At 33.6% G+C, this 72,089-nt stretch overlaps 1 pseudogene across 1 annotated transcript; it reads left to right on the forward strand.

The window, feature by feature from the left end:
- The first annotated feature begins 16,786 nt into the window (after positions 1-16,786).
- Positions 16,787-40,065, forward strand: LOC145062148 (homogentisate phytyltransferase 1, chloroplastic-like; annotated as a pseudogene). The gene is made up of 12 exons (XR_013687443.1): positions 16,787-16,935; positions 17,217-17,476; positions 17,603-17,686; positions 17,789-17,863; positions 18,134-18,217; positions 23,890-23,982; positions 24,073-24,174; positions 36,572-36,667; positions 36,779-36,852; positions 37,061-37,156; positions 39,532-39,636; positions 39,789-40,065. The product of XR_013687443.1 is annotated as a homogentisate phytyltransferase 1, chloroplastic-like (transcript).
- The last annotated feature ends 32,024 nt before the right edge of the window (positions 40,066-72,089 follow it).

Genomic DNA, 72,089 nt, shown 5'->3' on the forward strand with positions numbered 1-72,089 from the left:
CGCCACCACCACCAACCACCACCACTCACCCATCACAATGCACCACACTCATCACTACCGACCACTACCACTCATCACCACCACATACCTCCACCACCACTTGCTACGACCGCCCCCACCCATCACCTACAAAAACCACCACCCACCACCACCATTACCACCTACCTCGACCACCCATCTCCACCTTCCCACCCACCTCAATAACCCATCACCACCGACCACCACCATCCACCACCACCTACCACCTACCACCATCACCACTTATCACCACCCACCAAAACCAGCACCCATCACCCATCACCACCGACCACCACCACCCATCACCAACACCACCCGCCTCCACCACCCATCACCCACCAAAACCAACATACACCATCACCACCCTCACCACCAACCACTACCCACCCACCCACCCACCCACCACCTATCACCTTCACCCGCCTCCACCACCTATTACCACCACTCGCTACCGCCACCTGCCACCCACTATAATCACCACCCTACATGTCACCCCCACCACCCTTCACCACCACCAGCACCTACCACCACCAAACATCACTACACAACACCACCATCCACCATCCATCACAAGCACCTGTGACTATGTATATATAATCACATGTGATTATTTGTATTTAATCGCATATGATTTATATGGACAATATTCTTTTTTGTCCATATAAATCATGTGACTAGATACATATAATCACATGCGATTAGATATATTTAATCAAATGTGATTATATATATATATATATATATATATATATATATATATATATATATGTCATTATTGCATTCTCGATTCAAGAACTACTTTTTGTCAACTTTAATCATATGTGATTAGATACGTATAATCACATGTGATTATATGTATCCAATCACATAGGATTTACATGAAGAATATTCATTTTTGATTTTTCATTTCAATAGTTTTTCTCATATATTTAATCACATGTGATTATACATATTTAAACACTTATGATTAATGTGGACATAAATTTGTTTTAATGTTCTTGATTCAATAGTTATTCACAGGTATATAATTACATGTGATTATATATATTTCATGACATCTGATTTATTGAATCAATAACGTGAAAACAAATCTTTTATACATAAATCATATGTAATTAAATACACCAGACCAACTATTGAATTAAAAACATAAAAATGAGTATTGTCCATAAAAAAAACATATGTGATTGAATACATATAATCATGTGTGACTATATGTACCTAATTACATATGATTTATGTGGACAAGATTCATTATTTCTTTCTCAATTCAATAGTTGTACTCATGTACTTAATTATATTTGATTATATGTATCAAATCACATATGATTTATATTGATAATATTCGTTTTTGCATTTTTGATTCAATATTTTTTTCTTATGTATTTAATCGTATGTGATTATATGTATTTAATCACATATGATTAATATGGAAAAGAAAAACTATTGAATCAAAAACGCGAAAATGTATCTTGGGTACAAAAATCATATGTGACTAAATGTACAAGAACAACTATTGAACGAGAATGTGAAAATGAATATTGTCCATATAAATCATATATTATTAGATACATATAATATCATGTAATTAAATACATAAGAATAACTGAATCGAGAACGCGAAAATGAATATTTTCCACATAAATCCTATGTGATTTGATACATATAATCACATATGATTATATATATATATATATATATATATATATATAATAACATATGATTATAGTTGACAAAGAACAATTATGGAATCGATAACGTGACAATAAATCTTATCCACATAAATCATATATGATTGGATACATATAAATCACACAAGATTATATGTAATTAATCAGATATGATTTATGTAGACAATATTTATTTTTTCGGTTTCGATTGAATAATTCATTTTTTGTATATAATCACATGTAATTATATGTATATAATCACATATGATTTGAGGTGGACAAGATTCATTTTTGCCTTCTTGATTCAATAGTTGTTCTCATGTATTTTATCACATGTGATTATATGTGTCCACATAACTCATACGTGATTAGATTCATATAATCACATGTAATTAGATTTATTTAATCACATATGATTAATGTGGAAAAAGAAAAAATATTGAATTGAAAACACGAAAATGAATCTTGTGTTCATAAATCATATGTGATTAGATGTAAAAGAACAACTATTTAACGATATTCTGAAAACGAATATTGTCCATATATATCATATCTGGTTAGATACATATAATATTATGTAATTAAATACACAAGAAAAAGAATTGAATCGAGAACGAAAAAATGAATATTTTCCATATAAATTCTATGTGATTAGATACATCTAATCACACGTGATTATATGTATTTAATCACATATGATATATGTGGACAATATTTATTTTGTGTTCTCGATTCAATAGTTGTTCTTGTGTATATAATCATATGTGATTATATGTATCTAATCACATATGATTTATATTGACATCATTTTTTTCCATATAAATCAGATGTGATTAGATACATATAATCACATGTAATTAGATGTATTTAATCACATATGATTAAAGTTGACAAAGAACAATGACTAAATCGAGAATGTGATAATGAATCTTATCCACAAAAATCATATGTGATTAGATACATATAATCATATGTGATTATATGTATTTAATCATATATGATTGATGTAGACAATATTTATTTTTGCAGTTTCGATAAAATAATTGGTTTTGTGTATTAAATCACATGTAATTATATTTATATATAATCACATATGATTTGAAGTGGACAAGATTTATTTTTACCTTCTCGATTCAATAGTTGTGCTCCTGTACTTAATCGCATGCGATTATACATATAATCACATGTGATAAAATACACAAGAACAACTATTGAACCGGCAAAGCGAAAATGAATTGTGTCCACATAAATCATATGTGATTAGATCCAGATAATCACATGTGATTAGATGTATTTAATCACATATGTTGACTGTGGATAAAGATTTGTTTTCGCGTTCTTGATTCAATGTTTGTTATCATGTATATAATCACATGTGGTTATATGTATCTAATAACATATGATTAGATACATAAAAATGAATCTTATCCACATAAATCAGGTGTGATTAGATACATATAATCATATGTGATTATATGTATCTAATCACATTTGATTTATGTGGACAATATTCATTTTTGTGTTCTTGATTCAATAGTTGTTCTCGTGTATTTAATCACATGTGATTGTACGTATCTAATCACATATGATTTATGTGAATAAGATTAAAATTCGCGTTCTCAATTGAAAAGTTGTTATCATGTATTTGATGTAGTTGCTATTATGTATTTAATCATATTTCCTTTTATGTATTTAATCACATACGATTAATATAGACAAAGAACAACTATTTAATCGAAAACATAAAAATGAATTTTATGCATATAAATCATAGGTGATTAGATTATATAATCACATGTGATTTAATACACGAGAACAATTAACAAATCGAGAACGCGGAAATGAATTTTGTCTGCTTATCTCACTAGAGAACAAAATACATTCTGCCTTTCTTTGTTCACTCTACCGGATTAGGGTATCTGTGGACAATAACATAAAAATAGTAATGCATACATAATATGAGAGTTAGTGTAACTCACCTCCTTGAACTTGAAAATTAGCTAGCGTGAGCTAGTTGGATCATTTCCTTTATGAGAACCTACACAACAATTATATAACATTATTTAGCTTATGATTTGTTGTATTACTCTTATAAAACTTATGTACATATTTCCTTATTTTCTCTTTGATTGTAGTGATCTGTTTGGGATATGTTTTCTTACCTTTCAACCCATTCTTAAAATTCAATAAAATAATATTGGTAAATATCTCGTTCTAACGATTTTTGGTTGATTTTTTATTAAATTTACAAGTTAGTAACTTTAAGTTGTTACTTTCTGGACAACTCAACACTCTTGGAATAAACTGTACCAATCTACTAAGAATTACATCAGTTCCTTTATATGTGGGAAACTATACATCTATATCTAACTATAGGCTTTGGAATTTTAGCATTTGAAGTTATGATGAATTTATTATGATTTTTGAAGACAATGCATGAAATCTGTGACAACATGGACCAGCCTGAGAAGATTGCCAATTTTACCCCTCAAGGATTTGGAATTTCCAAATGTGGTTCAGAGTTTGAAGAAACTAGACACACTAAGATTTCCAGAAAACTGAGTTTCATGATTTTAAGATGTTCTTATTGACCTGCACATATTTTAGAAGTTGGAGGACAGATTTGGGAAAATTGATCATAATAGCTTCTAAATCACTTTTGGTGTTCTATTAAGTAATTAATGGTTAAGCCTTAAGTTTATCGCTTTTAACATGATTTTTGGTTACTTATTAGGCTATAGAGATGTGAAATTCAATTTAAACTAAGGGCCTTAATGCTTGGCTTAATGAGGGTTCAAAGTTAATGATTTTCACATAAAATGCCACTTTCACACTTATTAGGTTCTTTCAGACAATATGAAAAACACCTGGTGTGCATGAAATCCTACAGTGACCATCAACTCATTAAATAGACTCCAACTCATCCCTTAGAGCTTACAATTTTCAATAAAAAGAATCCTATTGTACATATAATTCCTCACATAAGCAAACAAATGAACAAGAAAGTTCATAATTCATTAACAACAGGAAAACATAAGGGAATTTTTCAAGTAGAACATCTTCTATGATATGAAATCAAGTATTAGACATCGATTAGTCATTCATTATAAGCTTAATTTTATGAATTTCGTGAGAAATCGAGACAAATTATGTTGAAAAAACACATGTGTATAGACTGAAAAATTACAACCTGGAAGCTCTCATAGACCGCCTTTGTAGAGATCAACTTCACTCTCGATTGGGACTTGCGGAAAAGATAGTTAACGATGAGCTCCGTTAATGGTGATGTTGGTTCAAATTACCCAGAAAGATGTGTAGAGAGAGAAAGATATGTACAGAGAGAAACGGGAGAGAGATATGCAGAGAGAGAAATAAAAGAGAGATATTTAGAGAGAAAGAAAGATATATAGAGAGAGAAATAGGAAAGAGATACATAGAGGGAAAAAGATGAAAGAGATATGCAGAGAGAGAAAAAAGAGAGAAAATATCTATAAAAATTAAAATAAAGCTCTAATTATGTTTTAATAAAATTAAAATATTTTTTTAACATATCATTAAAATTTCAACATTTAAAAATTAGTATTCAAAATTTGTCCTCAAATGTTCTCGCAATAAGAAATGTTCTCGATTGAATATATATATATATATATATATATATATATATATATATATATATATATATATATATATATATATATATATATATATATATATATATATATATATATATAAAGGTTCAAATGAGAACCAAAAAATAATAATAACTCTAAGAACCTCTAATTTTAGCTTATAAAGGGAATTTTTGTCACAAACACATTATTTCATCTAAAATTTAAAATACCAGATCAAAACATCAGATCTGGAAAAGCTCATTCTCCCTTTCTCTCACCAAACATCACTTCCTCTCCCTCTTACCTCCGGTGACTTTCCACCACCACCTGCTACCTCTAATGCCGCCACTAACCACTGCCACCACCTACTTTCGGCGGAATAAACATCTACCACAGCAACCCAACCACTCTTATGATGTTGCTCTGGTTACATATCTCCATCTGCCTTTTTTTCTCAATCTCCTTGAAACACCACAAAAATTGTTCAGATCTGGTGCACCACCACCTCCACCTACCATTGATACGTGTCTTCAACCTCCAAAAGCTTTCGTTTTCATCATATTTGTGTTGATTCTTTATAGATCTATGATCTCTAGCTGTAGATCTATGATCTTTGACGAAATATCTCTGATTTTTGCTTACAAATCTATGATTTACACCTCCAGATCTGTTATATGTCGCCTCCTTCCCCTTTATTACTCGTTTTCATCTCTATCTCTCTTATTTTTGGTTAAAACACCACCAAATCGACATCTGATATGATGTTTTTGTCCATTTTTAGGTTAGATCTGGTGTGTGTATGGTGTTTACATTGAGTGTGTTTACAAAAGGGAGTTCTGATAAAAAGATACACACAAGGTGTTTGATGAAATGCCTCAATGAAATTTGGTAAGTTATTAAGCTGTGAATTAAGTTGTGAATGCATATTTTTGTATATTAAACTATGAAGTTTGTGTATTTAGCTGTGATATCTGTGTTTAAAATTGCGAATTAAATGCATTAAGCTGTGAATTTGTTGTTTAAACTGTAAATTAACTATATTAAGCTGTGAGTTTTGTATATTTAACTATGAATTAATTGTATTAAACTGTGAATTGATTGTATTGATTTTTTTAGTTGAAAATATGCTTTTGAATGCATATTTTTTTTGGGTATTAAACAGTGAATTTTCTGTATTTAACTATGGATTAAAAGTTTTAAGTTGATATTATGTTTTTCTACTTGCATTTGTTGTAGATCTCTATTATATTTTGGTTTTCTTTTTTTTTTTCTTTTTTTTTCTGTTAATGTGTGAATTTGATATTTTAATCTATCATTTGTCATATAATTTTGTTAATCTTAGTTTTAACTGATATTAACTTGTGAATGTATAATTTTTTTTGAATTAAACTTTAAATTTATTATACTAGTTTGTGAATTTTATATATTAAATTGTGTATTAATTGTAATAAGTATTTTAAGTTGATAATATGGATGTGAATACTACTTTTTGTGTATTAAAATGTGAATTTAGTCTACTAAGCTGTCATTTTGTGTTTTAAACTGTGAATTGATTACATTAAGCTTTGAATTTTCTTTTTAAACTACGAATTGACTGTATTAAGCTATGAATTTTCTGTTTGAACTGTAAATTGACTAGATTAAGTTGTGAATTATGTGTATGAAACTATGAAGTTACTTGTATTAAGCTATGAATTTTGTGTATATACTGTGTATTGACTATATAAAGAGTGTTAAGCTGAAAATATGGTTATGGATGCATACTTTTTGTGTATTAAACTTTGAATTTTTTGTATTAAACTATGACTTTTGTGTTTTAAACGGTGAATTAACTGCATTAAACTGTACATTTTCTTCCTAGACTATGAATTGACTATATTAAGCTGTAAATTTTGTGTATTAAATTATGAGATGATTGTATAAAGCTGTGAATGAATTGACATTAAGCTGTGATTATTTTATAATTTTTTTGTTTGCTTTTGAAATAATGTAAATTTTATTCACGACTTAATATATTAAATTCACAATTTAAAATATGAATGATTTATGTATAAATTTTTTTTTCTGAATATATTTATTTGTTGTGTTGTATAAGTATATAAGAATACATTAGTTTTAATAATAATTTTGCATTAAATTCAAAATGAGTGAAATAAATGGTTTTATTAGACTGTGAATGCAATATTTATGTTATTAATGCATGCCTTTGTTTATAGATCTAATTTAGAAGAAAATAATGGTTGCGATGCTGGTATAGGTGGTTGGTGGCAGCGTGTGGTGGTGGTAGTAGTAGGGTTTGAAATTTTGATTTCTTTAAGTTTGTAGTGAATTAGTATAAAATGGTTTGTATTACATTGTGAATTTTACGAATTAAATTACGAATGGACTATATAAACTTGTAATTTATATAAGTTTTGTGTTCAAATATGAGAGCATATAAGAATGAAAATATTATACTGCAAAAATTACAATTTTGCCCTTTTTGTATCGAAAAGAGAGAAAAAAAAAAGGATTTTCACATGTTTAACAAGAATATCATGTAAATATTTATTACCTAATGGAGTTCTTAGGTTCTTAATTTTTTATGGTTCTCATTTGAACCACTATATATATATATATATATATATATATATATATATATATATATATATATATATATATATATATCGGACTTCAAAATAAAATTTCTAAAGGGAAAATGATATATATTGAAAATAAAAGGCTATTTAAGGAAGATTTAATTGCTCTCTAGGACACAAACTTCTAGATGGTTGTGGACTGAGAACATAATTTTCAAGATTTTACTACGAACCAAAAAATAACAACACATTGTACAGTTACACTAAAATATATATATATATATATATATATATATATATATATATATATATATATATATATATATATCACAAGGACTTCAAAATAAAATTTCTAAAGTGACAATGATATAAATTGAAAATAAAAGGCTATTTATGGAAGATGTAATTGCTCTCTAGCTAGGATACAAACTTCGGGATAATGACTTGAAAAGGTAACAAACTTTCGATTTTTTTTACATTTAGTCACTAAACTTTTTTTCGTTATCTATTTGCCATTGAACTATTGAAACTGTTCACATTTTACCCTTATGACCGGTTGTTGCCGGTCATAAGGGTAAAATGTGAACAGTTTCAATAGTTTAGTGGCAAATAGATAACGAAAAAAAGTTTAGTGACTAAATATGAACAAAATCGAAAGTTCATTTCCCTCTAAAAAGTTCAATGACTAAATGTGAACGAACTTCTTCTTGTATTATGTTTTAGCAAATTATTTATTTTTGTTAAATTGTAGCAACATTTGTTGATGAAGAAATCTATGAAATAAAAAAAAACAAATCCCTGCAAATATATTTAAAAAAAAAACAAAAAACCGAAACCGAAATAAAAAACCAATGGTTTGACATTTTCCAAAATAAAAAATCAAAATTTCCAATTTGATTTTGGTTTTACAAAAAAATGAACCATTCTCACTAATGTGAATTATGATCATTTGTTTGGCATGCAAAATTTGTGCATCCCATGAATACGTAGTTACAACATCGTCTAAACTCGTAATTCGTAGTAAGGGGTTAGAGTATCATCGCATGAATACGTAGTTACAACATCGCCTGAACTCGTAATTCATCACCTTCAAGTTATGGGTCTGCTGGTGTTTCCACTAGGTTGTCTAGAATAGTCTGTGGTTGTCATCTATACTCTGGTAGATGAGTACATCGCCACATTGCCGGTTAAGGTTATGGTATCTCCTTTCATCCTACATCACCTATTCATCATCATCTATTTACCTAATTATCTTCACATTTCTATCATCATCTATCTCTCATCATTTTATTTCATCACACGCCAACTATTTCATTTACCCATGTTTCGTCCGCAACATATTTGTAGATATAAAATAAATATACCGTTTAAATCTTTTAAAATGTAACACCCAAGGTTTTGAAGGCCAAGAAAGGAAAGAAAACCTTAATGTTAAGGGGCAACTCGGCGAGTTCAAGGAGGAACTCGGCGAGTCAGAGCGGGATTCGGGTCGAGGAGTAAGTGACCGACTCGGCTAGTCGGCCAAGGTGACTCGGCGAGTCTGGTCTGTGCGTGGAAAACCCTAAATTCGGGACTTGGAGCCTATATAAACCTCTTAATCTTCTTCCTAGGGTTCCTTACCGCCTCTTTAGCCCTAGATACCAAACCCTAGCCGTCATATCCATTGATTGAGCCATTTATTGCCTTCAAGAGTGCATTAAGCTTGGAGGAAGAAGAAGAATCTTGAGAGTGCAAGAAGGGGGCTGTAGATCCGGGAGTGGGAAGACATTTCTGAGCTTTTGGAGGTATGAACTAGTTCCTGGACCCTTTTTGCACCTAGATCTATGTGTGGTTGTTGGGGCTTTTAGCCATAATGTTATTATTTTGAGTTAGAAGCCGGATCTGGAGTTGCTACTTCAGATCTAAGTGTGTTATGGACTGGTGAAGCATAAAGTATCAGCCCTTGAGTCGATTTTGAAGCCCCTTGGCCTTAAACCCTAGTTTATGGTGCATTTTGCCTAGATCTCCATCTCTACACGTAAAGTTTGCAACTTTGCATGGGGGATAGGCTTGGGAAGGGTAGATCTACAGTTTGGAGTCCATGCATGACTCGAAAGTGCTCTGCATGTATGTAGATCTGAATGGACTCGGCGAGTCCTTCGAGTGGACTCGACGAGTAGCTTGAAGATGAGGAGGAACTCGACGAGTGTGATGAACAGCTCGTCGAGTCGGATGAAGATGGGCATGAACTCGACGAGTTAGATGAACAACTCGGCGAGTTGGATGAAGATTGCCTTGTGCTCGACAAGTCTGTTCTTAGACTCGACGAGTCAGGTCGTGTAGTCCCAAACCCCTCGAGTTAAGACTCGAGTCAGCGAGTCGAGCAAGGACTCAGTGAGTTGGACAGGACAGGAATTGGGGATCAGTAGACTCGGCGAGTCAGGGGCTGACTCGGCGAGTCATGTCGCGAATGGAAGGACCCTGAGTATGTGAACTCGGCGAGTCAGTAGGAGGACTCAGCGAGTAGGGTTAACCTGGAAGGTTGACTTTGAACAGGACTTTGACTTAGACCAGAGTTGACTTGGTTGTCTGTCGGGGGTCAGTTTAACTAAGTATTGCATTGATATTGATAGCTCGAGAATCTAGTAGAGTAGGAGTTCAGTGAGTGGTCGGGCAGCAGCTAGTGGGATCATCAGCCAGTTCAGCCGGTGCAGGTGAGTTTCCCTTTGTATGAATGGGTCTACGGCCACAATGCCGGCCCATATAGTTATGAGTAGAAGACCCGGGGGTTAGCCCTAGGCACAGTATGCTAGTATGATATTCGGACGAGGTCCAATGATAGAGGGCGGGTGCCCAAGGAATGGTTTATGTGGTAGTTTATACTTGTTGTTTGTGTGATACTTGTATGTGCCTGGTAGGGAGGTGAGTGTGGGCGAGGTCCCGTATATCACCAATAGCAGAGTGTGGATGGAGTTCCACATCTCAGTAGCAGCAGATCAGGGGGGAGGCCCAAGATAGGGAAGGAGTGAGGGTGGGCTGGGCCCGTACCTCACTATCAGCAGGAGTATGGACGGGGTTCCATGACTCATCAGTAGCAGGACAAGGGCGGGGCCCAGAGATAGGTGAGGCCTTAGGACCAGATCCGTTAGTATGTGTTAGCTTATGTGATGTGATATGATATGTTTATGTGCTATTATATGTTAGTGGGCGAGGCCCTGTGACAGGCGAGGCCTAAGTGAAACAGATATGTATCCGAGCGGGGCTCGAAGCTAGGCGGGGCCTGGAGCGGCGGGGCCGTTGTAGCGGGCGAGGCCCGAGGTAGGGGCGAGGCCCAGGATAGCGGGCGTAGCCCAGTATTTGCAGTATGTGTTAGTTGCAGCTAGATAGAGGGCGTGACCCAGTATGTGCAGTGTGCAGTTATGCGCATGGTATGTGGTAGGGTGGGGAACTCACTAAGCTTCGTGCTTACGGTTTTCAGTTTTGGTTTTAGGTACTTCCGGTAGCGGATGATGGAGCTCGAGATGATCGCATGGCACACACCATAGTTTAGACAGCCTGGGAATGTTTACTCTGATAACGAATATGTATTTTGGAAACTAATACTTTGTTTATGTTTGAAAACGATGAATTTACTTAACGTAATGTTTTATTAAAAGAAATTTTTAGTCTTAAATTTTGGGACGTTACATAAAACATGTATAAAATCGTTCATCCAGCATAGACAGCAAGTATTCAAATAATATGCACACATAGCACGTAATTTATATAAAATACTTCATATCTACGTGTAAGATGAAAGTAACTATATATACCATAAAAATCCCATAAACGCTTCCTAACTTCAAACCCCAAGGTTTACTCTACTAAAGCTTCATATTCTCGACTCTCTGGACCTAGAAGGGTCCAGATTCCTAACTTCAAACCCTAAGGTTTACTCTACTAAAGCTTCATATTCTCGGCTCTCTGGACCTAGAAGGGTCCAGATCTATAACACAAACTTGCAAAAGGGGTTTAAGGCATTCAAAACCCCCAAAGATGAAGTGATTCAAGCCCTAACCCCAAAATGGAATCTACACAATAAGGAAGGAAAGGGGTTCACTTTTGTACCTCATAATGAAGGTCCTTGCTTGAATAACTCAGAACAATAACCTTCCTTGGTCCCTCTTGTTGTAACTCTTCTCCTTTCTTGCAAAATCACACCAAAAAGCTCAAGATAGCTCTTCCTCTCACTCTACACACTCAAGCTCGCTAGAGATCTCACTTATGGGAAAGGTAGTCGCAATTGAAGGCCATAAGTGCCTTTAAATATGGCTCGGGCCCAAAGATTTAGGGTTTCTGCCAATAGCGCGGACTGTCGAGTCGCCTCACCGACTTGTCGAGTCCATTCATTAATCTGAGTCATCAGTCGCGACCTTACTCAACGAGTTGAGTCGTCAACTCGTCAAGTCTCTCTTCTTAACTCAAAAGAAAATTACTTAAATTATGATACCTGGAAATTTGGATGTTACATTTTGTTTTTTTATTTCATAGATTTCTTCATCAACAAATGTTGCTATAGTTAAACAAAAATAAACAATTTGCTAAAACATAATACAATAGGAAGTTTGTTCACATTTAGCCATTGAACTTTTTAGAGGGAAACAAACTTTCGATTTTGTTCACATTTAGTCACTAAACTTTTTTTCGTTATCTATTTGCCACTAAACTATTGAAACTGTTCACATTTTACCCTTATGACCGGTAACAGCCGGTCATAAGGGTAAAATGTGAACAGTTTCAATAGTTCAATGGTAAATAGATAACGAAAAAAAGTTTAGTGACTAAATGTAAAAAAAGTCGAAAGTTCGTTACCCTTTCAAGTCATTATCCCTACAAACTTCTTGATGGCTGTCGACTGAAAACATAATTTTCAAGATTTTACTACGAACTAAAAATAAGAACACCTTTAGAGCATTGTACGGTTACACTATACTATATAATGTTATTATGACTTAAAATAGACGTCATATAGTCATTTCATTAATCTTTCATTCTAAATAATTTACCACTCAATATATTTTTTTTCAAATATAACTAACTAGTTTATAATCCGTGTGAACCACGGTTATAAAATTAATCAAATTTTTATAGTAAAAACTTAAAATTATTAATAAGTTATTTTAAATAAATTATTAATTTAAGAGATATTTTTTATTAGTTATGTGAAATTATAATCATTGATTCAAATAAATATATAAAATTAATTTTTAATATATATTAGATATTTTTTATTTGTGAATTAATGAAAACAATAATTTAAAATTTAAAATTTAAAATAAAATCACATTAATGAGGAGGTCTAATAAATTTAAAATGGAAAATTAATAGATTGACAATTGGCAACACATTAATTAAAATGTCTAATATGGTGACACGTGGCAAAAGAGCTACTCTTTTATTAGTATAGATTTACTCTTGTCTTTTTAAAATGTTTTATAAAACCTTTACATTTAATTAGTCCATTTTTAAACTGAAATAGTATTTTAATACCAACGTACAATTAGGAACATATCGTTTAACTATTTATATGCATAAATATGAAAAATTAGTATGTTATAGTTATAAAAATAAAACAAAAACATTGAAAATATTATATTATCATTATAAAATTTATATTTTACAAATGAGATGTCATTAAATATTTAATAGGAATAACTAGTTTGTAAATAAATTAAAAATATATAAAACTAAAGTATAGGAGAAATTAAAGGTGTAAAATGAAATATAATTAAAGTAGAAAGCTTATTCGTACAGGTTAGTAAAGTATATTAACCACTTAATATTGAGTGATCAAAATAAAAAAATAAAAAAGGAAAAACATATAAACTATCATATCTAGACCGGTAGGTATGGGTTGGTGTTATAGCACTAAAAAACTGTCACCTAAGGGCATCTGCAACTCACCCCAAACTCCTTTTCTTCCCCATTTCTCCCCTTATTCTTCTCCAACCCTATCCATGAGCGGATCCAATGTAGAGCCCGGGGTAGCCCGGGATACCCCTCAATTTTTTTTTCGGTAGTGTAATTCTTTTTAGCAAAATTTTGTTTTATATAGTGTATATATATGTTTCCCTTCACTTATAAACCCAAACAAACATGTGGTCTGCTGGATAAGGCGTTAGCATGTTGAAGTAGAGGTCTAAGGATCAAATATCCCTCCTTACATGTTCTTTGTTTACCTTTTATTTTTATTTTCCCAGCTATTCTATCCCACATCGCCAAACACATGTAAATTTAGCCAACTTCGTCTATTATATTAACTTGTTATCTTCATGCTTCATTTGATATCTACTTTTATTCCCACAACGATTCAAGTATCAAAAACTGTAACAGCCCGGATTCTCAGGTATTATTCATTTATTTATTTTTGATGATTTGTGAGGAGACTCGGCGAGTTGGAGCCTAGACTCGCCGAGTATGATCGCGGATTTGGACGCGGGTTCGCGCCTGGACTCGGCGAGTCCGTGCTGTTTAATGAAATCCTAATTTCTCGGGTTTGGGGCTTATTTAAAGGGCCTTATGGCCGTCATTTGTGCTCACCAGTCCCCAGAGTGAAACCCTACTGAGCTTGAGCGTTTGGAGTAAGTCAAGGAGCCATTATTGACCTTGGAGGTGTTATCTAGCGAGGGAAAGGAAGCAATAGCCAAGGGGAAACAAGAGGATCAACTTCCTGAAGATTTGAGGTCCAGAACATCACGTTTGAGGTACCATTTTCGAACCATTCTTTGTTATGTTGATGTTCATGTTGATTTAGGGCTTATTGAGCCCTTTTGTGGCTAGATCTAGTGCTTCCTTGGTCCCTTAAGCTATTTAGGTTATGGATCTAGACCCTTGGAGGTCCAGAGTGTCCCTTTGTCCAAGCTTTTTATGAATCCATGGGGGTTTTGGATTGGGGTCTTTGTGCTTGAGGTCAAAACACCATTTATGAGTCATGGGGTGTGTTATGAGCACCAAGACATGAACTTTACGTGATGAATGTGCTTGGGAGGGCCAGATCTATGAGTTGTTGGAGCGGATCTGACCTCAGAAGTGAGATTGAGTTGGTGCATGGCATGGACTCGCCGAGTCCGAAGAACAGACTTGGCGAGTAGCATGAAGTTTGTCCTTAACCACTCAGCGAGTGGTCTTGCCGAGTTAAGGGTCGACTCAGTGAGTCAGGGAGAGCTAGAGAGGGTTGACAGATAGACTGAGTCGAGCTGGAACTCGCCGAGTTGTTCTTGAGACTCGGCGAGTTGAGTCGTGGTGGCCCCACGATTCATGCCAGGTGGAACTCGTCGAGTCAGGGGAGTACTCGACGAGTCAAAAGAGAATCCTAGAGAGTTGGTGAACACGTATAGACTCGCCGAGTCGCTCTAATGCACTCGCCGAGTCCGGTCAAAGTTGACCGTTGACCAGTGTTGACTTGATGGGGGTAGTCAACCCTAGTTGAGAAAGTGTTAATTAGAGGTATATTGTGTTATAGGAGGATTATAGCTCGGAGGATCGAGCGCGAGTGACTTCCAGGATTTGCGAGTTATCGAGATATGCGAGGTGAGTCTTCTCACTATATTTTACCTTGAGTAGGTAATCAGAGTTATGTGGCAGAGTATGTGTATGTTATATGTATGTTATGTGTTATATTGCATTATGTCTATGTGATTTATGTTGTGCATGTTTATAGAGTTGGAACCGGAAGGTTCCAAGAGTTAGAACCAGTGGGTTCACAGAGCAGGGTCTAAGGACCCACAGAGTTATAGCCTCGAGTGGCTAATATGTGTTATGTGTGGTATTTTGGGGAACTCACTAAGCTTTGTGCTTACAGTGTTAGTGTTGTTTGTTTCAGGTACTAGTCATGACCATGGGAAGACGCTGGGTTGATCTGTACACACGCATGTGATTTTTATGATATGTGATCTTGGGATTTTGTATGATGTGAATTGGAGTTTTAAACTTGATGTTTTATGAAAATTAAATGAAAAATGTTTTTATATTTTGCGAAAAATTATTTTGAAATTCACGGTGTTACAAAAAGATACTTCAACTTCATGTTTATATAACATGACTTTAGGTTATCTAAGGATTCGATTAAGGTAGAAACCGAAGTACCTCGAAAAAAAATTAGGCCATCCGAAATTTTTTTGGGATACCCCTTTACTTTGAACCTGGCTCTGCCACTGACCGTATCTCATTTTCATCTCTATTTTTGGAGATATGAATAGTATTCACCCATATATGGGGGAATACTATTCATATCTCCAAAAATAAATGTGAAGTTTGGTTGCCAATTTTAGTCCATCTCATTTTTATTTTATACCATATCATTTATGTAGGAAATGGTGTTCATATGTTAACATGTTGAGAGAGAGAGAGAGAGAGAGAGAGAGAGAGAGAGAGAGAGAGAGAGAGAGAGAGAGAGAGGCTCTGATCGCATTGCTCTCGTGGTCGTTATAACATTTCTTACCTTAACGCTGGGGTGGGACGGTATTCATGGTGTTACCATGCGGTTTTAGGCTGTAACATAATTATAATGAGTTTTTTGGACTCATATCCAACAGTGTAAGGATATTAAGTGGTAAATAAAAATAAATGTGTATAAATAAACTATAAAAAAAAAAACCTCCCAAGCCCTTATTATAAATCGGTAAAAAAGAACACGCCGACAATGACAACAGATATCTTGACATCACTTTGGGAAGGTAACAAAATTGTATCGGAAAGGTAATAAAAAAGATAAGTTAAATATAAAAATTGAAGCATCACTGAATCTTCAATTTGATTTTATTTCATAAACAATTTCGGTCAAAATCTTCCCATAAAAGTCAAAACTGGACAATCTCATGGCAACTAATGAACATCTATACAAGTTGAAGAATAGTAACTTTGACTTATACATCTATCTATATATAACGTTTTGTTTGTTTCAAATAAAAGTTGAACATAAAAAATAGTTAAAAGCTCTTTCAAGAGAGAAATATATGGAATCTCTAGCTATTGGATCACTTTGCAAGCCATCTGCTATGATTCAGTACTCTGGAGTCGTTAAGCCATCTTCTTCACTTGGTACATATACATCTATTTGTTACTTTGAATCCTTCATATGTCTCCGTTTTTATTTTCGTTGTTGAAATAGTCTTTTAGATTACTTTGTTAGAATGTAAGGGTCAAATTGGTTATATGGTTGATGATCAAATGAGTCAGTGTGACTCCTTTTGGATATATAGACTTGAGACTTCAACATCTATTAAATTAATTAACAGGGACTTGATCAAAATACACGTTCATGAAACTTGTCATCCTTCTAAACTAATTACCACTAACAAGAATCTGTGTATACTGTCTAGTTTTGAAGCATCAAGCATGTATCTTCGATAAGAATCGATACATGACATTTCAACAAAGGCATGTCAACTATCACATGGCAGCTGAGAGCTTCTACAAACGATCCATGCTCCATGGAAGACCCGAAAAGAAGTTCGAATTGGATGCAACATCTACCAACGATCCTGGATCTGATGCAGCTCATATGAATCCGATGCAAACCACTGTGAATTTCTTGGACGTTCTTTACAGATTTATAAGGCCGTATGCAGCACTTGGAACGGTTAGATTTTTAATAATATATTAAATTACAACGTCGTACTCGTAGGTTCATTATCACCATTAAATTCCAATACGAATAACTCCAGGTGTATAATATATTTAATATATTATATATCCCATTTAATAGGCTCTAAATGTAGCTTCAATGGCTCTACTTGCTGTTGAGAAGCTTTCGGATTTCTCCCCACTGTTCTTCGTGAGATTGTTGCAGGTAATTTTCGATTGAACTTATAACTATAAACTTTTAGAAGCGTACTTCATAAACAAATTAATGTGTCCTAAGAATCTATGTTAAAAAAAATACTACTTTCAGGCTCTTGTTGGAAGCCTGTTGATGCAAATGTATGTCACTGGTTTCAACCAGATATGTGATATAGAACTCGACAAGGTATTAGATTAGATTTTTAGCTTATTGCTTATACTTATTTGTGGTGGGAATAAGCAATAAGCAATAAGCATGGGGAGGAATGCTTATTAAAATTAGCTTATTTAGCCTAATAAGCTGGATTTTATCCAAACACTTAAATTAGCTTATTGTAGGAATAAGCAATAAGCAAGCTCTTTTTTTTTTCTATCCAAACACCCCCTAAACATGCAACTTATATCTATTTGCTAACCACACACACAAAGACGAATATATAAGAGTATTGTGTTTCAGGTTAACAAGCCATTTCTCCCATTAGCGGCAGGGGATCTATCTATGAGAACTGCTATTATCGTCTCTTCACTATCAGCAATTATGGTACTTAATTTACTTATCTGAAATATCAAATATGTCTCCCCCGTTCTTGAGTTTTACTTAGGAAGGAAAGGAATTGAGTTTTTTTTTTTTTTTTTTTTTTTTTAAGGAAAAAAAGGATGAATTATGTTTTTTGAGTTTTTTAAAACGGGGATGAAAAGAATAGCTACTTTTGTGTAGGAAGCTATCCGCCCATATATGGGCTGATTGGAAGGAAAGTTCCTCCGCTTTCTTTTCCCATTCCTTCGATCTCATTTCTTTGCCTTTATTCCATTCCTCCCGGTTTTAACTCAAGAACAAGAGTGTTAATATGACTTATTACTGTTTCAAGATATAAAACTGAAATCACGAGCGCTTTCCACAATAAATAAAAGGGGAAATTGTATAAAATAAAGCAGTTAACTCCGACATTTTTCTTATTTTAGGTAACAAGTATATTTCTTCTTTGATTATCTCAATGATATCAAATGTTACATTTGCTTCTTGAGGTTTGGATTCAAGTCAATCCTTTTCTATCACACAAATATAATTTAAGAATAAATTAGATTTGTTGTTTAAAAAAAAATAAATAAATAACGAAACTTTCACAAAAAATTATGTAAAGACATAAAGTTTCACTCAAATATAATCAGCTATGTTTTTTTTTTCAAATTTGATTAAGTAATTGTTGCTAAAATATTTTTTAAGTAAATTAGTATTTTTTTTCTATTATTTTCTAAACGGCTTACACATCTACTCATCTACTCCTAAATCTTTATTTTTCGTTATAAACAATACTTGAATCCTCAATCTTTGGATGAGAGACTCATATTTGTCAACTCCTAATACTACAAGGAGGGGTCCTTTCAGGGTTATTCAAATTTGAAAATACCCCCTAATTTTTAATGTTATTAATATATAATTTTTTTATTAAATTACAATTTTAGTCTCTATGATATGCACCTTGTTCCTCGCTTGGTCATAGTTTTGGAAAATTAAAACAAAGGTCATCATGGTTTCAAAATCGTTGAGTTTTGTTTTCGACTCCAATTAGAGTCGATACATATAAAAATTACCTCTTATTTTTTGTCTCTTTCATATTTTATATGTTTTGTATTTTAGATTTATTTTTATTATTAAATGAATAGACGGGTCCACCCACCCCACTCAACCGACCCACCCTACCATTCTCAAACTTGTCAGTGACACCCATTTTTCGGCACTAGTCGCCATATCCGCCGCTGAGTTACCACTATTGCCATAGTCTGAAAAAAACCAACTCCTCCCCCTCACCCTTTTCATATTCGGCGAGCAATCATCACCGCCACAATCATATGCAAATATATAGCTTATTTTATTTTGGTATTACATATAAGATAATTCAAACATATATTTTTTTAACGGCGGATTAGTCGTCAGAACTTAATATCACCAAGTTAGTAAAAATTTGATAACATGTTAAAACTTCTGACCTCCAATCTAAGAGACAAAATCTCTACCACAAATGTATTACTCTTTGTTCAAACTCAAACTAGCTCAAAAGATAAATAATTTGGCTTGCTTGTTATTTCTAATTCAACGCGTTTATAGTGAATAATAAATGATATATTTTTTTTAATCTTTTTTATATTTGTCTCGAAAAGGTAATTTTTTTTCCTTGTCGCCGAGTCATGTATATGTTTGGACCGGCCTTATTTTTCCATCATATAGTCAATAATGTAGTGCCCACATCGTTGAATATAACTAGCTTTTTTAATGGTAATCCTCATCTATTCTTATTATATATATATATATATATATATATATATATATATATATATATATATATATATATATATATATATATATATATATATATAACATTCAAACCTCATGAAAAGGACATTTTACCTTACTGTTCCAAAGACGTTTTGGTATACCATAGCACCAGATTGTTATTTAATCAAGAATATATTATACAATTATATTTTTATAATATTTATTTATAATTTTTTTTATCGTTAATCTGCGATAAATAATATAGACAACTTTAGTTTTTATTTAGGTATGTATGAAAAAAACCCTTCAATCCCCAAAATCGATAAATACAAAATTGAAGAAAATCAAGTGATATATACATAATCTTTGAGGGGAATTCAATAATTTATAATTAACAATCCGACAAAACCTATTTAAACAGAAAACAAACACATGCTTCTTTAGGGGTGTTTGACAAAAATAGCTGGTGGGTAACAGGTAACTTCTAGCTGATAGAGTTTTGTTAAACGGTACATGAAATAACATTTGGATTTAGAACGTTTTATTTAAACTAAATGCTAGAAACTTGTAGTGTTAAACGTGACTTTTTATTCAAAATGGGACGTTTTATCAAAGGCTAGAAGCTACAAGCTCTCAAACGCTCTGTACCGATCACGTCATTAGTATTTGATTAGACTAAATGAAATGTCTTGAATCTTAACTAATTGTCAACGGAAACCTATAACTACATCTATTTCTAACCAAGTGAACATTACATTCCTTGAATCTCAACAATCCAAATTGGGAATTCTCGTCATATAAAAAGAATTTTTGTGATTTAAAAAACTCTAATTCCTTATCTCATTATATGAAATCGTCAACTAACCTCTAATAGTATACACTCAAAACCCTCCTTCATTCTACTGATTTGGTGCAAATTAAGTCTTCATCCCATTGATTTGGTATAAAAAACATGATTGGAGTTGATGACGATGACTCACTAATGATGCGAGGCACATAGATGATTTAACAGAAGCGTTTATGGACAGTCGAAAAAGGCAAACCGAGCCAAAATAGACCCAACTTAAAACGAGCATAACTTTTGATTCGTAAGGTCATGCGATATATCAACGGAAAGATATCGACAGACCAGAACTCCTTACACTCCTTACAGATCGACCCTCAAATTCCACTGTTTAGGTTCCGAAATCCCGTTTTCCTTAATTTTCAAATAATTATCATTTTAATTATATTCTGTTTTAATGACAAAATATTCGTTTTCCTTAATTTTAGAAATTCCATTTCGTATTTAGAAGGTTAATTATTAGAATCAATCGTCAATTTTAGTTTTCGAAAATTGATTGTGCCAAATTTAGCATCACGCTTTATAAATATCTTGAATTTCAGTAATAAAGTACTTGGAGTTTCTATTTATTGTTTGTTTTCTTTATGCGTCAGACGACTAACTCGTGTTTCACTTCAAGAAGCTTTATGAAACAGAAGATGATCCGAAGAAAAAAATAAAGTGACAACTATAGACACAGTGGCGGAGCTAAGGACAAGCGAGTGCTCAGCGCCCAACCTAAATAACAAACTTTATTATAATTTCTAATTTTGTCCCTCGACTTCACTTAACTCCTTTTCTTTTTCAATCCATTGCAGTTCTTTTTTCTTTTTTTTCATAACCCGATACAATTCAATGCAGCCAAAATCTAGTGCATACGTTAACGCTACAAGATTACAACTTAAATACATAATTCACACACACACGTGTATATATATATATATATATATATATATATATATATATATATATATATATATATATATATATATATATATATATATATATATATATATCATTGTTTCTCATTATTTAAAAATATTACAAATATGATTGGACATGTACTCTTATATTTTAAATACTAAGTGTTAGACTCATGTATTGAATGGGTTAAATAAAAAAAATTAAATATCAAAATGTAAAAATTAAGTATTTTTTAAAATTAAATTTTAAAATAAGGAAAGAAAAAACATATTTATTGCAAGTTATGATCATATTTATTATATTTAATACTTACTTATATAACTATTGTGACTTTTATAATTTTAAAAATTAAAAAACCTAGAAATTGACATGTGAATACTATTAATTTCAAAAATACTACAAATGACAAGTGTCAAAATTTATAAGAGATTGATATGTGGCAAAATCAATATTCATTTATTAAAGTAGAAGAAGAAGATTTTTTTTGTTTCTATTAAAAGAGTTATTTATTTATTTTTTATTTATTTTTTTATATTTTTTTAATTTGAGGACTCTATTACGTTATTTGGATAAAAATATATTATAATATCTTGTTATGATGTAAGCCCCACTTATTCTAAAATTTTGGCTCATCCCATTAGTAGACCATGATCATTTTACCTAATAAGGAAAAAAAAGAAAATAAGAAGCTAGAGGATCTTATTTCTAGGATCTTCATCTTCATTAAATTGGGTTTTGATTTTTGTTTAAAGGTTTAAGGTTAGATCTTGGTTTCGATTAGGTGGTTTTGGTTTAGAAATTGGTCCTGATGATTAGATTTTGGAGTAAATTACACGAATGACCCCTATGGTTTAGGGTAATTTGCACGTTTGATCCCTAACTTATTTTTTTAACTCGGAAGGTCTCTACTGTTTGTTTTTGTTACGCGCTTGGTCCCTGTCTTACCTAAAAAGATTATTTTGCCCTTGGTTTTTTAATTTATTTAAATAAACGCAACCCTAACACCATCTCCCTCACCTTATCTTATCTACCCACCACTTTTTCCTATTTAAATAATAGTCTTTTTTTGGTAACATAGGGACCAAGCACGTAACAAAAACAAACAGTAGGGACCAAGTGTGTAACAAAAACAAACAGTAGGGACCTTATGAGTTAAAAAAATAAGTTAGGGACCAAACGTGAAAATTACTCCAAACCATAGGGACCACTCGTGTAATTTACTCTAGATTTTGGGTTTCTTGTGTTGTTGGTCAGACGGATCGAAATGAGGTCGATGGTAAGGAAACATGAGATGATAAAAGAAATGAGATTCGGTGATGGGTCACCACCCTTAATATAATAATATACTCCATTATGAATACCAATAAAAAGTTAAAAAGGTAAAATGGTTATTTTGACACATCTAACAATTTTCAGGTTAGATGTAATAATACTGCAACAAAATTAGACTATGGGCCAACTTTTGGACAAAATTTACAATTTTCGGGGGTGTTTGGTTTAGCTTTTCACAGCCAAAAGTCCTTTTTAGAAAAGAAAAAAAGCAAAAGATATTTGGCAAAACTAGTTTTAAAATCTACTTTTGGAGTTTTTATACAAGGAAAAGGAACTTTTTGGAAAAGTGAGGAAATCCTGACTTTTTGTAACTTTTCCAAAAATGACTTTTGGGCTGTAAAAAGCTAAACCAAACACCCCCTTCATTTAGATACTTAGGACCAAATCTATTTGGAAAACTCCAAAGGCAACCATGGCATTTAGCCTTTAACGACATATAAACCAGGCGTGAAGCTTCAACATTTGATTCGGGGGGCCAAATATATAATATGTATAAAAATTGGTAAGCACGGGGGCCAATGTCAAAATTTTATATTTTTGGGTATAAAAAATATAAAATGAAACTATAAAAGCTATTTAGAACCAAAAAATCAGGGGGGTCACAGCCTCCCGTGGCCCTAATAATGCTCGGCCAATGATATGAACAAATCAAAAAGTCTTGGAACTACATCTAAACAGTTAAACAACATTGTCTTCTCTTAACCATTTAGAGGTTGGAACCATTGAGTTCATGATTCAGTACAATTTACCAAACAACCTCTAAGATACATATGTAGAGTATAGGAAAAAAAGTTCGTATAAAGGTTTTCTATTAAAAGTCAGTGTAACTCTAACTTAGTATAATTTTTCTTATATGTAGAGCTTATCGATTGCATGGATAACTGGTTCCGCGCCTTTATTTTGGTGTTTGGTTGGGTGGTTTCTGGTGGGGACTGCATATTCAGCTAATGTGGTGAGATTTTCATTAAGTTATATATGTTATTGTATTCAAATATCTATAAACTGCAAAAGTAATTGCTCTTTGTATGGTTTACATTCTCAGCTTCCTTTATTACGATGGAAGAGGTTTCCTCTGACAGCGGCTTTATACATGCTAATGGCTCGAGTATTAATGCTTCCAGTAGGATGCTACATGCATATGAAGGTCACACTTTTCTACTTTTATCGATGTTCATATCTTCTTGCTGAAAGATGAAAGTAATACACAATGAACTAAAAAGTGTTAAAATAGCTTAAATAAATTAAACATTCACAGGTCAAAGAAACAATATTGTTTGTTGTTTGGAAGATTAAAATTATTCTCTAAGCATATGAACAGGGGTTTACATAAACTGATAATATACAAAACTCATCCTACAGCTACTCCATAACGATCTCCTGATCAATGCCTTGAAATATTTTTTGAACTCTTTGTTGAGCTTGACTTTTTAAAATGTTTTTTTTCTTACGATTGATATATATATATATATATATATATATATATATATATATATATATATATATATATATATATATATATATATATATATTAGTTTATAACCCGTGGGAACCACGATTACAAAATTAACTAAACTTGTAAAAAATTCAAAATTATTAATCACCTATTTTATATAAAATTTTAAATAAGTTATTAATTAAAAGATATTTTATTAGTTATGTAAAATTATAATAATTGATTCAAATAATTATGTGTGTAGTTAATTTTCCATATATATTAGACAAATAGAATCACATTAATTAGGAGGTTTAATCAATTTAAAATAGAGAATTAATAAAATGACAAGTGGTATCATATTAATTAGGAGGTCTAATATTATGACACTTGGTAAAAGAACTACTCTTTTATTAGTATACTAGGTGTGAAACCCGTATATTATACGGGTTAATTAAAACATAATGTTAAATAGGAACGATTAAATGAGAAGTTTATTTGAATTTGAAATATGAAATAAGTGAAAATTATAAAAAAAAAACATGCAAAAAATAAATTAATTAAAATTATGCGTTTAATTGTTAGACCCGTGTACTAAACAAGTTATTATAATAAAATGTTAAATACAAAGGTTTAAAATGTAAATTTATTTGAAATTGATTGAAATTGAAATTTTAAATTTCAAATTTGAAATTAATAGTTATTATAGTAGGTTTAATTTATAGAAACTAAATTAATGATATAATGGAAATGAATAATGAAGTAATTGACAAGTGGGAAATAAATATATTTCAAAATTATGACAAAATGACATGTGACCAATTAAATGAGAGAATGACAAGTGGCAATAACATTTTCATTTATTAGGGTAGATGATATATATATATATATATATATATATATATATATATATATATATATATATATATATATATATATATATATATATAGAGTTAGGTTCAAATGTTTTCACTATCTATTGTGTGCCCGTATGATTGATTCTGGACCAATCATTTTAGTTATTTTAAGAAAGTAATTAATGCATATTAAATGCTGAAGATGTAATTAATACCTATTATATCTTCAACATGTAATATGCATTAATTACTTTCTTAAAATAACTAAAATGATTGGTCCAGAATCAGTCATACGGGTACACAATAGATAGTGAAAACATTTGAACATAACCCTATATATATATATATATATATATATATATATATATATATATATATATATATATATATATATATTCTTTAAGTCTATCAAAAAGGGTTTTGCATAAACCGGTAATATGGAAAAGAAAAACTTAATAAATCAAGATCCTATTTAAACATATACTAAAGGTATGGTCACCACCAACCCATTAAAAAAGTGAAGTGATGCTTTTATATGCCACCTCATCTCTATTACATGTTCACTATCAAACCACTAGCCTTTCAAAATAGTTATCACTCCACATTATTATTAGTTTATTTTTTATATTTTTTTGACATTAGGTTAAATGAAAAACATAACTATTAAATATAAATAAATACTTTATAGATAAAAAAAAATTATATTTTACTAATAAAAATCATTACATTACTTAAAAAAACATAGAAATTTAAAATCTACATTGCTTAAAAACATAAAAATTACATTTAAGCAACATTTTTTTCTTAACTAGTATACTTAAAATTAGCCGAAAATAAAAACCAAGAAACCAAAGTTTACTCTAGAATTACTTAGGCCTCTTAAACCATCTTTAGCCAACAAAAAAATTAGCCTAATAAAAATATGACTACCTATTTAAATTTGACTAAGTCCAAACTTTTGATTATGTTCCCTATTTACTATTGTTCTTTCTTTCTAGTTTGCAGCCACATAATAAAATTCATAGGCGCCTTCTTTTTTCTTCTTCTTTGTCCGAAAATTAAAGTGTTGTGGTTCTGATTTGGTTGAAATGGTTGAAGAAATAGTATTGGTGGTTATTTGTTTCCCTCAATCTTCTTGCATTTTTTGACTAGCCAATCAAAAGACTCGTCTTCTTTCGTGAAGCGCACAACACCACAACACACCTACGTCCGGTTGGGGCGGTGTTCATGCGTAGAAACACTATGCCACGTCCACGCGTGAAAAAGCTATCATACTAGGTAGCCTTTTACTAATTTACAGGATTCTCAATGAAAATGGAAACAATTAAATTCAAGTAAAGAAAATAAATGTTGGAAATAAATTGATCAGACGAAGGCGGGCAAAATTATTGAGGGTATTACCGGATCACTTTGCTAAGTGAACTTGATCTGTGCATCGAAGTTGACATGTTTCGTGGATTTCGTGCCAACTTTATCAATCCTTTTTTGGAAAGGGAACTTTCCTAACGAGGATTTCGTGCCAACTTTTATGGACCGACTATTTATCATTCTTGTTCTTAGTAGATGGAGGTTTAGCCTTCCTAATATATATATATATATATATATATATATATATATATATATATATATATATATATATATATATATATTGTTATCATGAATCCCTATAAATTATCCCTTCATACCCAATGAACTAGGAACTTTCTTCCTACACTTGTTTTATATGTTTATTTTATTTTTTCAAAAAAAAGGTATCTTATGCTTCCACGAAACAGTTCGACAAAGGATAGGAATTCGATAATATTCACAAAAGTGGTGAATGGTTTCGTTTTAAGGGAGTGTTATGACATTGACTTATGGTTCTATGTTTAAGACTGTGATCTTGACACTAGATTATGGAGGGAATGAGAAGGCGAGAAGGATAGGGAAGAAGGAAGTTTGTATCGTTAAGAAAAGCTATAACATCCCATGCAAGCAACATGTGGTTGGACATGGTAATAAAGGTGTATATATATATATATATATATATATATATATATATATATATATATATATATATCAACCCAAACTTTCAAGACCTTAGAAAACTTTTATTCTTGTATTATCTAACAAACTTCCTGAATAACATGAAGTCAGATGAAAATATGGCCGTTGTGTACGCAATATAGAAAGGTGTTAGATGTTTACATAGAACACAAATAGTCAAAGCTTGGGAAATGAATTGCGTTTGTGAGTTGTTTACATGGATAAGATGCATATGAATTTGAGAAGTGTTTATCAAGTTTTTGGATTGAGAGTTACCATGTTTTATGATTAACATGCAACGCTTAATGGTCAAGACAGTAAACAATTCCTCATGTAAAATAATGGTATTTTACATAAGTTTGAATGTGGAGGAATCTGGAAGGTCGGGGACAAGAATTCTTAATTATGACAATGTGATAAACTACAAAAATAATCATGTGGGAGAAGATGGTAACAAATTGTACACAAAAAAGATCTCTATGGAACAAGCATGTCTTTTGAAGGTCCTAGATAGAAAGGTTATTGAAAAGAATTGTTTATGTATGTTTTACATTGGCTTTTATAACCACTGTACATAACTGAATACAAGGAAATGATCTGACTGAGAACTAATACAGAAAATTATTAAACTAATTGATTAAAAGAATAATTTAAATATGAAAGTTATTTTTGTAGTTGTAGATGTATCTGTAATACACCCCCGCAAGATGGAAGATCCATCTGAGACTCCAATATTGGAACGTAGACGTAGAAATACTGTGTGACTGAGTGGTTTGGTGAGAGTATCTGGGAGCTAGTCTGGTGAATTTTTATGTAACACGTGCAATAAACCATCCTATACCATTTGAGGAACAAAGTGGTAGTCTAGAGCAACATGTTTCATCTGGTAGTGATAGACTGGGTTGGCATAGGAATACATAGCACCGATGTTGTCACAAAAGTGTGGGTTTATTGGAGGATGCCAAATCAAGATCATACAATAGACTTTGTACCTAGATAACTTCAATTACAACATTTGCTAGAGCTTTGTACTCAACTTCTATGGGTGAACGGGAAACCGAATTTTGACGAGTTGAATGTCATGAGATGATATTAGATCCAAGGTATAAACAGGCTATTTTTGAATGACCGCTATTGGTTATTCCACCTCATTCGGAATCCAAGAATGCCTTAATATCAAGTGAGGAGCCTTTTTGACGAATAAGCCATGATGGATTGTACCCTTTAGGCATCGAAGGACCCGTTTTAAGGCTTACCAGTAACTTTGTGTTGGTGAATGCATAAAAGAAGAGAGGCGATTCACAGCAAATGATACGTTAGGCCAAGTAAAGGCTAGGTATTGTAGGGAACCCACAAGTTTCTGGTATGGTTTTGGATCAACAGTTGGGGAGCCATCCATTGGGGTTAGAACAACTGACGAGCACAAAGGAGTAGCAACTTCTTTGGTACCATCCATGTGAAAATTTGATAAAAGATCCTATGGAGATGTTGAGATAGAAATGGATCGGTGGGAGTAGGTATGACTTTAATGCAAAGAAAACAGTGAAGAGGGCCAAGATCTTTTATAGAAAAACAGTTTGCAAGTTTAGTACTGAAGTAAGGAAATATTTAGTCATTTCCAATGAGCATAATATCATCTACATAGACCATGAAGTAACATGTGACATTTTCATGATTGTGGATGAAAAGAGAGGGGTCTGCCATGGATTTGCGAAAACCAAAGGTGATAAGAAATTACATAAGCTCCATGTACCATGCTCTAAGAGCTTGTTTGGGTCCATATAGAGATTTTCGGAGCTTGCAAATGTGGTTTGGGAACCGAGGATGGACGAAGCCGGGTGGTTGGGACATGAATACTTCCTTGTGAAGTGTGTCATGAAAAAAATGCATTTTTTACATCAAATTGACAGAGTGACTAATTTTTGGAAAGAATAATGCATAAGATGATACGCATGGTGATAGGTTTTGTGACAAGGCTGAAGGTTTCAAAATAGTGTTTTCCAAATTGTTGGAGGAAACCTTTGACTACTAGGCAAACTTTATATTTGGCTACTATACCGTCAGGTTTCTTTTGACACGAAAAACCAATTTGCAACCAATGGGTTGTTGAGATGTTTGAGGGACAAGTTCCCAGGTGCCATTTTTCCAGAGAGCATTGAATTCATGATCTATGGCTTCGCGCAACTTGGGGTCTTTCATGGCTTAATTGTGAGTATGTGGTTCAAAGGTGGATGGTATGGGATGAAGGGTGGTGGTTTTTATGAAATTGTGTTTAAAGTATTTGGAGTTTAGTTTTGGAGCTCATCTTTTAGGAGGAGAAAACAGTAACAGAATAGGTGTAACAACGAGAATGATTGGTGAGGATGATAGAGAGGGTTGCGTAGTAGTAGGAGATGAAGATGTATGTGGTGAGGATGGTTGGGAGATAGGTGAGGATGGATGTGTAGGAACGGAGAAGCTGGTGGTTGTCTTGATCTGCAAGAATAAGTTATAAGTTAAGGAAAAAATTGGAGTGGAGAGTTGTGGTTAGGTGGAATGGTATTTTGAGTGGGGTCAATGGTATTTGTGGGAGGTGGAAGGTATGGTATAGGTGGTGTTTGTGAGGGGTTTAAAGATGATTGGGTTGGTGTAGATGAGGAGATTGGTGAAGATAAGGAAGAGAAAAAGTCATCAGCTGTGGGTAGGGTAGATGATTGTGATTCGTAATGGAATGGAAAATCATCTTCAATATATTGAACATGATGTGAGTAATAGAGATGGGTTGTGTTAAGATCAAGGAACTTGTAGGTGGACTTGGAAGTGCAGTAGCCAAGAAAAATGCATGGTGAGGAGCGTGGTTGAAGTTTGGAGGTAGTATATGGTCTTGGCCATGGGTAACAGAGACATCCAAATGGTTTGAGTTTGGAATAGTTGGGAGGCTGATGAAAGAGTGTTTGAAACGGACTTTTGTTGTTTAAAATGGTGGTAGGCAAGCGATCAATAAGATGAAATACATTCTGAAAGGCATGAGTCCAATATTTAAGATGGAGTTTGGCGTAATGAAGGAGGGATAGAATGGTTTAAAAAATGTATCTACGACGTTGTTCCGCAACTCCATTTTGTTCCAAAGTATGAGGTGGGGTGGTGTAATGAGAGATATCATAGGTGTGGAAGAAAGGAAATAAGCCAAGATGTTCATCCCCATTTTCAGTTAAGAGGGATAGTATCTTGTGGTTGAAGAATTTTTTAGCAAGTATCTTGAACTGTGGAAAGAGCTTGGCAACATCAAAATTTTGATGCATTAGGTAAAGCCAGACGTATTTCGAGTAGTAGTCAACAAATATAACATAATATGTAAATTGATCAATTGATTTTTGAACACCCCATATATCAGAGTAAATTAATTGCAGTGGTTTAGTGGCAACAAATGAATTTGGTCGAAAAGGTAATTTGTGACTTTTATTAACTGCGCATAAGGGACAATGAGTGTGGGAATTTGATAGGAAGGTAGACTTAGGGCCTAGACTCGAATTAATTGACTTAAAGACTTTGATGGACGAGTAACCAGGTTTGTGGTGCCAATGAAGAGATTTGTTGACTGTTTTGAAGTTGAGTTGCTTTAAGGTTAAAATGGTGGCATGGTAGATGTCATCAGTGTTCTCCACCCTCATTAGACACGGACCCGTGCGATGATCATTCACAAAAAAATAAGAAGAAAAAAAAATCAATAGAAACATTGTTAGCTTTGCAAGGTTTAGCTATTGAAATAAGATTGCGCTTCAGATTGGGAACACACAATATATCATGAAAGTTTAATGATTTTGTAGGTGTGTGGATGTGTGTTGAACCAGTGTGAGAGATCGGTAATTTTCTACCGTTTCCAAGTAGAATTTCGTCTGGACCCCCATATTTATAGACATGTTGGAAGCCAGATGTCTCATAAGTCACATAGTGTGAGGCCCCTATGTCAAAGAGACATAATGGTGTGGTAGTGAAGGAACTGGTAATAGTGTTTAAAACCAGATTCTGAGATTGAAAGGCAGCAATAGAGATATTATTATCTCTTAGAAACCTGGATAGTTTACGACATTCCTTGGCGGAATGTCCCGAAATATTGCAAAACTGACAGTAAGAGGTGTTGTGATTCAGATTTTGATTATAACCACCATGTTGAGAGTGTGACCATTGAGGGCAATTTGGTCCTTTTTGTTGTGAGTTGGGTGTGAACTTTTGGTTTTCGGGAGAGAAGTTGTTGGAGGGTTGGCGATTTGGTTGGCGGGCATGGAATCGGCAGTGATTATGGAGGATGTTGTTGTTTGGAGAATTTCCTTGAGTCCTCTTTCAAAATCAAGAAGTTTGTCAAAGAGTTATGGGTAGGAAAGAGGGGTCTCACATATTTTGATGGCTGCAAAAATGTTATTGTATTCATCTCCGAGTTGAGATAGAATGTGCACCATGAGTTCTTCTTCAGAGACGGGGCTTTGAGAAAGTGGAAAATCATCAACAATGTATCGCATGTCTTGGAGATAGTCAATAATAGATTTGTCTCCTTTAGGGTTTTTCACAAGATTGGATTTCAGAGAGATAACACGAGACCTGGAGGTGCTGGCGTAGCTTGAATTCAGCCGTTCCTAGGGTTTTAGGACAATATTTACTAATGAGACGAGATGTTGAATGGATTCTGGAAAACTCCCAAGAATGATACTGATGGGAATTTGGTCTTGGCAATACCAAGATAAGTATTATGGATTTGCTTTCTTTCTCTTTTTCTTCAATGAACAAGGTTTCAAGTTGTAATCCAATTAGGTTGGATTCAACTTGCTTGTGCCACGTGAGTTTGACGGGGAAGTGAGTGGCGGAAATCAATTGAGTGGTTGTGGTTTGATTCACCATTGGTAGGTCTTGAATGAATAATGGATTAGGGTTGCTGTGAGAAGGGATCGAAGATTGCTCAGTAGAACTTGTGGATCTCTGATACCGTATAAAGGTTATTAAAAAGAATTGCTTATGTATGTTTTACATTGAGTCTTTACATTGGCTTTTATAGACATGGTACATAATTGAATACAAGGAAATGATCTGATTGAGAACTAATACATGAAAGTATTAAACTAATTGATTACAAGAATAATTTAAATATAAAAGTTATTTTGTAGTTGTAGATGTATCTGTAATACTAGATTTCACTGATATGTTTCTTAGTGATGTATGGGATGTTAAGGTTATTGGATATTTGTATAAAATATGTTTAAATGAAGGTTTTAATTATATGGTCATGGGTTTGGTTTGATTTTGGAACAAGAAGTTCATGTACTAAATTCAAGCAACATCACAGTATTAAACATACGTCAAGGAGATTAAACTCTTGACAAATAACTTTGTTGTGAATGAGGTAATGATTTGTATGTAGTTTGATGGACTATCATTAGCTTCTTCGATCCTAGTTCTTAAAAAAAGGTGGCTAGTTTATAAGGTTCAATTATATTACAAAAGAAAGATCAAGTGGAGAATATTAAAATAGGAAGCGGGTGTAAAAAGAGATCATTGTTTAATATTATCTCCAATCAAGTAATGGTTATGATTGAAAGGGTTGAGTATGTTGTAAAGGTTAGAGAAATATCAACATGGTTTTGAAATATTTATAAAGGAGATGATATAAATTAATGATGGAGAATGTAAATTTTAAAGTTAAAGAAGACATTGGATTCCTTGGAAGAAGATAAATACGAGGAAACAAGTTATGTTCAATAAACTTTTGACCGGAACAAAAAAATGGTAGTAATGAAAAAAAAGACGACTTTAATATTTTGGGTACTGATAAATGGATGGATGCAAGGGAAGTGACGATAAAAGTTGAATCAAGTGAATATATTGGTAGACATAAAGTCGCGACTCAGAATCCTATAGTAGATAGGGATGTTATGAAGCCTTAAAAAGGATGTAGTAGATGTTTATGTTGTCAAATTCGAAGTTAAGCATGATGAAGGACATGCCGGCACCAAACATGGTATCATTCTTGTCGTTGCTACCTTGGATTCACTATCGAAGCCTTCAAGAAGATATCCAACGAGAAACAAAAATTTGAGTCTAATTCTAAAAAATGTTTTGCTTCTTTCGTGGTTTCTAGACCAATACACGATATATGACTTATAATACATGAAATTCAGATGTCATAAGGTTCTAGAACTTAATCATTGATTAAAAATAAGCTCTAAACCCCAAATTAACACACTAGAAGCTGAAAAACATGGAAAATCTCAATAAACATAAATAGAAGCATAATTATCTAACATGATCCTAGATTATTGATATAACAAATTAGTCTAAGCTACATAGTTTATAACTTCATTAGTCACAACACAAAACTTTAGTTCATAGAAGTCAGGGTTAGAATAGCTGCAAAATCTCACTTAAACTTCAAATCACACAACTATATAGAGTTTTCTGAATGACGAACTAGGAAGAGAATCAACTTTAGAAAATCTAAAATACAATATTTAACCATGGAGATTTCTATTTATATAAAACCCACAATCCCTAGCCTGGATATGGAAAGAAGAGTTACAGATCAGGGACTACCTTCTAGATCTAGGAGATGGTGAGAGAAGAGTTAGATCTTCCGTTTTTCAACAAATGGGCTTCAAATCTCCATTGGAAAAGACAAATCTCCACTTATAAGATCTCAAATGTCTTGAGTTCTTCTGAAACGAGAGAGGAAAAAAAGAGGCACATGACTAAGTACTCAAACTTTGGAAAAGGGAAAAGAATAATCCTTCTATAACAAATGTTACCACTGATATCTCCATTTAACTTAGGAAATAACTAGTAAGTTCACAATTTCCTCATTCAACCCTTCCCTATCATATATAAATAATATTTCTACTACTAAATGGTCACATGGTCCGGGTCAAATCCTAAATTTCAAAAATTTGGCAATTATGGTCCCTCCACCCTAATTTCTCCCATTAATCTTCCCTTGTCATTCTAACAAAATTTATAACCTCAAAATTCAATTAATATCATTTGTTTTTATTGTTTTATTACTTATTTAATTTATTTAAATTTAATTCTTCGAAAATTTATATTTTCACCAAAAATATTCCTAAAAGTTCTAGCCTTAAAATACGGATGATACAATATAAAATACAAATATCAATATTAATAATCATTATGCATCTCCTAGAAAATGCTCTAAGATTTCTTTGATGATTTCATTAGAGATCGAGACGGAAATCAAGGTCATGAAAGGTCCTCTATAATCACATTACATGCATCTTGAAGTTTGTCGATACTCAATCACACTTTGAATAATTAGGGACTACTTAGCCTTATCTCAAAACATTAGACATTTGTTCCAATTCCTTGAATTCTTCTTTTTTCTTTTATAGATAATTTCTAGCTTCTCGTGGCCTTTTGTTGCTTAATAAACAAAATACACAATGCTAGACACAAACTAACGAATTCAAAACTTATGTACTATTTGTAAAACAATATTTTAGAACATTAAGTGTTAATGATAACTACTTTGCAAAAAATACGAACTATGGGAAAAAAAATATATTACAAGCGATTATTAAAATTGTGGTTGTTTAAATCATATGATTTTGTACAAATTTAGAAGAAATAACATGAAAGAAAAGAACTTGTAAAGCAATTTAAAGACGTTCACAAACATTTTCCCAAACTAAATTAAAGAATATTTATATACATTCAACATATATCTAGATTATTTTATAATTACAATTAGTTAAGGACTTAAAAAGATTCCATAATTGCGACATCGAAACATGGAGTTGAGATGTTGCCACTATTGGTGGTGTCGCCATGATATTTCTTGTAGTACAAAGGGTATTTAACACAATCAAGTGATAACAATGATGGAAAATTAAATAATTTAACAACATACTTGTGACCCATTATTTAGAAAAACTGTTTAATAATAGTTTTGATCACCGACTTTGTTTTATATAATATATCTACAAATTGTTTGGAAAACCAAAGATTTTACCATATAAAGAGTCTCCTTATAATTTGCGAAAATTACCACATTTGCACCTATAAATAGTCCATCGTTTATCAAGCAACCAACTATACTTTCCAATAGGGGTGAGCGCGGTGTGGTTATTAGCCAAAACCTCACCACTAACCGCAAATGCGGTTAATCCATTTTCAAAACCGCATGGTGCGGTTATTTTTGCGGTGCGGTTTTGTTTTTTCTGTGTTGCGGTTATTAACCACATGGATTTGTTGCGGTTATTTTGTGTGGTTTTTAACCACAGTTTAGAGCTCAAATAGTTTTAAAAGTTCAAACATATTACTTGTAATAATAATAAAAACCATAAGGTATAAGACAATTAACTGTTTAACTTAAACCACATACAACTAATATCTTAAAAACATCAAATCAATAGTAATTAACAATAAATATCTTAAAATTGTCTAATTTCATCCTTTTTTCAAAGTTAAACATAAAAAAAAAAACCAACACTTTTGTCTTTTAGTATTTTATCCGTCTTTCATTCATGAAACTTGTCTTATTTTTAATATTTAATAAACTAATAATTGATAAAAATTTGTATATAATATATGCGGTGCAGTGCGGTTTTTTTGCAGTTTTTGGAAACTAATAACCGCACCGCACCGTAAATTTGTGGTTTTTGAAAAACAGAAAACCTCACCATCTGTTTTTATTGCGGTTGCGGTTTTTCAGTTGCGTTTTATACGGTTTTTACGGTTAATTTTAGTTGCGGTGCGGTTTTTGCTCACCCCTACTTTCCAAAGTAAATTCCCTTCACACAGAACTCATAGGGTCAAAATTCTTCGGAGGTAGTACTTTTCTGTTTAGCAAAGTGTTTTGCGCAATATTGGTTGTCAACTAGAAAGTAAAAATAAGGTTATATTCATGCAATTAGCTTCCATCTTTGGTCATTTTAGTGAATTGAAACATGGGTCTAACACTACTTAATTTGAACTCATGCGTAGTTTCCCACTACGTGTTTTAGCTCCCACTGCTCGTTTTTTTTATACTAACCATGCACATTTTATCTTTCACGTATTGCATGGCATCATGATATGGATGATGTGTCATCTTAAAAGATCTTATTTTGTTTTTTGTTAAATATTATAGTAGGATGTTACGAAGAGTGGTATATATTTTATATTAAACATGTGTAGACCAATGTGCTTTAATACTTACCTACATGGTGCTTTTTTGCTTGATGATGTTATTTATTCTTGAAATTCTACAGAATTCTATCCATGGATGGTCTATTTTACTTTCAAGACAAACACTCTTTGCTTTTGGAATACTTAGTATGTTCTCAATTGCCATAATATTCTTTAAGGTGAAAGTAATATACTATCTTGGCTTCTAGTTTATCTTATCTTGTAGAACTAAACTTTTCTCTATAATATTGTCATTGGTTCTACTTCTAACTAAATTGTTGTTCTGATAGGACATCCCCGATATTAAGGGAGACCAGATGCATGGAATTAAAAATCACTTGCTTCACGTCTGGGTCAAACACGGGTATTTAGCTAACTAAAAAATCATAAGCAGAAACAAATAGAGAAATATTTAGTTTTGAATACCACATAAATACTTAATATGTGATAGAGTACTGATATGTCCATTTCATCTTTTGGTAATAATAACACGTAAATAATATATTGTTTTGTTTACTTCAGTTTTATCTATAGTAAGATTGTATGATTACATATGACTAAAACTTATGCAGATGTTCTGGAGTTGCATTTGGGTCCTTGAAATCACGTATATTGTTGTTGCCTTTGTGGGAGCTACGTCGAGCGTCACTTGGAGTAAATATGTAACGGTAATATAAATCCGAGCAGTAAAATAATTCAAAATAGTGACAAAAACTTTATACAACAATTTTTTAGGATTGCGGAAATTTTATTAAATAAAAAAATAGGTACCAAAACGTTAGACAACAAAAGTACAAAACAAGACAACCACATAACAGTAATGGTCTTTCATTTTATGTAACAATGTTAATAATCAATCACTTAGAGCAATCTCAAGTAATAAAATATTAATTAAGGTTGTGTTCGACACTTACAAGGTAGTTTATTTTGTGAGCTTATTGTAATTTATTGTTTGGTGATAACACAAAAGTAGCATCTAATAGCTTATATGCTAGGTTATAAGGTTGTTTTTTATAATAAGTTTGACTTATATATTAATAAGCTAGCTTATAAACTATAAGTTGTTTTCAGCTCGTATGCCAACCTTAGTGTTTAATGGTTTATTGTAGCTTATAAGCTACTTGAGATAATTTATTAATAAGCTATTTTATAAGTTAAAACCTAGCTTCTAAGCTAGCACACCAAACACAACCTAAATATAACATTATATCATATCATATTATATTATCATATCATACTATATTATAAATGAAACATTTTTTCTTTCACCACATTCATTTGAAACTCTCATGCACTTTTTCTTTCACCACATTTATTTGAAACTCTCATGACTTTTCAATTTCTTTATATTAATGATTATAAGTTTGTTAATAAAATTCAATAAATATCAAACCTAAAGTGAAATCATATATAAACTAAATTTCAATATTAAAAGAATATCTCCTTATAAAGTTATGTTTTTTTTAATTTTTTATATATTACACTTAATTTATTAGTTTTAATATATTGTCGGATGTAAACCATTATATTATAAATGAAGCATTTTTTCTTTCAACACATTCATTTGAAACTCTCATGCATTTTTCCTTTCACCACATTCATTTGAAACTCTCATTACTTTTCAATTTCTTTATAATAATGATTATACGTTTGTTAATAAAATTCAATAAATATCAAACCTAAAGTGAAATCATATATAACCTAAATTTCAATATTAAAAGAATATCTCCTTATAAAGTTATGTTTTTTTTTTTTTTTCTTTTAACTTTTTACATATTACACTTAATTTTTAGTTTTAATATATTGTAGGATGTAAACCATTATCATTTTAAAGCTACAACTTTTGAACTATTTATATAAAATATTTAAATTATAAACTTAAATATAACATTACGGGACCATCTTAAATATAAATTTTAGTTTAACTTAAACAACCGAAATAATATTTTGTAAATAGTTAAAAGTGATAAATTACAATATCTTTCTAATAATGATTATAATTTGGTTAATAAGATCAAATAAATATCAAACCTAAAGTGCAACCTTAAATAAACTAAATTTCAACTTTAAAATAATATCTTTACTTTTATTTATAAAGTTATGTCTTTAATTTTTAACATATTATACTTAATTTATTAGATTTAATATGTTGTTGTATATAAACCATTATCAATTTAAAGATACAACTTTGGAACTGTTTGGACAAAATACTTAAATTGTTAATTTAAATATAAACATTATAGTGTCAACTTTAATATAAATTTCTGTTCCACTTAAAAAATCCAATGAATATTTTGTGAATAGCTAAAAGTGATAAATTGTAGTGGTAAATGCAAAAATTAAATTATAATATCAATTTAACTAAAATATTTCCTAAAGATATTTGTATAATCGTTAAAAGTTTTCAAATAAGTAGCTTAAAATAACTTATAATAACAATAGTTAAAAATAACTCTATATAAATGATTATATTGTTACCTTTAAAATCAAAAAACAATGTCTGATATTTTAAATAATTATAATGATAGAAATTAAAAAGTTAATTAAATAAATTTAAAAAAAATAATTATTAATAACAAAAACTATAAATAACATTAAGCTATATATTATATTTAATTTTATTCATGAGTAACTCGCATGTAGAAGTCATTTAAATGGTTGAGATTATACAGTTATAATAGATGTGTATATTATCATATAATTCAAAATAATCAATATTTTATATCAATTTAGTATACGAATTATTATATCGAATTTAACAACAACGTTATTGCTATATTTAAAAAAAAAACATATATTTATAAAGATTTCAACTATATAGGTGTTTCTGCGCAACGTGCGGACATTCGCCTAATTGGTTCATAAATATAAGCATGTTTAAAGAAATATTCATAAAAGCACACTACATAGTTGCAAGACATATTTTCTATAAAATATTTGGTTTTAAGGACAATTTTGCTTACACAAAGATGAGGATTTCTATTGTAGAAAGGAGAGTACAACAATACCATTTTGTAACGTTCATATCTTTTTTTCTATGTAGATATTTGGACATCTGACGATGGCATCATTACTATGGATGCGTGCCAAATCTGTAGATTTGAAAAGCAAGGAAGACATACAATCAATGTATATGTTCCTATGGCAGGTTTGTATCAAGCTCTAAGTTCATAAATACATCATTAAAATTTGAGAAATATGGGTATCATTTCACCCATTAATAGAAAAAAGGACATTTGGCTTTCCTTTATCTAGTTCATTAGATTTACTTTGTGTTTGTAATATTGTCCTTTGTTGCAGCTCTTCTATGCCGAATACTGCCTACTTCCATTTTTACGCTAAACCAATAGGTTTACATTGAAGAACAATAAACCAATATCATTGAGTAAAATCAAGTTTCATATAGGCTTTCTACGTATGGAATTTTTTATTCAGGTTGTGATGATGATTAATGTTGTTAGCCATGAATTATCTGTTTATTTTTATTTTTTCTTTGACTAATGTATTATTTTTATTCCTATATGGTTCATTGAAAACTTCCATTCCGTATATATTGGATAAAAATTATGTTTTATAAGTGATTGATTGCCATGATTCCTTTGGAACTAATAATATATGTCTTTAAAATATTGTAGTTATGACACCATGTCCCAAACCACTACATGTTTACTTAGAAAGTGTTATGACACCACAGCTTCACTATATCTTTGCTACCACATTCCTAACCTAGGAAATACCTTGATATATATATATATATATATATATATATATATATATATATATATATATATATATATATATATATATATATCCAATCTTTTGTGATCGACACATGCCTCCATCAGGGAAACATAATCTTGAACATTCGAGATTGACATATCTCCATGTCTACGTTCATATAGATATCTTGCACAAATGAATATTTGATCATTTACCTAAGGGTTGTATCACAACTTGGAGTTGTGAATATGGAAAGCGCATTGGATGTCTCACTCTCTACTTATTTGTAACATCCCAAAAACCATGGCAAAAATTTTCATTTTTAAAAAACATTTCCAATAAAACCATACAAAATTTAACTATTTTTTCAAATCAAATCCATAAAATCAGAGTATCAAAAAATCTCTCAAACTAAACTAGCAGTAGGATGTTTACAATCACGTCTTTGCTTTGCCCCGACCATATGAAGCACCATAAAACATTGAAATCAACAACTATAAACCAAAGTTTAGTGAGTTCTCCCAAAATACCCCACATAAAAATGCATATACAATGGGCCCATAATATCAGACTGGATTGCCCTTGAGCCCACAACATGAGACTGGGTTGCCCACTCCTGGCCTACAGCTCATGACTAGCTTGCTCTCGAGCCCACAACATAAGACTGGATTTCCCGCCCCAACCCTCAACTTATGACTAGATTGCTCCCGAGTTTGTTGGCTTGCAACACAAAGCAGTACCGCCTCAGCCCAACCATATTATGCCGACATATGCAAACAGATAAACAATAACCACCAATAGATGTAATCATACATATCTACCAATTTAACAGGTCACTATAGTATACCAACATCCTACACACAAGGACACATATTGCAGTACAAAGTATAGTGAGAAAACTCACCTCGAGTATAGGAGATAACAATAATAATCACAGATCCGATAACCAACTCTACAGGTCACTTATACAGGAAACATGGACCAAATCTCAATCTACATCCCAAAACCCTATGTTTGACCTAAAGTCCAAATTGTTCAAAAAGTCAATGGTCCAGTCAAAGTCAACACTCCAAAAGTCATTTACCGGTCGCCACGTCGTGACCACCCATTGGTCATGTCGTGGCATAATGGAGACAAAATGATTGCGGATCAGTCCCTCATCACGTCGTGACGACCAAAGTGTCATGTCATGACCAACGCTCTGGACAGACTAAATCCTTTAGCTCTTAATTCTTTATGCCATGCAACCAAATCTACCAGAAGGACTTCTCTATCTCAAAATACCATAAAAATCGTAGTTTTTATACATGCATGTCCTAAACACAAGCTAGGTCAAAGTAGAGGGAAAATAAGCTCTAATCCCATCCATGAAACCCAAAACTCACTAATATTCCAGATCTGGGTCAAAGGATAGCAATGGAGTCTTAGGACCTCATAAAGTTGTCAACTTTATGGGACCCCAACACTCAAACTTCCATTAATGATGAGAAAGCCAAACACTAGATCTAATAATCTAAAGTTAAAAAGGTAGGAAATTGAGAACTTACAAGAGTCCTAATGCAACCAAAAATGATGATGGAGTGGCTGGCAAGCTGAAATGATGTACCAAATGTCTTTTCTTTTTCTTTAAGGCTTCAAATCACCAAAAAATGGAGCTCAAAGATCAATAATGGTAGATTAGGGTTTTTGAAGGGTGAACGAAGGTGATGGAGGATGAGGGTGAGCAAACCATAGCCCTCACTTCCCTTAAATAGGGGGCCAATCCCCATTTGGCACACAAGGGCTGTCACGTCGTTACCCTCATAAGGTTTCAAGGAATCAAAATTAACAACAAGGTATGTTATTCTATCTTTCATTTAAGTTAAAATGTTCCCCATGTATGCTAGATAGGATCATGAACCTTGGAAATCAATTTTGCATGAATCTTAGACAAACATAGATCCAAGGTTTATTAGGGTTGCATGTACACTTAGGAAGTGTTAGAATGCTCAAAACCCATCAGTGGTATCAGAGCCTAGGCTTGTTTTTTTTATTAGTGCAAAAATGTGTTAAAAATCAAAACTGTTTGCTGTTTAAATAGTGGACTCGCCGAGTCCATGGGGGGACTCGACGAGTCCAAGTGAAAACTCAACCTACTCGTCGATTAGGATCATGCACTCGACGAGTAGGAGGCCCTGACAGCAGATTTTCGACTTTTGTTGCTGGAAATGGACTAGAAACATTACCCTAAACTGTTTTGGTGTTTTAAAACTTGTTTTAGATGGTGTAATGTTTATGCTAATCCATTTTCAATGGCAATTATCAAAAATTACAAGTTTTATGAGTAATTTATGATTCTTGAAAAGATCAAATTCATGTTCTTGAACTTATGACGATTAGATGATCATAGGAATTGTTTGTAACCTACGTGGTAGTTTAATTCATGATCATTATGTGTTTTAATGGAGTCCATAACTTGTCCTCAAGTTATGGAAAACCAAAGTTCACACTTTAATAAACGCCATTAAAAGAACACAAGAGTTATTAAAATGAAGAGTCTTCATTTTTAATACTCAATTAATTCATAAGTTATAAGAAATGAAAACTTTTGAAAGTTTACAAAACTTGTCCTCAAGTTTTGGAACAAGTAAGGTCATGATTATGACTTTAGTTCCAACCCTTAGAATTTTAAAAGTTAAAATTCAACCCTTATACTTTATAATATTATAAGTTTATATATATATATATATATATATATATATATATATATATAAGATCAAGTCGTCTTACCGCTAGTACGCCTCATTCACGAAGCTGGTCTATAAGGGGGTATAAGGTTGTTGCCTATAAAATGGCAACTTAACGGGTGTCCACTCTCACCCACCGCTTTGTTGATCGTTGGAGGGTCGTTAGCCGAACGGGTAGGACAAGGACTTATAAATTATCATTAAAAGTATAATGAATATTATAAAGTAACTAAATGTTTTAGTAAATTCCCAATCTTAGTTACTATAAGAGAAATGTGAATAAGGTGCTAATCCATGAAATTACACTTTACACTTTGTTTAAGACATTAGTGGAGCGTGTGTGGTTATCCGGCACACTAAATTGAACTTAACAAGGTAGATAAAGGGTGAATTAAAGCTTATTATAGGTCCATGGAGCATGTGTGGTTAACCGGCACATCGATTGAGTAATAAGCATTGAGGGTACCAAGTGATTTGCATGGTTACTTCACACCTTGTTTTGTGATCCTCGGTATCCCAGTCACAAAACTTGGAGTGAACACTTGAGATTGAAACTTGCCTTTGAAAAGTTCATTGAATCTCAAAAGAATCTTGGAATTTCTAAGAACCAAATTAAAAACTTAATATATTAATATTTCGTTTTTAGTGGAAATTGGTGAATCGTCATTCACCTACCTTTCAAATATGTTATTACTTAGATTACGACATACCACTTCTAAGTATAATATATTTTGATTGGGTCCTAGCCTTAATAATACATTTGGGTGTTTTATTAAGGACTAAATTAATATCTAAACTATTCTTGTCTTTCTTCAGATGTCATCAAACAATGCTACTTCTGGCTCTAATCCTAATGGCTCCTTTACCCTTATGATCTTGTGTGGGAAAGTCACTTTTGATGGATCCAACTTCAATGAATGGATCAGAAACATCAGGATGATTACCCGCTATGAGGACAAGGAATATGTCCTTGATAAGGAGCTTAAATAGATTGATGAGACCACTACAACTCCCCAGGAGATCGCTGACTTTCGGGCACATGAAAGGGATGCCACCAAAGTGGCATGCATCATGATGGCCACCATGACAACAAAACTCCAAAAGTCCTATGAGGACTTCTATCCTTTTGAAATGCACCAAGACTTGATGGAAAGATACCATCAAAGTGTTGGGTTTTGAGCATTCTAACACTACTATGGTGTACATGCAACCCTATAAACCTTGGATCTATGTTTTCTTTATTATACATGCAAATAAGAACTTTCCAAGGCTTTAATCCTAACTAGCATACTATGAGGTAACTATACTACAAAGACTAGTTAGATGACATACCTTTTGGCGTAGCTTGATGTCTTCAAGCTTTAAGAGCTTAGCCCCAATAATGTGGAAGCCTCAAATGGAATCACAAATCACCAAAACACCTTGGAAGACTTTAGAGAATATGGATACTTGGTTCTCTCTAGTGAAATCGGCTAACCCTTTTAGTGTAACCACACTTGTGCCCATTTCACCAACCAAGGACATCTTTATATAGTGTGGAGGATTAGGGTTAAACCCTAATACCCATGACCTTTCATTTCCTAGGATCCATGGGTTAAAGCTCCATGGACTATCCATGAAGACTTAGCCCAACCTAAATGAACTTGGCCCACTACACATATATATCTAAGAGTCCATATTTAATTAGTTCATTTTGATCACTTAATTAATTATAAATTAATTCTTGATCAATACTAATTAAATAATATGATTATATTAATATATTAGAACTTATAATATATTAATATAAATCATAAATATACTATTCTCAAAATTCTATCCATATAAATTGTGCCGATGAAGTGCAACCCAGATGGACCATGTCGGGTCGGGTCAAGTACATACCAAATATAGTTATGGACTTAGACATTAATCCAACAGTCCCCCACTTGGATAAGTCTAAAACTATTATTGAGTATGACTTCAGAACCTAACTGGAAATCGTAGCTCTTAAAGTCGCTGTTGAACTCTGATCTTGTCAACGAACTTGTCCATTAGATAAGGGATCATATATTCCTCCATTCTAGATATCATATGGACTGATACATGGATTATAATCATTCTCTCTGTCCATTTGTTGTTTCCCGATTTCCGATTCATGATGACTAAATGATTGAACAAATTAAATCAGTCCTGGCTTGGCCAAGCACTCACATGTATCATCATTAAATCATCTAGGGGCCCACAGATATCGCTTTTATCCTGAAGGTAAAAGGAATGGATAAACTTCGACTCATATGGCTTGTTCTACTACTTTTTGAATCATACACAAAGGCACGTTTTATAACACCGAGTTACCGAATGCGTTTTCGTGCAATCAATGTACAACCAACTCATAGTAACAACTCATATCTCTAGGTTTGAAGAATATAAGATATTATCGTCTCATGATCACTCGTGATAAAATCCATGAAGTGATTCCAATGAGCGCGGGTTGAATCCAATACTCAGAACTTATGACCACTCATGAGTGTTGTAGCTCTTTGTCCAACATCTTAGACCTCTACAAGCCAACCCATGACAGTCTTAATTCATATCTACTTCCAACATATGACCGACTGTGGATGGTTTGAATAACTTAGTCATTCTAGAAGAATAACCTAGTTTATTCTGGAAGTCAAAACATGCAAAGTGAAACACAAGAATAAATGAATCAAATATGGTATCAAACCCTATGAATATAAATAAACACTTTTATTTATCACCATACTGATTACTCATTATTCATTGTTTCGGTTTTATCAACTTTATACTTGATTTTAAAACAATAGTTGTCCCATGCTCCAAGCATGTACACTATGTTTTCTAAACACTAGTCATGCCATACACAAAGTATGCATACTATGTTTGTCTATGATCTTTACTTTGTGAAATAGATCAATTGAGCATAACTCCAATGATCATCTTTTCACAGTCCCAAACCCTTACTGCAAATGCAAGAATTCCAAATTCATGCCATTTACTGAAATCTGTTAGATTCTAAACATATATGCATTGATCCTCTTGTAATGATTATGTATAAATTCAACCAGACTTGGCAACAATCATTACAGAGTATTCCAACGGAGATCAACTCCTTGGAAACATCATTCTTGCTTTAAGTTTCCTAATCTTATAGATTGAATAATTTCTAACTTTGAACCATTTCCATATTCCATTTTGACTATCACTTCCGAACAAGAGTTGCCTCTTTTCAGACTATGTCAATATGGTCCTTCCAAAGTCAACACTATACTTCCAACTGTCCTTGAGCAACCAATCCTTGGTAAACCTTAGATTGTCCTCAACAATTGCTTAATCATTTTAGTCATATCTAATTCTAGACCTTTTCCCTTCTTAATGCCCCAGGCATTTGGAAAATTTTAGAAAGGATGAATATATCACATGTAATCGATCCTATATTCGAAGCATATGGGACACGATTCATGATGTCTCACATAAAGACTAAACCAGTCTTTTGCTATAATATTTCCATTTCTATTTGGGATGTTCTCATAATTCAGATTATCAAAAGGGATGCCATAATCATAATCGAATTTTAGAACGCAAATAATGAACCCATACATAGAATTTCCTTATGTTGAGCCATTCGAACATGAAATTCATATACATATATATATATATATATATATATATATATATATATATATATATATATATATATATATATATATATATTCTTGACTAAATACGATTAAGACCTCAATCTAAGCTTTTAGATTTGAGATGAAGTATAATTTCCTCTCCCTTAATTATAGCAAAACAACTTTTCCCAATTGAGACCTTTTGTTTTCTATAATTAACATTGCTAACTTGCAACCTTTATCATGCTACCACTAACATGATGATTAATAGCATAAGACTTATGCTCCCACTAGCTTCGACATGTACCCAAAAATCAACTGGACTTCTAGAAATCAATACTTTATTGACTTTCTTACCAAAGTTCAGATTTCTGATACTAGATTGCCTTGATAAGACTTTATCAAAATCACAAACCTCTCTTAGATAGCTCACAAGTGTGTCTAAACAATTTCAGAACTATGAAAAGGGATGTCGTAATCATAGTCTAAATTGTTTAGACCTTTTTCCATTTCTCATAAGTCAATGTTAGTGTGCCGGTTAACCACACACGCTCCACTAACGACTTTGAGAACTGCAAAAGTGACAATTGCTATCTACTTAAAATCTACTTAGTGAAAGAGTTTCCTTACCATCATTTTCATGAATCGAAGAGAAACCTTGTGACACTTAGATTTTATGGTGTAAGCGTTCCTATCGATGTGAATTTGTCAAAACCATAACCACATGACTAGGTTAGTGACAAATCCTAACTCATATGGATTGAACTTGTGCAATCTTAACTTCTTGCCACCTGGCAGCTCAAGGGCCTACCATTGCTTCCAAGTAGTTATCCAAACAATTGAGAACATGTAGAACTCAAATGTATAGCCAATTTAACTGGAATGGGCATAGAAATGTCAACATGATAGGTTATAAACCTCTAGTTGTGTGCTAGTGATGAAATACAAGTTTTTGTTCTTGATTACTTCTTGAAACCCTTTCAGGATCTTTTAGACTCCCACTGTCTCCTTGACCTATAAGACTTTCTTGCCAAATATTCAAGAGATAGTGTGTGGATTCTAATCAAGACAGACACTTAACACAAGTAGCCTTAGTTGATCTTTGTTTTATCCAAAACATCACAACTTACCAATTTCAAATGTACAAGAGTAGAAAACTTTTACTCTTACATTTGACAAGTGTTTTAAACCTTCTTTAAGACATGTCACTCAAGTTACAATCTTAGAGTATAACTCTATGAACTGTTTTCGAATGAAGTATGAATCATCTTCTTGATTTAACCACTTCAACAATTCATAACTCCTCTTCTTAACTCTCAGAATGTACTTAGAGGATGAATTGTGATAAGGTCTCAAAATCATTAAGATGATCTTAAAACATGATACTAAAAGGACTCTCCCATCTTTTCAGATTTGAGAATCTTTTATCCTTCTGCCTAATTTGATTCTTCTTATTCGTTCTGTCATACATTGAAATTTTTTCCAATGCTTCAGAATTATACTTAAGCTTGTAAGTATAATCATATTTACGAAACCTTAGTAAATCATGACGAATAGTCTTATCCATCTTTTGTGGTGGACTTTGACAAGTGCACAAGAAAGTGTACTTGATCCCTTAGTCCTTCTCTTGACTCACACATCCATGTGAACAAGCAGTTAGTCTTAATTTTCCAATGCTCTAAAGTTCTCATTCATCATACTATACAACTTGCACGATTCCAAGTTTCTATCCAACTGAAACTTGGGTGATGAGAATCTTTCCTTATTTGGTAAATTTAGACACTACCACAAATGAAAGACTCAAATTCATATTTCCAATATTGCTATCAATGGAATCATATAAACAACATCTTTTTTTTTCCAAATGCCATTGTAAGGATATATTTTTTAAAATAAATAAAATTAAAAACTTTTCTTTTATTTTAAAACTTTGCAGAAAAACTAATCCTTACAATGCAGATGTATATATGAAAACTTGTTGTCATCTATTCCTAAGCAATCTATCATAACTCTTAAGCATGTCTCAAAATTCTGATCACCGAACCATGCGATTGAAATCCATCTTCGCGATCAGAATCAGCATATACTTCCTTTAAGTTTCTTTACTTTTCTTTGATTCTTAAAACATCAACATGTGACCCAGCCACATCATGTAATAAGAATCTCCAAGTAGGAACTTAATAGAGTTAGACCATGGACTTTACCTGAAATAAAGTCAAACTTATTGACTTTATCATCCTTAGGTAAGTTTGGCAGCTTCATAACCAAAGCCCCTTCCTTTTGCAATAGAAATATATGGATCCTTAGGTAATAGTACATGGGACTATCTCAGACTTAGCCTTTCTCTTTACCATTTGGTCAACCAAGTTGACTATGGCCAATCCCTTTCCATTGGGAAGAGAATGCATTTCAGGATTTCCTGTGTCACTATTGTCCCTGTCCATAATGTTTTGGGAAGTTGATCTCCTAATCAAATTTGCTTTACTAGTACACTAAATCATTTCTGATTTAGCAGAACCAAGCAAATAGATAAGATCATTAAGGGTCTTGTCATAGTCTATTTCATAGGAGTCCCAAAGAAACTTACTATGTGACTTAGAAAGTGATTGAACCACTAACTTTCTCAAGACTTTGACACCCAACTCTCCCGGCTTGTCAGCATGTGACTTCATCTCCAAGATGTGATCACACCTAGACCTTGCCTTGCCAATAGGGCTTAAGTGACCTTGAACTTGTGGGTTAGGGAGAATAATTGAAGGAGGTGGAGGAAGTGAAGTTCCAAGATATTTGGGAAGATCATAGATGTCTGAACTAGACATCTTTTTGGGAGATATTCAAGATAGTTGATTTAAAGTCCTTAATATAACACCCAATATGAAATATTAAGGCTAGGACCCAACAAACTAATTTATAACTTGGAAGAGGGATGCCGTAATCCTAGCTATAGAATATTTGAAGGTAAGTGAATGACAATTCACCAATTTCCACCATGAAAAACAAAATAATTAATTAGGTTTTAATTGGATTTGAAATTCCTAGATCTTTGAGATTCATTGAATTTCAATGGCATGTTTCAATCTCGAATGTGCCCTTCAGGTTTTGTGACTGGGATGCCGAGGATCACAAAACAAGGTGTGAAGTAACCATGCAAATTACTTGGTACCCTTAAGTGTTTACCCCTCAATCGATGTGCCGGTTAACCACACACGCTCCATCGATACTATGATAAGCATTAAGTTACCCTTTGCCTACCTTGTTTAATACGAGTTAATGTGCCGGTTAACCACACACGCTCCACTAACCAACTTAAACAAAGTGCAAAGTGTAATTTCATGGATTAGCACCTTATTCACATTTTCCTAAAGTAACTAAGATTAGGAATTATAGAAAACATTTAGTTACTTTATATTTATCATTAATACTTTTAATGAAGGGAGAATTATAGTCTTTGTCCTACCCGTTCGGCTAACGACCCTTCACTGGTCAAGGAAGCGATGGGTGAGAGTGGAGACCCATTAAACTGCCATTTTATAGGCAGTAACCTTATACCCCCTTATAGACCGGCTTCGTGAATGAGGCCTGCTAACGGTAAGACTGACTTGCTCTTATACATATATAAATATTATTAACTTATAATATTATAAAGTATAAGGGTTGAATTTTAACTCTTTAAAATTCTAAGGGATTAACTTGGAATTAAAGTATTCATAAAAGAAAACTTTTCAAATTCCAAAACTTGAGGGAAAGTTTTGAAACTATTCAAAACTATTGGATTTTCATAACTTATGAGTTTTAAATAAAGTATTAAAACTTTTAATGAAGAGACTCTTGGACATCCATAAGTTGAGGACAAGTTATGGAGCCATAAAAACTATTTATAAGAAAAGACTCTTCATTTTTTTATAACCTAAGGCATTTTTATGAGTTTTTAAGATTCATAAATGTGACTTTTCATATAACTTGAGGACAAGTTACAAAAACACATTTTATGAACAACTTTTAGATTAATTTGGATTGAAAACATCTAACACATATTTTTCATTAATCAAAAAAAATTACTCATAAAACAAGGAAACATAAAACTTTTGGTAATCCATAACTTATGGAGTTAAATGTTTGTTTTATGATGAAACTTTTCATGTTCCATAACTTAAGAATAAGTTATGGAATTCTTTAAAGCATTAACACCAAATTTTGTATCTCCATAAAAACTTTGAATCAATTTTTTTTAAACCTTTTCATATCCATAACTTATGGAGGTTTCAAAAAACTCTTTAGATCAAACTTTTAAAACTAATAAAATAATCATATCATTTTATCCTTTACTAAATTTGAACTAATTCAACTCATATAGCAAATGATTCAAATTTTACAAATAATTAGTTTTTCACAAAAAAAAGTAATTATCTTAAAATTTGAAAAACGTCATGTTTTTTTTTTCCTTTTTTTTCAACTTAGAAAATAAAACATTTGCATCAATATAACAGAAAATAAGCCTAGGCTCTGATACCACTGTTGGGTTTTGAGCATTCTAACACTCCTATGGTGTACATGTAACCCTATAAACCTTGGATCTATGTTTTCTCTATTATACATGCAAATAAGAACTTTCCAAGGCTTTAATCCTAACTAGCATACTATGAGGTAACTATACTACAAAGACTAGTTAGATGACATACCTTTTGGTGTAGCTTGATGTCTTGAAGCTTTAAGAGCTTAGCCCCAATAGTGTGGAAGCCTCAAATGGAATCACAAATCACCAAAACACCTTGGAAGACTTTAGAGAATATGGATACTTGGTTCTCTCTAGTGAAATCGGCTAGCCCTTTTAGTGTAACCACACTTGTGCCCATTTCACCAACCAAGGACATCTTTATATAGTGTGGAAGATTATGGTTAAACCCTAATACCCATGACCTTTCATTTCCTAGGATCCATGGGTTAAAGCTCCATGGACTATCCATGAAGACTTAGCCCAACCTAAATGAACTTGGCCCACTACACATATATATCTAAGAGTCCATATTTAATTAGTTCATTTTGATCACTTAATTAATTATAAATTAATTCTTGATCAATACTAATTAAATAATATGATTATATTAATATATTAGAACTTATAATATATTAATATAAATCATAAATATACTATTCTCAAAATACTATCCATATAAATTGTGCCGGTGAAGTGCAACCCAAATGGACCATGCCGGGTCGGGTCAAGTACATACCAAATATAGTTATGGACTTAGACATTAATCCAACACAAAGTGCCCGACAAGAGAGGTATGAATCATCTCCTCCATGATAACAACCTGAATGAAGGATGGTGAACCTATCACGTGCCACATGTAGAAAATGAAAAGATTTGTGGACCGTTTGCTGAAGCTTAATGTGAACTTCCCCGAGGATCTTGCAATAGATATCATTTTGCACTCCTTACCCTCGTGTTATGATCAATTCCGCATGACATATAACATGAATAAGGAAGAGGTCACACTCAGCAGACTTCAAGGACTTCTAAAGACCGTGGAAAGTGGTTTTAAGGGTAAGTCGGTTGTTACTCCTACTCCTATCAACTCCGCCCCTGTCTTGGCAATCGGGAAAGGGAAGGGTAAGAAGAGGAAGACCCCCTCGAAGGGTACCAAGGGTAAGACCCTTGAAGGCTCCTCTTCAAATGGAACCAAGAAAGTTTTTGTCACTCCTTCTTCTGGCCCAAAAGAGGCTGAATGCTTCTATTGCTATGAAAAGACTCATTGGATGCGGAACTGCCCAAAGTACCAACAAGATGTGAAGGATGGGAAAGTTCAACCCAACCATGTAGGTATTTACACTATCTTATCTAATAACTCACCTTATTCTAACTCTTGGGTCCTTGATACCGGTTGCATTATTCATATATGTTCTAATTTGCAGGGACTAAGAAGAAGTGAGAATGTGGAGAATGGAAGAATAAACTTGATCATGGGGAATAAGAAAGCTTTACCTGTCACCAAGAGTGGAGTTTATACTTTATCGCTAAGTAGTGGGTTTAGTTTAGATTTGAATAAATGTTGTTACTCGCCAGAAATGGCAAGAAATATTATTTCCTTTCATGCATTGTATAAACAAGGTTTTACCTTTTCATTTGATAATGAAGTTGATTCGATTAATGCTTTCTTTAATAATGTTCTTTATTTTAAAGCATTACCTTGTGATGGTGTGTATGAAACTGTATCTGTTGTAGATAACTTAGGAAATAACGTATTGTGTATTGATTCTGTTAATGATAATAGCTTGGATAAAGCATCATTATGGCATTGTCGTCTTAGTCATATAAGGAAGAAACGCATAGGCCAACTCCAAAAGGATGGAGTCTTGGAATTATTTGACCTAAAGTCAGATGATAGTTGCGAATCGTGCTTACTTGGAAAAATGACAAAGTCTCCCTTCACTGGTACTTGTGAGAGGGGTGAAGGTTTGTTGGATATCGTACACACGGATGTGTGTGGACCCTTCAAACATGCCACAATGGATGCTAATCGTTATTATTTGAATTTTACTAATGATTACAGTAGATATGGATATGTCTACTTAATCAAGCATAAGTCAGAGACCTTTGAAAGGTTTAAAGAATTTAAACAGGAAGTCGAGAATCAATTGGGCAGGAACATTAAGATTATTCGATCCGATCGAGGTAGTGAGTATCTTAGTTCAGAGTTCCTTGACTATCTTAGGGAATGTGGGATTGTCTCACAATTGACACCTCCCAGGACACCGTAGTTGAATGGTGTAGCTGAGCGGCGTAATCGAACCTTGTTGGATATGGTTCGTTCCATGATAAGTCGAGCTTTGCTACCAATCTCATTCTGGGGGTATGCCTTAGAGATTGTCGCCTATATCCTTAATCTAGTCCCTACAAAGAAAGTTGCCAAAACTCCTCATGAGATGTGGACTGGTAAAGTACCCAAACTAGACCACATCAAGATTTGGGGTTGCGAGGCTTTCGTGAGACGCAAGACTCATGATAAGCTCGAACCTCGAAGTGAGAGGTGTATTTTCATCGGCTACCTACAGAAATCCTTTGGTTACCTCTTCTACAGACCTAGTGAGAATGTGGTCTTTGTAGCTAAGAGGGCTTTCTTTTGAGAAATAGAGTTCATAAGCCAAGGAAAGAGTGGGAGGCAAGTTGACCTTGAAGAAATTCAAGAGTCAAGCGGTGAAGGAACTTCAAATTCTAGCACTCAACTTGAGGAGGAAAATCCTGTTGAGCCAATTGACGAGTCTGTACCTTTGAGGCATTCCACGAGAGTTAATAATGCACCTGAGCATTACTATGGATTCCATATTACTGTGGAAGGTGATACACTTATTAGTGATGAGACACTGGTAGGGTTGGATGAACCTAACAGTTACGTGGAAGCCATGGCAGGCCCTGAGTCAACCAATTGGAAAGAGGCAATGGACAGCGAGATACAGTCCAGGTCCTGAGTCAATCAAGTTTGGAACATGGTTGAGAATGTACCAGGTCGTAAGACTGTAGGGTGCAAATGGATCTTCAAGAAGAAGACCGACATGGATGGTAATGTACACACTTATAAGGCACGACTGGTTGCAAAGGGCTTCTCTCAAACTCTAGGAGTTGATTATGATGAGACCTTTTCTTCGGTAGCCAAGATTAAGTCTATTAGGGTTATGTTAGCCATAGCTGCATTTCATGACTATGAAATATGGCAAATGGATGTCAAAAACCGCTTTCCTTAATGGAAAGTTGGCTGAGGATGTTTACATGAGTCATCCAGAGGGTTTATCAATACAGAATACCCTAATAGAGTGTGTAAGCTTGAGAATTCCATTTATGGATTAAAGCAAGCACATCGCAAATGGAATGTTTGCTTTGATGAGAAAGTCAAAGAGTTTGGCTTTTCTAGGAGTGAAGATGAATCTTGTGTATATGTCAAGGCTAGTGGGAGTATAGTTAGCTTTTTGGCATTGTATGTGGATGACATACTACTCATAGGAAATGACATCCCAACTCTGCAGGAAGTTAAGTCCTGGCTTGGGGAGTGTTTCTCTATGAAGGACCTAGGAGAAGTTGCCTATATTCTAGGGATAAGGATCTTGAGAGATCGGAGTAAAAGACTAATTGGACTTAGTCAGAGTACCTACTTGGATAAGGTGCTGAAGAGATTCAGCATGCAGGTTTCCAAGAAAGGAGAGTTACCTATTCAGTGTAATGCCAGATTGAGTAAGACTCAAAGCCCGAGTACCGAGGCTGAGATAGCATAAATGAGTCGATTACCTTATGCTTCGGCTGTAGGATCGATCATGTATGCTACGACGTGTACTCGACCTGATGTAGCCTTTGATTTAAGCATGGTTAGCAGGTATCAGGGGAACCATGGCAATGCACACTAGACTGCGGTAAAGAATATCCTCAAGTACCTACGGAGGACTAAGGACTGGGTCCTTACCCTCGGTGGGAGTGATGACTTGAGAGTTGTAGGGTATAGTGATGTTGCCTTCCAGGCTGATAGGGATAATTTCCGCTCTCAATCGGGCTGGGTCTTTACCCTAAACGGAGGATCAATCACTTGGAAGAGTTCCATGCAGGAGACAGTGACTGATTCCACTTGTGAATCAGAGTATATAGCAGCGAGCGAGGCAGCAAAAGAGGCAATATGGATGAACAACTTCATTGGAGATCTTAGGGTTGTACCAGCTATAAAGGAGCCTATGGAAATTTTCCTGTGATAGTGAAAGTGTTGTTGCCTTAGCTAAAGAACCAAAGGATCACGGGAGATCCAGACACATCGACAGACAATATCACTTTATCAGACATCGCATAGAAGAAGGAATCCTCGTGGCAAAGAGGGTATCATCATATGAGAACCCAGCAGATCCCCTCACGAAGGGACTGAGTCGGGTTAAGCATCTTCAACATGCTCGGAGCATAGGGCTAAAGGATCATATTAGTTTTAGTAGTTAGATAACTCTAGAAATTTGTAAAATGTAATTGACATTTGATGATGAATAAAAGTTGTGTGTATTTATGAGTAAAGTGTTGCTATCTTCTGTCAATCGTTTACTAGAATTTCTTTTGCATGTTTTGACTTCTAGAATATTATGTTTTGTTTTACATATTATTCAAAATTTTCCACAGTCGGTCATATATTGGAAGTAGATATGAACTAAGACTATCATGAAGTTAGTTGTAGGTGTCAAGTTTTAGGACAACACTTCATGAGTACTCATAAGCTCTGAGTATTGGAATCAACCCACGCTCACTGGTATCACTTCATGGAATTTATCTCGAGTGATCGTGAGACGGTAACATCATATAAGTTTTCAAACCTAGAGATATGATTTGTTGCCTATGAGTTGGTTATGCATTGATTGTACGAAAATGCATTGGTAACTCGATGGTATAAAACGTGCTTTTGTGTATAATTCAACAAGTAGTAGAGCAAACATATGAGTCGAAGTTTATCTGTTCCTTCTTAGATTAGAAGCTGATATCTAGGCCCATCGATGATTTTGTTTTGATCTTTGTACTTGGCCCGGTCGGAACTAAGTTGATGTGTTCAATTAAGTTCTTTGTCAAACAAATCGAAAATCGGGAAACAAACTGCTGGACAATAAGAAAGACACTTTTCCTCGGATTTGTCCAGCTGATATCTAGAACAGAGGATTATATGATCACTTATCATAAATGGCGTATCATCATCTTCTCAGTGTCGAGAGACCTTGAAAGAGCTACGCCGATCGGTTCCTGAAGTCATACTTGCAGTTATAGTTATTAGACTTATCCAAGTGGGAGACTGTTGGATAAGGTGTCTAAGTCCATAACTGTTTCTGGTATGTACTTGACCGACCCGGCATGTTCCATTTGGGTTGAATGGCACCATGCATTGGATAAACTAAATGAGAGAAATAACACTTATGGTTTATTAATATATTGTAAGTTCTAATATATTAATAATATTATTGTTTGATCAAGAATTAATCTAGAATTAATTAAGTGATCAAAAGATAACTAATTAAATATATGGATTTATTATGTAAATCATCCATGACTTATATAGTGGGCTAAGAGGCTCCATGGATTATCAAGTTGGGTTCCACCCATAGGATGCTCCATGGAGTTAATCCACGGATCATGGAAATGAAGAGTCATGTTACATTAGGGTTTACCTAATGCAACACACTATATAAAGCTCATGTTTCTCCCAAAATCGGTTTCACATGCATTCTTAAGGGAGAGAGCCAATTTTAGTGTGTTATACATTCTCTCCAAGTTTACTCCGTAGCATTTGGTGTTGTGTGAAGCATTTGAGGCATCACACTTGGGGTGCTAGGCTCACAAGGTTTCAAGGAATCAAAATCAACAACAAGGTATGTTATTCTATTTTTCATTTAAGTTAAAATGTTCCCCATGTATGCTAGATAGGATCATGAACCTTGGAAAACAATTTTGCATGAATCTTAGACAAACATAGATCCAAGGTTTATTAGGGTTACATGTACATTTAGGAAGTGTTAGAATACTCAAAACCCATCAATAATTCCCCCCCCCCCCCCCATTTGAACTATATTTCATCCTTGAAATCCTCTACTACACATAGATCTGGATAGTGCTCACATATCTCCGACTCGGGTCCCATGTCCACTCGGAACCCTTCTAATGTTGTCACTAAACCTTCACTTTGGGTAACACCTTGTTGAACAAGGTCTTCATTTTCCTACCCATAATAGCCAATGAACTCTCCACATAATTTAGGTGCTCATTGACATTAATGTCATCTAACGGAACCACCGTTGTATCATCAACCAAGCACTTCTGAAGCTGAGAAACATGGAAGGTGTTATGAATTTGACGAAGCTCCTCTTGCAGATCCAACCATTAAGACACCTTGCCCACTCTGACCACCACTTTACAAGGTTCAATAAATTGAGGGCCCAAATTTCCCTGCTTCCTGAAGTGTATAACACCCTTCCAGGGTGATACCTTCAGCAGAACCATATCCCCAACCTGAAACTCCAACTCAGGATGACGTCTGTCTGCGTAACTCTTCTGTCGACTCTATATTGTCTGTAACCTCTACGTGATATGCTAACTGAGCTCTATCATCTGGAGAACCACCTTAGTCCTTCCCATGACTCTATTGCCGACCTCTCCCCAACAAACCAGGGTTCGACACCTCCACCCATAAAGAAGCTCATACGGAGGTACACCAATACTGGAATGATAGTTGTTGTTATAGGAAAAGTTAGTTAGGGGGAGGTAGGAGTCCCAACTACCACCAAAATTGATGACATAAGCCCTCAACATATCCTCGAGCATCTGGATAGTTTGCTCCCTCTAACCATCTATCTGCGGGTGATAAGCAGTGTTGAACTGCAATCTCGTACCAAATTCCTCATGAAACCTCTGCCAAAACTGAGAAGTGAATCACACATACCAGTCGGATACGATGGAACTCGGTACACTGTGGTGAGAAACGATCTCGCGTACATATACATCGGCCAATTTCTCGGCTGAAGAACTCTCCAAAATGGCAAGGAAATCACCACTCTTGATCAGACAGTGATCAATAAACCATATGGCATCAAATCCCTTGGCCTTCCTCGGTAAGTTGGTGATGAAATCCATTATGATTCGCTCCCATTTCAACATGGGAGCCTCCAAAGGCTGCAATTTGTCGTGCGGTCTCTGGTGCTCTTCCTTGACCATCTGGCAGGTCAAGAATCTCTCTACATACCATGCTATCTCTCGCTTCATTCATAGACACCAATAGCGAAGTCTCAAGTCTTGATACATATTTGTGGCTCCATAATGAATCGAGAACCTGGACTTGTGCGCCTCCTCCATCAATGTCTGTCGGACCCCACCAGGAACTGGGACAAAAACCCGCCCACACTAGGTCATAAGCCCACGACTATCAGTGGAAATCTACCAATCTAGCCCTTGATATTCTTTTTCTTCTAATTCTCTCTCCTAATTCCCTTGGCCTGTGCCTCCTTAATCAAATATAAAAGTGGTGAGTCGATGATCATCCTCAAAAAGAGCCTTAGAATATAAGCATTAGCCGCCTTGCAGTTCAAAGTGTTGGCAACCACATTGGCCTTCCCTGGATGATAAAGAATCTCATAGTTATAATCATTGACTACATTAAGCCACCTTCGCTGCCTCATGTTTAGATCCGGATGATCCATAAGATATCTCAGGCTCTTATGATATATGTAGATGGTACAACGGACCCTATAAGATAATGTAGCCAAATCTTGAAGGAAAACACCACTTCCCCCAACTCCAATTCGTGTGTCAGATACCTAATCTCATGAGGCTTCAGCTGCCTGGAAGCATACAAAATGATCCTAACCCGCTACATGAGTACCGCCCCCAAACCCGTGATCAAAGCATCATAAAACACCATAAAATCCTAAACACCCTTTGAAAGGGTCAATATCGGGGCCTCACATAACTTCTTCCTCAGAGTCTCAAATGCAGCCTGATGCTCAGGCCCCCAACGGAAATCCACACCCTTCTTTGTCAAGAAAGTTAGAGGAACAACAATCATGGAAAAATCTTTAGTGAACCTCTGATGGTAACCTGCTAATCCCAGAAAACTCCTGATCTTCGAGGGGGACTTCGGGACCTCCCCCTACATAACTGCCTCAATCTTGGATGGATCGACTAGAATCCCATTCGGATTAACAAGATGTCCTAAGAACTAGACCTCTCGTAGACAAAACTCACACTTGGAGAACTTGGCATAAAGCCTCTCCCACCTCAGTACCCCAAGTAACTCTCGAAGATGCTCCTCATATTGCTCATGGTCATGGAGTAGACTAAAATATCATGAATGAAAACAATGACCAATCTATCAAGCATCAGTCTGCATACTCGATTAATCAAATCCATAAATGATGCAGGTGCATTGAGGAGCCCAAACGGTATCACCACGAACTCATAATGACCATAGCGAGTCTGAAACATTGTCTTCTCCACATCCTCCTCTCTGACCCTCATCTAATGGTATCCCGACCTCAGATCAATCCTGGAGAACCAAGATATACCCTGCAACTAATCAAAAAGATCATCAATCCTAGGAAGTGGGTAATCATTCTGTTGGGTTTTAGTATACTACAACATCCTATGGTGCACATACAACCCTAAATACCTTGGATCTATGTTTTCTCTATTATACATGCAAATATGAATATCCAAGTTATTATCCTAACTAGCATACCAAAATATTGATACATAGTACTGTAACAAGTTAGAATACATACCTCTTTGTTGTAATCTTGTCTTCATGAAGCTTGAGTTCCTAGTGCCCCAAGTGTGACACCTCAAATGGTTCACAAAACACCATGAACACTTGGAATAACCTTGAGAATAAGGATACTTTGGTTCTCTCTAGTGAAATCGGCCTTGCCCTTTTTTGTACACACACTAGTGCCAATTTCACCAACCAATGACATCTTTATAAAGTGTGGTGATTAGGGTTAAACCCATGACCCTTCATTTCATTTGATCCATGGGTTAAACACTCCATGGACTATCCATGAAAGCTTAGCCCAACCTAAATGAACTTGGCCCATCACACATATATATATATATATCTAAGAGTGCATATTTAATTAGTTCCTTTTTGATTACTTAATTAATTATAAATTAATTCTGGATCAATAATAATTAAATAATATGATTATATATTAATATATTAGAACTTATAATATATTAATATAAATCACTAGTATCGTTTTTCCTCATCTTGTCTATCCAATTGTCCCGATGCCATGCAACCCAAATGGACTATGCTGGGTCGGGTCAAGTCTTACCAATTATAGATATGCACTTAGACATTAATCCAACAGTCTCCCACTTGGATAGGTCTAAAACTATTATTGAGTATGACTTCAAATCCCGACTAGCAATCGTAGCTTTCAAAAGCTTCTATCGAACTCTGACCTTGCCGATGAACTCTGACCTTTGTCAATGACTTGTCGATTACATAAGGGATCATATATTCCTCCATTCTAGATATCATATGGACTGAGACATGGATTATAATCATTCTCTCTATCCATTTGTTGTTTCCTGATTTCTGATTTATGATGACTGACTGATTGAACAAATCAGTCCTGGCTTGGCCAAGCACTCACATGTATCATCATTAAATCATCGAGGGGCCCACAGATATCGCTTTTATCCTGAAGTTAAAAGGAATGGATAAACTTCGACTCATATGGCTTGTTCTACTACTTGTTGAATCATACACAAAGGCACGTTTTATAACATCGAGTTATCAATGCGTTTTCGTGCAATCAATGTACAACCAAATCATAGTAACAACTCATATCTCTAGGTTTGAAGAATATAAAATATTATCGTCTCATGATCACTCGTGATAAAATCCATGAAGTGATTCAAATGAGCGCGGGTTGAATCCAATACTCAGAACTTATGAGCACTCATGAGTATTGTAGCACAACTTTGTCCACCAACTTGGACCTCTATAAGCCAACCCATGATAGTCTTGATTCATATTTACTTCCAACATATGACCGCCTGTGGATGGTTTGAATAACTTAGTCATTCCGGAAGAATAATCTAGTTATTATGGAAGTCAAAACATTCAAAGTGAAACACAAGAATAAATGAATCAAATATGGTATCAAACCCTATGAATATAAATAGACCACTTTTATTTATCACCATACTGATTACTCATTATTCATTGTTTCGGTTTTATCAACTTTATACTTGAATTAAAAACACTAGTTTTCCCATGCTCCAATCATGTACACTATGTTTTTCTAAACAATAGCTTTGCCATACACCAAGTATGCACTCTATGTTTGTCTATGATCCTTACTTTGTGAAATAAACCAATTGAGCAAACTTTCAATGATTCTAATTTCACACTCCCAAATCGAAACCTTGTTAGACTTTAAACTTAAATGCACTACCCTCTTGCAATGAATGTGTACAAAGTCACAAAGACTTGTCAACAACCATTACAGGGTATTCCAATGAAGATCTATTCCATGGACACAAAGCCTTATGCTCAAAGTATGCATTGCTTTGAACATGCTTCTTGCACTAAGTTTTTTCTAATCTTACATAGATGGATTCTATCTGTGGAGGCAACTCTATATTCCCATTTTGACTAACACTTCTGAACAAGAGTTGCCTCTTTTCAGACTATGTCAATATGGCCCTTCCAAAATTCACACTATACTTCCAACTGTGCTTGAGCAACCAATCTTTGGTAAACCTTAGATTGTCCTCGACAATTGCTTAATCACTTTAGTCATATCCAATTCTAGACATTTTCCCTATATTTCCCCTTAATGCCCCAAGGAATTTGGAAAAATTCAGAAAGGATAAATATTATAGCACATGTAATCGATCTTGTACCCAAAGTAAATGGGACACGATTCATGATGTTTCACATAAAGACATGGTTCTAGACCAGTCTTTTTCCATAATAATTTTTGTTTGCCATATTATCAAAATTTGACTATGAAAAGGGATGTCGTGATCATATTCGAATTTTGAGAACGCAATATATAGAATTTTCTTAAGTTGAACCAATCCAACATGAAATTCATATATATATATATATATATATATATATATATATATATATATATATATTCTTGACTAAAGATGATTAAAATCTCAATATAAGCTCTTTAGAATAATCTAAGCTTTTTAGAATTGAAATGAAGTATAATTTGCTCTCCCTTAATTATAGGAAAACAACTTTTTCAACCCCTGCAACCTCACGAATTGAAACTTTTGTTTTCTATAATTAACATTGCTAACTTGAATTACCTATCATAATTATCATGCTCCCACTAACATGATGATTATTAGCATAACACTTATGCTCCCACAAACTTTGACATGTATCCAGAAAACAATCAGACTTCTAGAGGTCAATACTAGATTGCTTTGATAAGACTTTATAAAAATCATACACCTTATCTTAGATAGCTCACAGGTGTGTCTAAACAATTTCAGAACTATGAAAAGGGATGCCGTAATCATAGTCTCAATTGTTTAGACCTTTGCTATCTACTTCAAATCTACTTGGTGGAAATGTTTCCTCACCATCATTTTCATGAATCGGAGAGAAACCTTATGATCCTTAGATTTTATTGTATATGTGTTCCTTTCCATGTGAATTTTTTCAAAACCATAATCACAAGACAAGATTAGTGACAATTCCAAATTCATATGGACTGAACTTGTGCAATCTTAAATTCTTTCCACCTGGCAACTCAAGGGCTTGCCATTGCTTCCAAGTTGATATGCAACTAATTGAGAACTCTAAGAACTCATATGTAAAGCCAACTTTAACTGGAATGTGCACAGGAATAGAAATATGTCAACTACAGGTTTTTTTTATTCATGATTAGATCTTGAAATTCTTTTTAGGATCTTTAAGACTCCCACTGTCCTCTTGACATATAAGACTATCTTGCCAAATATTCAAGAGATAGTGTGGATTCTTTATCAAGACAAACGCTTCACACAATTGGCCTAAGTTGGTCTTTGTTTTTATCCAAAACATCACAACTTACCAATTTCAAATGTACAAGAGTAGGACACTTTTACTCTTACATTTGACAAGTGTTTTAAACCTTTCTTTAAGATATATCACTCAACTTACAGTCTTGGAGTATGACTCTAAGACTTGTTTTGAAACGAAGTATGACTCATCTTCTTGATTTGACCACTTCAACAATTCATAGCTCCTCTTCTTAGCTATCAGAATGCACTTAGAGGATGAATTGTGATAAGGTCTCTTAATCATGAAGATGATCATATAACATGATACTAAAGTACTCTCCCATCTTTTCAGATTTGAGAAACTTTTATCCTTGTAAGTAAGTATAAGAATTACATCAAAATATTTCCAATGTATCAGAATTACACTTAAGCCATACATCGAAATATTTCCAATGTATTAGAATTACACTTAAGCCATACATCGAAAATTTTCCAATGTATCAGATTTGAGAAACTTCTCATTCGTTCTGCCATACACCGAAATTTTTCCAATGAATCAGAATTACACTTAAGCATGTAAGTATAACCATATTTACTAATATTTAGTAAATCATGACGAATAGTCTTAAGGATTATTTGTGGTGGGCTTGATCAATGCACAAGAATGTGTACTCGATCCCTTAGTCCTTTACTTGAGTCACACATCCATATGAACAAGTAATTAGTCTTAATTTTCCAATGCTTGAAAGTTCTCATTCATCATACTATACAACTTGCATGATTCCAAGTTTCGGTCCAATTGAAACTTGGGTGATGAGAAACTTTCCTTATTTGGTAAATTTAGACAGTACCATAAATGAAAGAATCAAAACCATTTTCCTATATTACTAGCAATGGAATCATATAAACAACAATTTTTTTCACAAATGCCATTGTAAGGATACTTAAAATAAATAAAATCAAAATTTTCCTTTTATTTAAAAGCTTTACGGAAAAATTTATCCTTACAATCCATATGAAAACCTTGTTGTTATATATTGATTATATTCCTAAGCAATGTGTCATAACTCCTAAGTAACAACTTCAAAATTCTGATGCGATCGAAGTCCATCTTCGCGATCAGAAGCATCATATACTTCCTTTAAGCTTTCTCTATTTTCTTTGATTCTTATAACATCACCATGTGACTCAGTCACATTATGTAATAAGAATCTCCAAATAGGACCTTAACAGAGTTAGACAATGGACTTTACATGAAGTAGAGTCAAACTTATTGACTTTAACATCCTTAGGTAAATTTGGCAGCTTTGCAAACAGTGCCCTTCCTTTGGCAATTTTAACAAATGGACCCTTTGGTAATGGTACATGGGACTATGACAAACTTAGCTTTTCTCTTTACCATTTGGTCAACCGAGTTGACTATGGCCGATCCCTTTCCATTGGGAAGAGAATGCTTTTTCCGGATTTCCATTGTCACCATTGTCAATATCCATAAAGTTTTGGGACGTCGATCTTCTAATCAAATTTGCTTTACTAGCCTTCCAAATCATTGCTGATTCAGTAGTACCAAGCAAATAGATAAGATCATTAAGGGTCTTGTCATACTCTGTTTCATAGGTGTCCCAAAGGAACTCACTATGTGACTTAGAAAGTGATTGAACCACCAACTTTCTAAAGACTTTGACACCCAACTCTCCCGGCTTGTCAATATGTGACTTCATCTCCAAGATGTGATCACACCTAGACCTTGCCTTGCCAATAGGGCTTGAGTGACCTTGAACTTGTGGGTTAGGGAGAATAATTGGAGGAGGTGGAGAAAGTGAAGTTCCAAGAGATTTAGGAAGATCATAGATGTCTGAACTAGAAATCTTTTGGGAGATATTCAAGTTTAGTTTATTTAAAGTCCTTTATATAACACCTAATATGAAATATTAAGGCTAGGACCCAACAACCTATTTATAACGGGAAGAGGGATGCTGTAATCCAAGTTATAAAATAGTTGAAGGTAGGTAAATGACGATTTACCAATTTCCACCATGAAAAACGAAATATAATTAAGTTTTAATTGGATTTGAAATTCCGAGATCTTTTGAGATACATTGAACTTTCAATGGCATGTTTGAATATCGATTGTGCGCTCTCAAGTTTGTGACTGGGATGCCGAGGGTCACAAACAAGGTGTGAATAACCATGCAAATTGACTTGGTACCCTTAATTTTATCACCTAATCGATGTGCCGGTTAACCACACACGCTCCACCGATCTATGATAAAACTTTAGTCACCCTTTGCCACACATTGTCAGTCCCATGTTAGTGTGTCGGTTAACCACACACGCTCCACTAACGACTTAACAAGGGTGCAAAGTGTAATTTCATGGGTTAGCACCAAATTCACATTTCCTAAGTAACTAAGATTCGGAATTTATAAGTGTTTAGTTACTTAGTATTTATCATTAATACTTTTAATGAAGGGAGAATTATAGTCCTTTCCTACCTGTTCGGCTAACGATCCTCCACCAGTCAAGGAAGCGATGGGTGAGAGTGGACACCCATAAAGTTGCCATTTTATAGGCAACAACCTTATACCCCCTTATAGACCGGCTTCGTGAATGAGGACTACTAATGGTAAGACGACTTGCTCTTATACATATATATAGATATTATTAACTTATAATATTATAAAGTATAAGGGTTGAATTTTATCTTTTAAAATTCTAAGGGCTTAACTTGGAATTAAAGTATTTATTAGAGAAAACTTTTCAAATTCCAAAACTTGAGGGTAAGTTTTGAAACTATTCAAAAATCTTGGATTTTCATAACTTATGAGTTTTAATTAAAGCTTTAATACTTTTAATGAAGAGGCTCTTGGACATCCATTAGGACAAGTTATGGAGCCATAAAAACTATTTATAAGAAAAAACTCTTCATTTTTTGTAACCTAAGGCATTTTTATGAGTTTTTAAGATTCATAAATGTGACTTTTCATATAACTTGAGGACAAGTTACAAAAACACATTTTATGAACAACTTTTAGATTAATTTGGATTGAAAATAACTAAAACACAATTTTTTTTTCATTAATCTAAACTAACTCATAAATCAAGGAAACATAGAACTTTTGGTTATCCATAACTTATGGAGTTAAATGCTTGTTTTATGATAAAACTTTTCATGTTCCATAACTTAAGAATAAGTTATGGAATTCTTTAAAACATTAACACCAAATTTTGTAACTCCATAAAAACTTTGAATCAATTTTTTTTAAAAACCTTTTCATATCCATAACTTATGGAGGTTTCAAAACACATAAGATCACAACTTTAAAAAAAAACTTTTTGAGCTACAAAATTTCATGACAAAATTTGTAACTCCTTAAAACATTTAGATCAAACTTTTAAAACTAATAAAATAATCATATTATTTTATCTTTTACTAAATTTGACCTAATTCAACTCATATAGCAAATGATTCAAATTTTACAAATAATTAGTTTTTCACAGAACAAGTAATTATCTTATAATTTGACAAACTTCATGTTTTTGTTTCTTTTTTTTCGACTTTGAAAATCAAACACTTGCATGAATATAACAGAAAACAACCCATGGCTCTGATACCACTGTTGGGTTGTAGTATACTACAACATCCTATGGTGCACATATAACGCTAAATACCTTGGATCTATGTTTTCTCTATTATACATGCAAATATGAATATCCAAGGTATTATCCTAACTAACATACCAAAATATTGATACATAGTACTGTAACAAGTTAGAATACATACCTCTTTGTTGTAATCTTGTCTTCATGAAGCTTGAGTTCCTAGTGCCCCAATTGTGACACTTCAAATGGTTCACACAACACCATGAACACTTGGAATAACCTTGAGAATAAGGATACTTTGGTTCTCTCTAGTGAAATCGGCCTTGCCCTTTTTTGTACACACACTAGTGCCAATTCCACAAACCAATGACATGTTTAGATAGTGTGGTGATTAGGGTTAAACCCATGACCCTTCATTTCATATGATCCATGGGTTAAACACTCCATGGACTATCCATGAAAGCTTAGCCCAACCTAAATGAACTTGGCCCATCACACACACACACACACATATATATATATATATATATATATATATATATATATATATATATATATAAGAGTCCATATTTAATTAGTTCCTTTTTTATCACTTAATTAATTATAAATTAATTCTTGATCAATAATAATTAAATAATATGATTATATATTAATATATTAGAACTTACAATATATTAATATAAATCACTAGTATCCTTTTTCCTCATCTTGTCTATCCAATTGTCCCGATGCCATGCAACCCAAATGGACCATGTCGGGTCGGGTCAAGTCTTACCAATTATAGTTATGGACTTAGACATTAATCCAACAGATTCTTCACCGTTAACTTGTTTAACTCCTAATAATCTATGCATATATGGTGAGATCCATCATGCTTCTTCACAAACAAACCTGGTGTTCGCCAGGATGAACTGCTCGCTCTGATAAATTATTTTCCCAACAGCTCCAGGAGTTGGGAGGACCACTCTTGCATCTCTAGCGGTGCAAGGCGATACGACACCTTAGCAATTCGGGTTGCACTGGGGATTAGGTCGATCCTAAACTCAACCTGCCTTTTGGGACGCACACTGGGTAACTCCCCTGGAAAAACATATGGAAACTCTCTAACTACTAGCACATCCACAACCGACTTATTTTCCTTACCTCGAGTGTCAACCACATATGCTAGATATCCTAAAAATTTGTGTTGATGATCACTACTAGAAAAATACCCTTTAATGACGCGCAAACCATGACACGCACTGTTTTATGATAGGCAAAAGTGTGTGCCCTAAAAATAATGTCAGATCTCCCTAAATGTGAAGACTTTAGGAAGCGCATTTTTGCGTGCCCTAAAATTAGTGTTACAAAAAAAACACGGAGGGCACCTTTCATAAAAAGCCCGTCGTGAAATCCTGTCGTTTTATATTTTTTTAATGAAACGTGCACATCTTAATCTTTACTAGCAGCGGGAAAAGGAATTCCCAAAAATTAGAGAAGTTGAAAACCCGGCATGGCGATTTAGGTCTGGTTCTGTCTCCATCTCTCATTCACTTCCATCTCCACTTTCTTTTCGATATACAATCTCTCTTCCATCATCCACCTCACCAGCGATGAAGGTTTCTCGTGATTGTTTGTTGTACTTACAAGCCCTAGGTCCGATTTCAACAAAAATCTTGTTTGATTAAGACAATTCATTAAACCCTAGAATCATAAAGGAAACCTAGCCCCCATAGCTTTCTTCACTGAGATCCTACTCAAAGATCCCATCGGTAATAAATCAAATTACTATGCCCCAATTGTTAATCCATCCAAGTGAGTCCAACTTAGGGCACAATGCATCAATCCATCCCTCACCAGTGTCTTCACGTGTACATAGGCCCATCACTCGTGTACAATTATAAAGATATGTGATTTCTGGTTTCTCTTTGGCGACTCATTGCCTTTCCCCGTCGAGTTCGAAATTGTCACTGGAGGAAGTCAGGACAGTGCAAGATGATGAAGGGACTTCAAAGGCGCTTTGTTTATTACAGAGTGGTAGCAGAGACGACAGTGCTACTGATATCCCTAAACAATAGTCATCTTCAAAGAAGTTATCAAAGATAAAGATACTTTGATGTTGGGTCAAGTTCTTCCTAGACCCCAAAAGAATCAAATAAATAAATTGCACCCGAGAAGAAAACCTTCATCTTTCGTTCTTTTCTGCTTCATAGGTCTTAATCCAGAATGCTTGCCTGACTTTCTTTATTAAGTGAAAAAGGAACAAGTCTGTAAGCTCTGTGTTGTGAAAGTTTAACCTTCCGTACTTGAACACATATTCATGATGAGGTATTATGTCATCTCATATTATCCTTTTATTGAAATAATTCAAATTTCATCACTAATGAGCTTTTTAAATTCTGTTTCATGTTCATCTTAGATTGCAAATTATCTCCCTTTGGATGAAGATATGTATTACCCTGGAAAACATGAACAATCACCTGAGATCAAATCAGATGCCACTTCTGTAAATAACTTCTTAAATCAATCACCTTTTTAATCTTTTATTTGTGTTGATTTAAATGCTATAATTATTTTAAAATATTAATTTGTAGATTGAACTTAGTTCAGATGTTGTCAAGACTTGGTACCATCCACTGGAAAAACTGTATCTTATCTTTCAAAATTATATAATTTTCTGGAGCAAGCGGTTTTTACTGGCCTTGCACAGGTGTGTGAATTTTCAAAATCTCATAATATTTTTTAGTTTTTATTTTTTAATTCAATTCTTTTTTTCTCCATTCTTCAGGAAGCTATTGAGGTTTACTCTTTATCAATCCAAGTAAGTGAGTTTAATTGTTTTAGATTTGTTTCTACATTTGGTGTGTAATTATTTTAATGTCTTTGAATGTTTCATTTTATTTATTTGATGAAGTGGCAATATGTTATTACAAGTGTTAACTCAAAAATCCAAGGAAGTTCACTGGACTTGGCGGGAAGTTGACAAAGGCTAGTTTGTGCTTTCTATTATCTTGAACCCTATCGATCTCATCACAAAGGATGTTATGAACTACAAAAAATGATAAAGTAGAAGAAAGAGAGTCTTCAGAAAACTAAAAACAGAGACAAAAACAAAGAACATGAGCAGGAACATGCAAGAGAAAAGGAGAAAGAATGGGTCTTTTTGATGAATAAAACATATAATTGTATACTTATTCTTTACTTTTTTTTACAGGCTATCTTAGAAAGTTTACAAATCCCAGTTCATGAACAATACTCTTCCCAAAATGATCAAAATTCATTAAGACAATATGAAGTGTCTATAAATGAGCAATCACAGTAGAGCTTACAACAAATCTTGTCTCAGTTTCATGAGTCTTTAAGATTAAATGATCCTGACAATGACAATTTACACCAGGTTAGCTTTATGTTACCAAATTTGTTTTTTGCTATTTTGTCTCTCAGAATAAGTCTTCACTTTTGACTTTTGAGTAACAGGGAAAGAATGCAAGTTTTCTGTCTAGTCATGTAACTGAAGCTCAAAGTTCAGCCACATAATAGCAACAACTTGGGTCTAGTGGTATCATTGCATCTGAAATGATTAAGCCATTAAAGGTCAGTGAAGCCACAAGTGCCCCCATTTCTTCTTCTGAATCAAAAATGGGTCTTTTTGATGAAGAAACTTTGTTGTCTTGTTTAATTTGTTCGTACAATTCCACCTGCTCCTGGAGGAAGAATACAAAAGAGTACATGAATTCAGGACGCCTTGTTCCAGATGAACTTGTCACAAATGTATATAATATCATTTCACTAACTTATATCACATTCAATTTCTTTCCAAATTAGATAAACAAACACTTTATTTTACATTGGTGATTGGGCGACATTCAAGAGATGATACAAAACAAAAAGGATGGCTTTTAGATGGTTTTCCACGCATGCAGTTTTCCCCAAGCAGAATCACTTGAGAAGATGAAGATCAGACCAGATGTGTACATTGTTCTAGATGTAAGTTATAATAAGATTAACACATATCTTGTTATTAATTCTTTATATGTTATAATTTAATCTCTTAAACGTAGGTCCCTGATGAAATTCTAATTGATAGATGTGTTGGTAGAAGATTGGACCCTGAAACAGGAAAGATTCTAATACGATTTTATTGAGCTGTATGAACTTGTGCAGCATGCAGGAAACATATTGCCGAGACTGTAAGTGGGAAACTAGAAACCCTTACCCATTTACCTCTTATTTCATTAACCCAAAAATGTAGGGTGATATATACCTGAGAAATCATAACCACCAGTGTTCCTTGAATCATTGGTATTCCTCCGATCACCTACAGACAAACTCCTATTGGCAATCATGAACTGGTACCCATCAATACTTTGTTGCTCATCACCACCACCAACCACCACATTTCTTCCGGAAGACTCTAGAGGTGATATGAAGCCAAGGTTCGGAACCGGTGGCGGCCCGATATTCTGTGGTGGCAACTTGGTAGCAGCATCACCTTTTATAACTGTAGCAACTTCTTTCTTACCCTTCTTGAAGTTTGTCTTCAATAGCCGTGCATCCAATTAAAGTAAGATCATTTTCTATTAATTCCGCCACCTATTTTTTTTTTTTTGGAGTTTCACATGTTTTTAAATATAAATATAAATATTGTTTTATTTGTGAATTTTGAAGGAAATGGAATCTAATTGATTGCCTCATCCAATTTTCTTTCACAATCTCATAGAGCATATTTTGACTGAATAAATTTCTCATTCCAAGTTTCATACATGTCTGGACTTAAATCCTTATATGCCAAACAAAGAGTTCGCAATCTAGCTTCTCCATATTGCTCAAAATGTTCACGTGAAATTTTCTTTAATTCATCATTTCCACTTGCTAATCTCTCAAAAATAACATTATCAGCTCCCTATCAAAGGGCAGATTCTATGTTAGAGTCGGTTTACAAATTTAACAATTCACTTTTTACTTACAACAAGTATTGGAGATAATTTCGTTTACCATCTTTGATTGAGTCCTTGTGGATCCAATGCCATTCAAGAAACTAATAGCATCATTAAAGCCACTTTTTTCCCCTCTACTTTAGAATTTACTTTGTAGTTTCCCTATACTTCCAAAGTAAGTCTACAACTTTTTTCTGTTTCTTAAATTAGGGTCTCCTTAATTTGATAACACATTTTTTTGTTATTTTAGAACATAAATTTTGGGGTTAGTTCAATGCTTTGTTTTATGACCTAATTTAAAAACCTTAACCGAACCGAAGCTTATCTGATTATTTATTTAGAGGTTTTCTCAGTCTCCATTACACTCCAATAATTTGTATTATTATATATAAAGTTCTTGAACTTTTTTGTTATACTCCAGGAGAAATCTGAATAACACTATCGTGTTCATATACACGCAAGATTCATCATCAAAGTTATAGAAAACGTCAAATGTGAATTGT

The sequence above is a fragment of the Lactuca serriola genome, chromosome 7 (genome assembly GCF_051521515.1).
Source record: "Lactuca serriola cultivar US96UC23 chromosome 7, Lser_US96UC23_V15, whole genome shotgun sequence".
Lineage (NCBI taxonomy): Eukaryota > Viridiplantae > Streptophyta > Magnoliopsida > Asterales > Asteraceae > Lactuca > Lactuca serriola.